General features: G+C 44.4%; 2 protein-coding genes across 2 annotated transcripts; both read left to right on the top strand.

Moving 5' to 3' along the window:
* Positions 1-9,716: 9,716 nt before the first annotated feature.
* LOC120542694 (lipocalin-like) lies at positions 9,717-19,197 on the top strand. The gene is made up of 6 exons (XM_039775307.1): positions 9,717-9,889; positions 15,161-15,300; positions 15,382-15,458; positions 16,632-16,748; positions 18,724-18,825; positions 19,036-19,197. Exons 1-6 carry the CDS (start codon positions 9,791-9,793, stop codon positions 19,059-19,061), a joined length of 561 nt encoding a protein of 186 aa, XP_039631241.1. The 5' UTR covers positions 9,717-9,790; the 3' UTR covers positions 19,062-19,197.
* A 10,547-nt stretch (positions 19,198-29,744) lies between these two features.
* Positions 29,745-47,287, top strand: LOC120542693 (alpha-1-microglobulin/bikunin precursor). Its single transcript, XM_039775306.1, has 10 exons — positions 29,745-29,952; positions 33,227-33,369; positions 33,774-33,853; positions 34,098-34,211; positions 35,197-35,298; positions 38,335-38,378; positions 40,422-40,497; positions 41,524-41,691; positions 43,300-43,473; positions 47,076-47,287. The coding sequence occupies exons 1-10, from the start codon at positions 29,842-29,844 to the stop codon at positions 47,105-47,107; spliced, it is 1,044 nt and encodes a 347-aa protein (XP_039631240.1). The 5' UTR covers positions 29,745-29,841; the 3' UTR covers positions 47,108-47,287.
* The last annotated feature ends 15,684 nt before the right edge of the window (positions 47,288-62,971 follow it).

Here is a 62,971-nt window from a genome sequence, read left to right on the forward strand (position 1 = left end):
AGAAGGCTGGCGTCCTTCAACATCTGCAATAAGATGCTGCAGATGTTCTATCAGACGGTTGTGGCGAGCACCCTCTTCTACCCGGTGGTGTGCTGGGGAGGCAGCATAAAGAAGAGGGATGCCTCACGCCTGGACAAACTGGTGAGGAAGGCAGGCTCTATTGTAGGCACAGAGCTGGACAGTTTGACATCCGTGGCAGAGCGACGGGCGCTGAGCAGACTCCTGTCAATCATGGAGAATTCACTGAACAGGATCATCTCCAGACAGAGGAGCAGCTTCAGAGACAGACTGCTGTCACCATCCTGCTCCACTGACAGACTGAGGAGACCCCACACTATGCGACTCTTTAATTCCACCCGGGGGGGTAAACGTTAACATTATTCAAAGTTATTGTCTGTTATACCTGCATTGTTATCACTCTTTAATTTAATATTGTTATTATCAGTATGCTGCTGCTGGAGTATGGTAATTTCCCCTTGGGATTAATAAAGTATCTATCTATCTATCTATCTATCTATCTATCTATCTATCTATCTATCTATCTATCTATCTTTTATAATGACGGAGACAACCAAAGTGACACACACTTGGCATTTTATATTATACTCCTTCTTTTTCTTTTAGCTGCTCCCATTAGGGGTTGCCACAGCAGATCATCTTCTTTTCATATCTTCATGTCCTCGTCATCTTGCTCTGTCACACCCATCACCTCAGCACATCCATAAACCTTCTCTTAGGCCTTCTTCTTCTCCTCTTACCAGGCAGCTCTATCCTTAGCACCCTTCTCTCTCCTCTGCACATGTCCAAACCACTGCAATCTCGCCTCTCTGACTTTGTCTCCCACCCGTCCCACCTGAGCTGACCCTCTAATGTCCTCATTTCTAATCCTGTCCATCCTCGTCACCCCCAACATCTTTAACTCTGCCACCTCCAGCTCTGTCTCCTGTGCCACCGTGTCCTGCCCATATAGCATAGCTGGTCTCCCTACCATCCTGTAGACCTTCCATGTCACTCTTACTGATACCCGTCTGTCACCAATCACTCCCGACACTCATCTTCACCTTTCTTCCACACTCCCTGTTACTCTGAACTGTTGGTCTCACACACAACAATGAACTAGAAACACTCGAGTGAAAAAGAAATGCAAAAACAAACCAAAGTAAGAAATGGTTCAGTGTACAGTAAGCTCTGTAGGTATTTGGTCTCAAGATGGCCCTCATCCTCCAGAGAAGCACTGCCTGGCTGTGCCCAGGGGAGGGGCAGTGGATGGTAAGCCTGATGGCATAAGGGTGAACACTGCCACCTTCAGACCTTGATGTCCTCACTGCTGTGCTCTTTGAACATCTCCCTGATGGTCGCGGTATGGACAGTTCAGGTTGTGTCCTTAATGATGTTAAGGGCTCTCCTGAGAACTCTGCTCTTAAAGATGGCCTCTGGTGCCAGGGCTGCTGTTCCAATGATATTTTGCGCTGATTTTCTCACTCGCTGTACAGACTTTATTAGCAGTGCAGACTTTATGAACTTCTTCAATGACAAAATTTAAAATATAAGATCCCAGATCTCAGCATCACAGTACAAACCAAATACTAGCTTAGCAGGCCCTGTCTTACATTGCATTCAGCACTTTAGTAATTTTAATCCTGTAACTGAGCAGGAAGTCTTAACTTTATGTTCTAAATTGAAACCCACTACTTGTTCCCTGATCCAGTGCCAACAAAACTAGTAAAAAGTGCAATGGATGCCTTTTCTAAACATTATCGATCGTTCAATATTGCATGGCACAGTACCTGATGCACTTAAAGTGTCAGTCATTAAACCATTACTTAAAAAGTCAGACCGAGACCCACACATACTAAATAACTATAGGCCTATTTCAAATTTACCATTTCTCTCTAAAATACTAGAAAAAGTAGTCGCCAATCAGCTTCAGTCACACCTTAGACATTACAATTTATTTGAGAAATTCCAGTCTGGTTTCCGCACTGGTCATAGTACAGAAACGGCAATAACATGACATTCTGATATCCTCTGATGAAGGAAACTCCACTGTAATGATGTTGTTAGACTTAAGTGCGGCGTTTGACACCAGTGACCATCCTATTTTACTGCACAGGCTAGAAAACGATGTTGGGCTTACAGGCCACATGCTCGCCCGGTTTAGTTCTTATTTATCAAATCGATTCCAATATGTACAGAAATGTGCTGACAGGACTCCATCATTATACACAGAAGTTCAATATGGTGTCCCGCAGGGCTCAGGACTGGGACTGTCACTGTGTTCACTTGACAGGCTTCCACTGTGATCTCTCATTAGATAACATCACGTTAATTTTCACTCGTATGCAGATGACACCCAGTTATACTTTTCTTTCAGATCAAATGAAGTTTCTCCGATGTTGTCTTTAATTAGTTGTGTTAGTGAATTAAAGGAGTGGATCGATGAGAACGACTTGTCTTTAAACACAAAACAGAAATGTTACTTATTGGAATCCCCATTAATTTCACTGAATCAGCCAGCAATCTCAGAGTTCTCTTTGACTCTAGCAGGTCATTTAAAGCGCATATGACAAAGTTCTCCAAATCAGGTTTCTTCCATCTTAAAAATGTTGGGAAATTAAGGTGCTTTCTAAATAAACAGGATTCTGAGAAATTAATTCCTGCATTTATCTCTAGTAGGATTGACTACTGCAATGCGATGTTCACTGGATGTTCAAACTGTTCTTTATTTAGCCTCCAGTTAATCCAAAATGCTGCTGCAAGAATTATTACAAGAACAAGAAAATACGAACACATACAGCTGTGCTTGAAAGTTTGTGAACCCTTTAGAATCTATATATATAATTCACTAAGGCAAGACAACCATGAAAAGCGGATTCACTAAGCCGACAAGTGAGACACCTATGGCCACACAGGAAGGAGCCACGCCCACCAACTCCAAGACCATTGGATACGACGACAATTCGCAGGGCCACGCCCACCAACTCAGACGCGACGACACAGAAAAAATGGCGTCATTTATGTTCGTCTGTTGTAGAGGCCACATGCCGTGCAGGTCAGGTTAATGTCATGCGCATGTCATGCACCTCCGAGCTACGTTGACTGTTCATAGAGGCGTGTTTCTCGCGGAGGTGAATCGCCATATGCAGCATGTGAAACGGATTGTGAGGGGTATCCCATGGGATCCTTAAAGCAATCCTTTAAACCTGAGGTTAAAGCACAATGAAGGAATCAGTCTTTAAAAACCCTGTCCCTCTGTTTCTTTACCGTCTCACCTGCTTCACCAATGCAGGCCCTGCAACAGTCGAGACGCTCTGTCAGCAGCTGACCTTCTCTGTGCCTGACCGGTTCACACAGAGGCAGCGCGAGAGAAAGCTGCGCCAGAGACAGACAGAGGCACACACATAGGCAGCTGGTGGGCGGCTCTCCGTGAGTTTCTTTTGCGAGCGGACACATGAGCAGGCGGTGTGTATGCTTCGAGTGCGAGGGTGGACGCGACAGGACCATCTAGGAAAAATCATGTCGCGGATGTGATTCGCTGTATGCGGCGTGTAGAACAGTTTGTTTGTCGCGGATGTGATTCGCTGTATGCGGCGTGTAGAACAGTTTGTTTGTCGCGGATGTGATTCGCTGTATGCGGCGTGTAGAACAGTTTGTTTGTCGCGGATGTGATTCGCTGGCGCGGCGTGTAGAACAGTTTGTTTGTCGCGGATGTGATTCGCTGTATGCGGCGTGTAGAACAGTTTGTTTGTCGCGATGTGATTCGCTGTATGCGGCATGTAGAACAGTTTGTTTGTCGCGATGTGATTCGCTGTATGCGGCGTGTAGAACAGTTTGTCGCGGATGTGATTCGCTGTATGCGGCCTGTAGAACAGTTTGTTTGTCGCGATGTGATTCGCTGTATGCGGCGTGTAGAACAGTTTGTCGCGGATGTGATTCGCTGTATGCAGCGTGTAGAACAGTTTGTCGCGGATGTGATTCGCTGTATGCGGCATGTAGAACAGTTTGCGAGGGGTGTCCCTGTGTCTTTCCAGAAGTGTTCAACCATCAATAAATAATTATGCGGCGTTTGTTATGCCGCGGGTTCACTATTGTGTTGTATTTTGCTCTCTCCAGAGTTCCATCTTTTCATTCACATACTGTTGTACTCTCACACTAACCCGTTTTAGACAACCGTGTCTTTCCAGAAGTGTTTAGCATTCAATAAATAGTTATGCATGAGATGATTGAGCGTGTGTCTACCCGGCATGGGTAAGCCGTTGAACCCCATTCGGGCTGCAAACCGTGGAATTGCCACTAAGCGTGACTCATACGCTCCCTACCCTTTGTACACACCCCCCTCCCACACGTTGACTGTTCATATGGCGGAGGTGAGTCGCCATATGCAGCGTGTAAAACGGATTGCGAGGGGTATCCCATGGGATCATTAAAACATTCCTTTATAACTGAGGTTAAAACACAATGAAGTGAGCAGTCTTTAAAAAACGAGTTTTCGGTTATGACGTACGACCGCGTGACCATAGCAAACATACATACAGCAATTCGCATCCACGACAAACGTGCGTCTTCTTAGATACTCCTGCACTTTGTACACACCGCCCTCCCACCTCGCTACGCCGCACGGACGATTGTGTGTTGGTTCGTTCCGTGCATTGTTACAATGTTGCTTTTCTTGCTGATTTATTACATTACCGATTTTTCAAATGTTAAATTTTCTCCCTGTGCTTAAAAATTATTAAAAAACCGGCCTGATTATTCGGCGATTACGCCGCGGGTTGGCTAGTTTTCAATATTTCTACATAAATAGGACCTAAAACATCATCAGATTTTCACTCAAGTCCTAAAAGTAGATAAAGAGAAACCAGTTAAATAAATGAGACAAAAATATTATACGTGGTCATTTATTTATTGAGGAAAATGATGGAATATTAAATATTTGTGAGTGGCAAAAAGTATGTGAACCTTTGCTTTCAGTATCTGCTGTGACCCCCCTTACTAAACGTTTCCGGTAACTTTTGCTCATTCCTGCACACCAGCTTGGAGGAATTTCAGCCCATTCCTCCGTACAGAACAGCTTCAACTCTGGGATGTTGGTGGGTTTCCTCACATGAACTGCTCTCTTCAGGTCCTTCCACAACATTTCGATTGGATTAAGGTCAGGACTTTGACTTGGCCATTCCAGAACATTCACTTTATTCTTCTTTAACCATTCTTTGGTAGAACGACTTGTGTGCTTAGGGTCTTGCTGCATGACCCACCTTCTCTTGAGATTCAGTTCATGGACTGATGTCCTGACATTTTCCTTTAGAATTCTGATATAATTCAGAATTCATTGTTCCATCAATGAATGCAAGCCGTCCTGGCCCAGATGCAGCAAACCAGGCCCAAACCATGATACTACCACCAGCATGTTTCACAGATAAGGTCCTTATGCTGGAATGCAGTGTTTTCCTTTCTCCAAACATAACGCTTTTCATTTAAACCAAAAAGTTCTATTTCGGTCTCATCCGTCCACAAAACATTAGCCTTCTGGTTTGTCTACGTGATCTTTAGCAAACTGCAGACGAGCAGCAATGTGGCTTTCTCCTGGCAACCCTGCCATGCACACCATTGTTGTTCAGTGTTCTTCTGATGGTGGACTCATGAACATGAACATTAGTCAATGTGAGAGAGGCCTTCAGGTGCTTAGAAGTTACCCTGGGGTCCTTTGTGACCTCGCCGACTATTACACGTGTGCCTTGCTCTTGGAGTGATCTTTGTTGGTCGACCACTCCTGGGGAGGGTAACAATGGTTATGAACTTCCTCCATTTGTACTCAATCTGTCTGACTGTGGATTGGTGGAGTCCAAACTCTTTAGAGATGGTTTGGTAACCTTTTCCAGCCTGATGAGCATCAACAACTCTTTTTGTGAGGTCCTCAGAAATCTCCTTTGTTCGTGCCATGATACACTTCGACAAACATGTGTTGTGAAGAGCAGACTTTGATAGATCTGTTCTTTAATAACACAGGGTGCCCACTCACACCTGATTGGCATCCTATTGATTGATAACTCCAGTTCTTAAATCCTTACACTGGCTCCCAGTTAAGTTGAGGGCAGATTTCAAAATCTTCCTTTTAACATAACACAAAGCATTAAATGGCCGAAGTCCGGCTGAACTTATCATGACTTACAAATCAGAGCGCACATTAAGATCTCAAGATGCTGGTCTGCTTATGATTCCAAGGGTTAATAAAATAACAGTAGGAGGTCGAGCTTTTAGTTACAGGACCCCCCTAAACTGTGTAGTGGTCTGCCTGTTACTATAAGAGATGTCCCTTCGGTCTCAGCTTTTAAATCCCTGCTGAAGACTCACAACTTCAGTTTAGCACACCCTGACTAGAGCTGCTGATTAACTGCGCAGACTGCATCTCTGTTATTAGTCATTAGCACTAAAACATAAGTAACATGAGAGTTAGAATTGGATACTAACCCTCACCTATTCTGTTTCTCTTCTCGGTACTCAAATGTGGCACTCGGTGCCCACGGCCCACCTGCCAAGTTGTTTTGCTTGCCTAAGGTAAAGTCATATCTGATGGAGGATCGCTGGAATCGTGGGGTAGAGGGGTCCTTTCATCAGATTGGCTGGCCCAGCTGTGGAATGGCCAATTGGGGGAGGCAGCTTGATGAATGAGGTCTGCAGGACTCTAAACAAATCCAAATCCTATTATGGGATACCATCTATTGTTAAATTCTACTCCGTACTTCTAATATTTCTATTTTCATTCTGTATTGAGGATTTGTTCTGTTCTGTGTATTGTATTGTATTGTACTGACCCCCTTTTTTTGACACCCACTGCATGCCCAACCTACCTGGTAAGGGGTCTCTCTTTGAACTGCCTTTCCAGAGGTTTCTTCCATTTTTTCCCTACAAGGGTTTTTTTGGGAGTTTTTTCATTGTCTTCTTAGAGAGTCAAGGCTGGGGGGCTGCCAAGAGGGAGGGCCTGTTAAAGCCCAATGCGGCACTTCTTGTGTGATTTTTGGGCTATACAAAAATAAATTGTATTGTATTGTATTGTGGCTGAAGTAGAATTACAAGAAGTTCACAAGTTTAAAAGGCTTTTATTGACAGTGACATGAAGTTTACTATTTGCAGTGTTGGCCCTTCTTCCTTTTTCAAGACCTCTGCAATTTCCCCTGGCAGGCTGTCAATCAACTTCTGGGCCCAATCCTGACTGATGGCCGCCATCCATTCTTGCGGTCTTGTGCTGTACTGTTACCATATCCCTGGAAAGACGAGCCAAAAGTGTTTTCAGTAACAAAAAGTGTTATGACATGAAAAAAAAACATAGAAAAGACAAAATGTTAGCACGATAACAGTAGGAAAAGCCACTGCGAGTAGTGAAGAAGGTTTAGCACTCGCCCTTTGTGCGACATGTTTTGAGTCACCAAGCCCCGTGCAAGCAGATATCAAAAGATTTTATTTGTCATTTTATTTTTTTTCTGTCACTTACAGTACATTATATAGCAAATGTGTGGAATTCAAATTAAAGAAAGTCTTGTAACACTCTAGTGAGAACTCACCTGGAGTTAAGAGATTGGTGGGTCACTCTAGGAGGCCGTGCATCCTCATATTTTCAGGTTCACATTTGCTTATGAATGCGGAAGGACAACTTCAGTCAAGCTAAACTCAGGGGTTTTATTATCTTGACTAGCGGTGCTGCCCGTTTAAGGTGGGCTGCAGTCAAAGTAATCAACATAAATAACGTTTGCAGTGCACCATCTAATGGAATGTATTTTGTAGTGTGTGTTATAATAAAATGCATTGTGTTTCTCATTCAAACAGATGGTGCGCCAGGATCATGTATAGTAATAAAATGCATTACTACAAATGTTTGTGGTGCCATATCTGTTGGCATGAGCAATGCGATGCATATTTCTCTGTTATATGCCATTTATTATAGGATTCAAAAAAGCAGTGTTAATGTTTTTGTTGCGTGCCATCAGAATAAAAAATGCAATTCAGTTTATTACTACAAATGTTTGTGATACACCACCTGTTGGAATGACAAATGCCATGCATATGTCTCTTTTATATGCCAGTTGCTATGGGATTTGTAAAAGCAGTGTTAATGTTTGTGTTTTGTGCTATCTGTTGGAGTGACAAATGCAATTAATTTTCATGTTAGTCAGTCATTATGCAACCCTCTATATCCTAACACGGGGTCACGGGGGTCTGCTGGAGCCAATCCCAGCCAACACAGGGTGCAAGGCAGAAGCTACAAATGTTTGTGATACACCATCTGTTGGAATGACATAGATATAGCAACTGGATGGACAAAAAAACATCCTTTTATTAAGATGTGGATTGAGCATGTTTGGTTTGCTGATAGCCTAATTGGTCCTGTATTTCAGTTAGAACTTCTTTTCAGCTACTTAATTAACTTCATTTGTTTCTCCCCTGCCTGCTGCCACACCACTGGCACTTCAACAAGGGTCTGCCACCTAAATCCCAGCCAGTACTTAGATGGGAAGCCATCTAGAAGCAGCTTTGGTCATAGTGGTCATCAGGGGATGCTTACCCAGTGGTCCGTGTATGGACCCCAATGCCACAGTGCACTGACAGGGAACACACTGCTGAGTAAACTGGCACCATCCTTCAGACAAGGCATACAAGTGAAGTTCTGACTCTCTGCAGTCATCAAAGATCCCCGGGCATCCCCCGACGTCCTGCCCACTGATGACCTGGTCAGTTTAACCCCCTAATCATCCACTGTCTTGCACTGACTAACTTTCACCTCAATGTGTGGCAAGCGTACTGGCACGAGAATGGCAGCTGTTGCATCATCCAGGTGTGTGGTTCACATTGCTGGTGTTTGAAGTTGTTCTCCACTGTGTATGTAAAGAAGACTGAGTAGGTTAGAAAAGTGCCATATAAAAGTCATTAATGAATAATTATTTGTATAAAGCAATACTTCATTGTTTCTTCACCGATATGCTTTGTCTTAATTTGCACCCATGTTCTTCAGTATGGAACTCCCATAGCGTCCTAAGCCCTAATAATGTAGAATTAGTTCACATGCAATTATTTGGCTGACGCCTTTATCCAAGGTGATATACAACATTTATGATACATTTGGTTACATTTCTTTTTAAATTGGAGCGCAAGCAGGTGAAGTGACTTGCTCAGGGTCACACAGTGTCAGTAGTGCATGGGATTTGAACCCACGACCACGGGGTTGGAGGTCTAAGCCCTTAACCACTGCATCTCACTGCTTGCTAAGCTTGAAAGATGACGAAAAAGGGGGGTCAGTCTGTCATCTAGAGAGGAAGAGGGGCTTTGTCACCTGGTCAGCCGATAAGCGTCTCACTTTTTAACATGAACTGTCCAGTGTTTCGGTGACTGCCAGGTCACGATGAGATAAGGACTTCAATTGAATCATCTCATTAAATTAGCAGGCTCCCGTGTATTTAAGTAGATCTCTTCACCCCACCTGGAATACAAAAAAGGACATGAAAAGAAGTTTATTGACTGACCGGCAGCCCTTTGATAAAGCAACCGGTGGACAAACCCCGTCTGTCGCACATTCTGGATGAGACGAGATTTCGATTTGTGTGCCCGGCGGCCGCGATCTTTTGTGTATACAGTGACGCCCACCCCCAGTGTCCAATTCCAGCAGCCCCTTGGACGACTGCCACCCTGCTGCTCTTCAATCTGCCCCGGACCGGCCTCAGCCTCACCCCACCCAGCCCCCCGGGGTTAAAAAGCGCGAGTCCGACAGCGCCTGCATGTCATTCACCGTTCGCTGAGCACTATGAAAATGTTTCTGCTGGCCGCTGTCGCCACTGTTCTTCTTTGCGTGTCGCCTGTCCGCACCGCGGACCCGCAGCTGCCGGACTTCGACATCCAACGGGTAAGAAACCCAAGTGGGCGAAATTACCGTTCTTACCGGCTAGCGACGAACAGGCTGATCAGGGGGTCACTAGCGTGGGGGCAGCACGGCAGAACGAAATGGGGTCACAACAGCGATACCTTCCATTAGCTCAGATTAGGAGAACGTCCATAAAGATTAATAACTTGGAAGAATATGGAAGGTCTTTCTTTCTTTCTTTTTTTGTTTAATATTCGTTTTATTGACTAAAATCAGTAAAATGTTAAAATGAAAACTAAGAATAATAGTAGCGCTATGCTGTATTGATTTATTTTTCTTTTCGGAACATTCGGAACTATAACGGCGCGTGACCGGAGTTTTACATGAGCGCGCAGTTCGTGTTTTTCTCCCCCACCCTACCTTTCTGACTTGGCCGCTGCGCTCTGACGGCTGATAAGTAGACTTTGACTCTTTGGCACCGCGCATTGTGTCCGTGTCTCTGTCGCTCTCTATCTATCTATTATATAGTGCCTTTCATATCTATCTATCTATCTATCTATCTATCTATCTATCTATCTATCTATCTATCTATCTATCTATCTAACTATTATATAGCACCTTTCTATCTATCTATCTAATCTATCTAACTATTATATAGCACCTTTCTATCTATCTATCTATCTATCTATCTATTATAGTGCCTTTCACATCTATCTATCTATCTATCTATCTATCATATAGTGCCTTTCACATATCTAAAGTTTATCCTCCTCTTCCATATACAATAGGTTTTGCGAGATTAGGCTCACTTTAATGGTGTTGGATGCTACACTGTTACTGTACACAATTGAGTGGGGGGTCCCAAAGCTCATATATCTCAATAAGTTCCAAAAACACTTTAAAATATACCGCCAAAGGGCAACACAACACTGAACCTTTATAAAAAATACAAAGGGAGCTGCCTGAAATGAAAGGTAATCCGAGCAAACAAAACAGCGATAGAATAATCTATCTATCTATCTATCTATCTATCTATCTATCTATCTATCTATCTATATATATATTATATATATAGATATATATATATATATATATATATATATATATATATATATATATATATATATATATATATATATCCGTGTCTCTCTCTCTTTTTATGTATAAATCATTCATAATGCCGATACGCCAGCTGCGTTCTCTCACACCGCTTGTTCATTTTGTGTTGTGCCTGTTCAGGTTTAGATTACTCCTAAGTTTTTCCCTTGGTTCCTTCAGAAAACCTGTGGGAAGTTTTGCACAAGGGTTCAAGCCCAGGACCCCCTCTCCTCTACGTTCAAACATAGTCAGGGGTAGATGAACCAATAAATATATTTGTTTTCCTATCCTCTGCTATCATAAACTGCTTGTAATATAAAGTTACGAAGTAAATTAACAATCAACTACCTTCTTCTTCTTCTTCTTCTTCCATAGCAATTGCCATTTTTATATGAGGTCACTTTTTACTGGACTTCTCATTTCCATTAACACATTTAAAATCTTTGAATTACGAAGGTCCAGTGCACACATACTGTTAACAACATTCATTTTTTCCAGTTTGTCTGCTCTTTGTAATTAGCAAAGTCAGCACTTTGTTGTTTTTTAAACAAGTTAGAAAAGATACTCGTGGCGTAACATTCAAGTGCGGTCATTTTTTTTACTTAGGCCTACTTCATCAAATATTGTTGTTGATATTTTGTGACGTGGTGATGACGTTTGCTCAGACGGTACGATCAGGTGTTAGCAGTGGGCGCCTGCTCGACTCTGCGGCAGTTTCAATGTCTCCGACGGACTTTTGGGATTTGCAGATGTCACGCAGTTCTGTTTGTGGATTAAAAAAATGATTATAAAAAAATTCGACAGGTCGTCTTTTGCTGGGATCCCCCTTAACGTTTCGCGTTCATTTGTTGAATGTATCACATCCGAGAACTGTGGTGTTTGGGGTTTCCCCTCGCACCTTCTATCTGTAATTGGGCGCTTTATGCTGTTATTATTGTATATTACTAAAATTAGGATACTATTCTATTGCCCCCAGCCCCTCAATTAATTAAGGGGTAAGGGGCAATAGAATGGAGGTTAAAGTGTCTGATGTCCCAACCCTTAACGCCACTGCTGAGGACTTGCAGACAAGAACGTCGGAAAAGATGAAAACACTGAAAACTCTAAAAGCTGCAGTGACGGCTCTCAGCCTATAAGATTGACACAATATTAAGGTGTGCATATTATTTGTTTGATCCTTTTCTGTGCATTTATTTATTTAAAACAAATAAAATGCATTATTATTATTATTATTAGTATTATTAGTATTATATTATATTATAAGTAGTCAATTTAAGTCATGCAGAAAGTTTCTATATTTATTTTAAGGGTGGGGAATTCTTCAGTACAGGGTGGGTTTCATTATGGAACTCATTGCTTAATTATATTAGCTTTGGCCTTAAAAAATAATGAAAACTTTTAAGGAAAAAAGTTCCACTTACTTGATACGTATTTGATTGTAATGATACATCTGTCAGGTGGATCAGCATCCAAAACCTGAGTGAGTATAATTTGGGGGATTTTTGGGAACAAATGTGACAGGACAAGGTGACAAGACTGATCATCACGAGTGAGGGCCTCAGAACAGAACACAAGCGAGTTTCAATTTCTAGATTTACAAAACCTAATGGCTAATGTCAGTTAGACAGAAATTCTAAAGAAGGGGGTCTTCAAACACGTCTTGAACATATCGAGGGTCATGGGGGTGGTCCGCTCGTTTCACCAGCCAGGGGCTCCCCACAAGGAGCCTGGATTGAGATCTGATGCCATGCAGAGGTGGCATCAGCATATGCCACTCATCAGCAGACCTTCAACACCCCTTAAACGAATGGGAAGAGCACCCTGCTAAAATGAAAAGAAGAAATGGCAAGGTGGACTCCATGTTTCATTCAGTCTTACTGGCATAAATAAATCAGAAAGTAATTAAATAAATAAATTAATTAAAAATGCATTAAAAATATCCTGCATTTGAGGACACGTTTGGTGATTTATGTTCACATATCCTAGTGTTACTTCCACATTTCCCAATCCCTTTGTTTTTTATTTCATTTTGAATGAAATTTTCCTCAATGTTGCTGGCCCAGCTGCCTGTGTCAACGGCGTATTCTTCTTCGACTGCTCTTGGTACGTTCCTGTCCTCCCCTCCTACTTTGTCACATCTTGGTATACCCTCAGCTTCCTGCAGTCTTGCCAGCTCCGCGGTTTTCTCACCCAGTTGTGTTATTTTTGATTGTCATCCACAAGTAAAAACGTTTGTGGGTTGCGTGTATTGAGCTACTTTTTCACCCTCCTTTCACTAAACATTTACCCTGGCTTTTCATCCCCTGCTATTTGCACTTCTCTATGTTTGTAACTATTGTAAAATCCCCCCCCTTTGTGTAATGGTAGATACCCATTCTTTCACTCTGAAATATCTTTGACAGAACTCCTCCCCCCTTGGGTTGTGATGATATGCACCTGACCCGCCCACTCGGACTCCGCCCCTCCTGTTTCTGGTGTGTCATTTTTGTCCATATTCAGACATTGGGCTATTATTATTATTATTATTATTATTTTGTCAGATTTGCTGCTTGTAAGCTGTATTTGGGCTAAAGAACATTTTTTAGGGTCCTGGCAACCCCGACTTGGCTTTAGCTTCAGGTTTCCTTCAGCCATATTGTACATCAGGTTGCTGAGATCATCGCCCTGTTCCCTTCACGCGTGACACTGGTGAGCACCTCCTTTATCCTCCTTCTTTGTGTGAGGCTTGCGTTAAAGTTTACAACCTCTGACTTTCTTGGTGAATTGAAGCTGTCTGTCAACGTTTGCTACAGCTACTGGGGCAACACTCATTCCATATACTAGGGGTCTCAGGAAGCCCACCTTGCTAAATGGCACTCAAAAACAGAATATTACTGCTTTTTAGAAGTGTACAGGAATGGCTCCATATGAGGCTGGCTATAAAATGAATACGCTAAGGCTTAACAGATTCATTCATTTATTTAGCCATTCATTCATTTTCAGAACCTGCTTTGACTCCTGGGCAGCACGGTGGCACAGTGGTAGCACTGATGCCTTGCTGTAAGGAGACCCGGGTTCGCTTCCTGGGTCCTCCCTGTGTGGAGTTTGCTTGTTCTCCCCGGGTTTCCTCCCACAGTCCAAAGACATGCAGGTTAAGTGCATTGGCAATCCAAAATTGTCCCTAGTGTGTGCATGGTGTGTGGGTGTGTGGGCTGGCACCTGGCGCAGGGATTTGTTCTTACCTTGCGCCCTGTGTTGGCTGGGATTGGCTCCAGCAGACCCCTGTGACCCTGTGTTAGGATATAGAGGGTTAGATACTGACTGACTGGCATTGATTTCTACACGGCGTGACCAATGTAGGGCTCCTCTTACCAGCCCTGGTATTCTTTTGCAATATTAGATGTTATCACCATTATCATCCATCAAGGTCAGGATTTAAAACACAATTAAAGTCTCCAGCCAAAAAAAATTTGTGAGAGTTCACATTAGGGATTGATGCAAATACATTTTGGAAGAAAGCTCTGTCATTAACGTTAGTGGCATAGATATTAATCAAAATCATTTGAGTATTCAATAAATTGCCCGTCACCATGACACCATCACCCTTCAGAAAGTGATGTTGCCTTTGCCAGTACAAATGGAGTAGCTCTGTGTATTAAGATTCCCACACCCCTGGCTTTCTTTGAAAAATTTGGCCGGACCACTCTCTTTGCAGCCAAATGTGGTCCTTACTTAATAAGGGAGTCTCCTGTAAAAATATTATCTTGGCATTGAGGCCTGTTAAGGTCGAGAGTCCTTTCTTTTTCTTTAATTCATGATTGAGACCTTTGACATTCCAGCTCATAAAGTTCACTATTTGGTCATAGAGATGTTGCTTCTGAACTTTGGTTGACATTTTGTACTCTTTGGTTAATTAAGTATTGTTACAAATGATAGCTTTGACACAGATTTCGTGTTATTGATAAGTGATGAAGCTTTGGAGGGCACTGTTATGTTGGCACTAGCGGCTATTGGGGTACAAGGGATAAAACAGAAGAAGCATTGTTCTCTTACATAAATTCCACAAAGGAAATAAAATATAAAATAAAATAAAAGGCATTCTTATGAACTGCGGGCTTTTCCATTCTAAAGTCTTTCATGTCCCCCTTGACCACTGCACATGATAATAAATTGAGACAATCAAAGGCTCTGCTTCTCTTCAATGATGTTGGCGCTCACCCCTAAACTTTTGCTCAGTTCGCAGGTAAATGGCACTGGCTAGGAGTCGCTTCTGACGCGTCGTGGTTCATCCAGCACCGGGACAAGTTTAAAGCCTGCGTGGGGGTCCTAACACCCATGGACAACGGCGATGTCAATGTCACCGTGTGGAAAGTCAGGTAAGTGATGCCTTTTCATTTTGCTAGGTGGCCCCTTGTCACACGCATGCCTGCCATGCTGAGTGATTTCTTTTTCTTCAGATCTTCCGAATGTAAGAGATACTCGTACTTGTATGAGAAGACGGACACCCCCAACCATTTCACCTACGTCAGCCACCGTAAGTCACTGGAGATGGGTGGGGTGGGGTGACAACTAATCCTGGTGTCACCTGCTGGGTTCACAGCTCAAAGGAATACTCCATCCAACCTGTGTGCGTGAATTTCCCCTTGGGAATAATAAAGTATCTATCTATCTATCTATCTATTATATAGTGCCTTTCATATCTATCTATCTATCTATCTATCTATCTATCTATCTATCTATCTATTATATAGTGCCTTTCATATCTATCTATCTATCTATCTATCTATCTATCTATCTATCTATCTATCTATCTATCATATAGTGCCTTCATATCTATCTATCTATCTATCTATCTATCTATCTATCTATCTATCTATCTATCATATAGTGCCTTTCATATCTATCTATCTATCTATCTATCTATCTATCTATTATGTAGTGACTTTCATATCTATCTATCTATCTATCTATCTATCTATCTATCTATCTATCTATCTATCTATCTATCTATCTATCTATCTATTATATAGTGCCTTTCATATCTATCTATCTATCTATCTATCTATCTATCTATCTATCTATCTATCTATCTATCTATCTATCTATCTATCTATCATATAGTGCCTTTCACATATACAATAGGTTTTGTGAGATTAGGCTCACTTTAATGGTGTAGGACGCTACACTGTTACTGTACACAATTGAGTGGGGGGTCCCAAAGCACATATATCTCAATAAGTTCCAAAAACACTTTAAAATATACCGCCAAAGGGCAACACAACACTGAACCTTTATAAAAAATACAAAGGGAGCTGCCTGAAACGAAAGGTAATCCGAGCAAACAAAACAGCGATAGAATAATCCAGAAACAAGGTAAAAAAAAAATCCAATAAATCAAAGACATTCAAGGAAACTCACCAAAATGAAATGAACCACCAGGGACTGTGGGAGACCCCCCAAGTTTCTAGGTCTGTGATTTGCATGTGGCCCCGCCTCTTGGGGAACCAATGTGGAGTTTAACGCTGGCAGCTCACGAATATAAACAGACAAGAAATCACACAATCAACAAAAGTAACGTTAGCGTAGTCAACATAAGCGAAAATGTCAGAAATGAACAAATGAGAGCACAGCTGGGAGGGAGAACCCCATCTGAGCCATCATGAGCCCCACGCGACAACATTTTTAACTCCTCTGTCTTCATTTCCAGGCTTCCATAACAGCGTAAACAACGTGGTGGTGCTGGATACGGATTATGAGAGCTACGCGGTGGTGAGCAAACGGAAGACGCACAAGGACAAAGACCACAACTCGATGAACCTGTACGGTGAGTATTTCACTAGGGGGCACTGGACAGCAAGTCATGGAGTTCTGTGATGATGTCATCCACTTCCAACCAATCAGCTTCAGGCTTGTGTGCTAATATCATAAAGCAGAACCTTCAAGGAAACAAAAGAGCACCGTCCTTGAGCAAAATCCTCCAAGCTTGGAGGACCAAATCTGTCCTCATTTAAATGCCCGCCGCTAATGGATTGTGAAACGGTGTGCCCTCGTGTGCCCGGCTCTCGCTTTATGAGGCTGAGTTCAAAGTTGATCAGATGAAAGTCGACAGCAGCCTTGGGTGTTGCTCAAGAAACAGCAGAATCCTGATGACATCGGGTCAGCCACTAGGGGGCTCCAGTGGTTTAATGACTAAATGCTAAAGGCACACCCACCTGCCATTCCCCCTAACTGTGCAAAGGTGGACACCACTGCAGTAAAACTGTGAAGGGCGGTGAGGTGGTGGCCACAATATCGAGGTGCTCAGGTTCAGCCCTTTGGGTCCAAGCATCTCAAGTTTCTCTAATTATGCAAATATGGAAATGGCTGTCCTGACCCTGTCAACAGCATTTAGATGACATTTAGGTTGGGAAGGCACTATATAAAAATCACATTCCTGGGAAAGTCACCATAAGTGTACAAATATGAAAACCTGTAAAGCACCTTGGGGCAATGGTCAGCATGGCAACAAGGCAGTCGCCACCTCAATAAAAGGATAAAAATCTCTGTATGTCTGTGTCCTGTCTGGGTGCTGTATCTCTGTCATTCTCTATATTCTCATTCTCTGTTATATGCCATTCAGTCTTGGATTCTCTTAAGCAGAGTTAATGTATGTGTTGCTCTATCTGTTGGAATTACAAATGCAATGCAGATGTCTCTGTTATATGCCATTAAGTATGTGATTCGCAAAAGCAGAGTTAATGTTTGTGTTGCGCCATCTGTTAGAATAACAAATGCAATGCATTTTATCCTTAGAAATGTTTGTGTTGCACCATCTGTTGAAATGACAGAAGCAAAGTAACCAGATGGACACATAGATAGACACACAGACACTTATCCTTTTATTAGGGTGGACAAGGGTACAGGTTCAGGACACATAGTGTGACCCTTAGCAAGTGACATGGCGTTTCTACTGTTGTCTATATAGAGAAATATGGAAATGATGTGCATTGCCTGTTAAGAGGCTTGGGATGGTGCTCACTATGGAAGGGCACTATATAAAATTACAAGGGTGTGGGTATTGTGGTTGACCACTCACTTATGGGGGAGACCCCTCATTTGCCAGTACACTGATAATAAATACTGAAACAGTCATGTTGAATCTGTGAAGGGCCTTAACATGGTTTGTATAGTGAAAGGCGCTATATAAAATCACAAGGCTGCACGTTCAGCCCCATTCACTGATTGTGGTGTGACCCTTAGTGACTCAGTTCACTTATTGTGTAACTGCTGAAATATGAAAAACAGTGCGCCGTACCTTTGAAGAGTTTTGTGATGTTGTTCACAAAATAAATCCACCAGGCTACACGTTCAATCCCCAGTGCTTACCCACTATGAGACCAAGGGTGAGGGAGCTTACCCATCAAGGTGTTGGTACAATTATGCTGAGATTTTGAAGATACAGTAATATTCAGTTTGGAAAGGCGCTATATAACATGGATGCCTGGACTGAACACCCAAACCCTAAAGCGGTCAGCCCAGTGCAGATGCAGCCTGCTAATGATGTTAGTTTTGAGATTTCTGCTGTGGTGCTGCACCCCCTACTGGTAAACTGTGGGTGTGCACTGCAGATTCAGGCCCCGCCCAATTCTTCTGCTGGGCCCAGTAAACAAACAAACTTGTCTCTGGATTTGATTTTCCTGTTTTAATCACTAAAAACAATGGCCTGGCACTACATTACAATTTGTGCCGCTTTCCCATTGAGTGGCAGCGCCCTCTAACGTGCCAACCTTTATCCTCACAATGTCTTTGTCTCTCCACAGTGCGTTCGGAACGGCTGACGCCTGATCTGAAGCTCATATTCCGGGAGGCCGTCCTCACCAAGGGGCTCCCAGAGGAGTCCATCTTCTACCCACCGGTGGCAGGTACAGTGTGGTCACCTCGCGGTCATTTCATAGATCCACACAAAGCTCTGTGTTTGGATTTGGGGTCTGTTTGTAGGTTCTCAGTGTTTTATCTAACTGATACCTCAGTGCTCCTGTAAGCCCACCAAGTGGATGCAGTTGGGGTCTCTTACGCTCTGCTGTCCCGTCTCACTAACTTTGATTCTCGTCTTTTTATATTCCACTCAACAGAAGACTGCCCCCCTGTGGATGTGTAGGAGACCCCCAGATTGGTGGAAATGGCAAACATGAGCCCACAAGATGGACCCTCAACTTGGTGTCTGGCAGTTCATCAAGGAAACCGCAGGCTTGGTGTGATCTCTGAGTTTAAATAAAGGAGAAATTAAGCACTGATGACTGGGGTCTTACCTCAGTAATGGTGGGAGGGGTGGTGGGGGGCTACTGCTAGTAGAGGGTCCGGTTAGTTAGAGGATATCTGGTGGCCGGAGGTCACCTGATTTTACAGCATGGGGCAGGGGGAATCGTTACCTCCTTCTTCCCCCGTGAGTATCAGTACATTCTTCGGCTTTCTTCTACACCCACTTCCATCTGTCATCTGGTGGTCCTCACTGGTCCTGGTTGTCTTTCTCCTGCATGATAACGTCCAGTCAAAATATGGCCGGCCAGCCCACCGGTTATATCACACGTAGATACGGCAGGAGACCCCCAAGGGGTCAGAATTAGAAAGATCCAGCCATAATGAAAAGAATGGCTTCACAGCAGAGTAGAGCGTTGGTTCACCTTGTGGTCTCGGAGTTCTACAAACATGGCCACTGTGGGTGGGCTGTCCACATTCTCCTTTCTCGCCACGCATGATGGGCTGATAGGTCCATTGGGTGTGGCTACCATGTGAAGGCCTGGTGTTCTGTCTAGAGTTGGGTTCCCCAAAACACCACCAACACTCTAGACCACCTACCCCACTAAATATCAGCTTTACCCCACCTCTTAGGATAGCCACCCCCAGCCATCCTCATGTCTGATATAACAGTGCAGTTGTCACCCTCTGGTCCTCTGCCCCCTCTCTGGCTGGCAGGCAGGCACACAGGACGCTGTGTAAACTAATGTGTCACAAGCCTGTGGAGACATCTAGTGGCCCCTTAGAGGGACACATACAGCAGCTGCAGGCAGTGCTCACCCTCAGCTTACAGGAGCATTTAGGGGGTCCTTTAAACTGGTGTGTCACTGGCCTGTGATGACCTCTAGTGGCTCCTGTTGGCACTACACTCACACCAACAGGTACAAAAAGCTGTAGGCGGCGACCACCCTGGGCTCAAGTGAGGGTTTAGGATGTACTTGTGTGTCACAAGCCTAAGATGACCTCTGGTGGCTTCTGGAGGCTCCATACCCTAATGACAGGCCCACATAGCTGTAGGTGGTGACCACCCTGGGCTGAGGTGGGTTTATGGCCCCCTTGTGGTTGTGATCCTGCCCCTCAGAAATATCTAAAGGGATACAAGACTTGAAACCCACAAGTCAGACCAGGTCAGGGTCCACAGAGTAGAGCTCAGCACTCACCACAGCCTAGTCCTAAACTCAAATAGCTTGACTTAATGTTAGAAGGATCACAAATAAGGTAAGTGAGTTGGAGTCGTATGTAGCAGAGCATAATTATGATATTATAGCAATAACAGAAACCTGGCTAAATAACAAAGATGGCGATGAGTGTAACATAGAGGGATACACATTATTAGGAAGGATAGACAGAACAGAAAAGGAGGTGGGGTTGCTGTTCATGTCAAACAGGATTTAAATGTAAGGCATCTTCAGTTGGATGATGAGCCCCATCTTAGTGAGGACGTGTGGCTTCATCTGGAAAATATTAGGGAAAGAGGTCTTATTTTAGGAGTGTGTTATAGACCACCCAATTCAGACAGTAATTTCAACACACATCTTTTAGTAATATCAAAAGGCAAGTTTACAGGGAGATATTATAGTCATGGGGGACTTTAATTATCCAAATATTAACTGGGATAACCTTACAGATGGAGGAGCAGAAGAGCAAGAGTTTTTAGAAGTAATCAGCGACTGTTTTTAACACAGCATGTTAAAGCACCAACAGGGGTGAAGCCTGTCTGGATTTAGTATTCTGTAATAATCAGGATAGAATTGAGGGTGTAGAGGTGATTGAACCACTAGGGTCAAGTGACCATAATGTAATACAATTCTCAGTATTTTGTAAGAGTACAGATGCAAAGACTAAAATTGTTAAGTTGAACTTTGTAGGGCTAATTTTGAGCAGATGCGACAAAGTCTAAGTAGGATAGACTGGGATAAGCTTTTAAATGTGGAGACAGTCGAGGAGCAGTGGAACAGGTTTAAAAACATGTAATGCAGGACAGATACATACCTAAATTTGGAAGTAATAGGAAACTAAAAAGAACTCCACGATGGATTAATAAAGATTTAAAAAAGAAGTTGCAAAGGAAAAACTGCTGTATAAGGCATATAAGACTAATGACTGCAAAGAGAACCGTGAGCGTATGAGAACATGAGGGCAACCATTAAGAAGGATATCAGAGAGGCTAAAAGACAGTTGGAGAGGAATATAGCAGATAAGGTGAAAGAAGACCCCAAGAGATTCTTTCAGTATTTTAGTAGTAAAAGAACAGTTAAGGAGGAGGTCAAGTTCATCAGGAATAGTAAAGGGAATTAAAAGATACAGACAATGAAATAGCAGATGCCCTAAACTTACATTTTCTGAGGTGTTTACAAGTGAGCAAGTGGATAACCTCAGAGGTAACAGGACTACTAAGGAGGTACTGAGGGATTTGGAAATTGTAGAGGGAGAAGTGCTGCTCAGATTAAATAAGATGAAATCAAACAAATCACCAGGCCCAGATAATATTTATCCTCGTGTTCTTAAGGAGGCTAGTGAGTACATATATAAACCCTTGACACATATTTTAGGAAGTCACTGTGCACTGGAGAGATTCCAAAGGACTGGAAAATGGCAAATATCATCCCATTATATAAAAAGGGTGACAGGGCAGATCCAAGCAACTATAGGCCAGTAAGCTTAACATGCATCACAGGAAAATTAATGGAAGGAATTATTAAGGATAAGATTGAGCAACACATGGCAAGGACAGGAGTTATTCTGAACAGTCAGCATGGGTTCAGAAGAGGGAGGTCGTGTTTTACTAACATGTTGGAATTCTATGAGGAGGCAACAAAAGGATACGATCAAAGTGGAGCTTATGATATTATTTATCTGGACTTTCAGAAAGCATTTGATAAGGTGCCACATGAGAGGTTGGGCATCAAGTTAAAAGAAGTGGGAGTTCAGGGTGATGTTTTTAGATGGGTGCAGAATTGGCTCAGACACAGGAAGCAGAGGGTGATGGTGTGAGGAACCTCATCAGAACTGGCCGATGTTAAGAGTGGTGTTCCACAGGGGTCAGTGCTAGGGCCGCTGCTATTTTTAATATATATAAATGATTTAGATAGGAATATAAGTAACAAGCTGGTTAAGTTTGCAGATGATACCAAGATAGGTGGATTAGCAGATAATTTGGAATCCGTTATATCATTACAGAAGGACTTGGATAGCATACAGGCTTGGGCAGATTTGTGGCAGATGAAATTTAATGTCAGTAAATGTAAAGTATTACACATAGGAAGTAAAAATATTAGGTTTGAATACACAATGGGCGGTGGAAAATCGAGAGTACACCTTATGAGAAGGATTTAGGAGTCATAGTGGACTCTAAGCTATCAACTTCCCAACAGTGTTCAGAAGCCATTAAGAAGGCTAACAGAATGTTAGGTTATATAGCGCCTTGATGTGGAGTACAAGTCCAAGGAGGTTCTGCTCAACCTTTATAATGCACTGGTGAGGCCTCATCTTGAGTACTGTGTGCAGTTTTGGTCTCCAGGCTACAAAAGGACATAGCAGCACTAGAAAAGGTCCAGAGAAGAGCGACTAGGCTGATTCCAGGTCTACAGGGGTTGAATTATGAGGAAAGATTAAAAGAGCTGAGCCTTTAGAGTTTAAACAAAAGAAGATTAAGAGTTGACATGATTGAAGTGTTTAAAATTATGAAGGGAATTAGTACAGTGGATCAAGACTTGTATTTTAAAATGAGTTCAACAAGAACACGGGGACACAGTTGGAAACTTGTTAAGGGTAAATTTCACAAACATTAGAAGGTTTTTCTTTACACAAAGAACGATAGACACTTGGAATAAGCTACCAAGTAGTGTGGTAGACAGTAAGACGTTAGGGACTTTCAAAACTCGACTTGATGTTTTCTTGAAGGAAATAAGTGGAGAGGACTGGCGAGCTTTGTTGGGCTGAATGGCCTGTTCTCATCTAGATTGTTCTAATGTTCAAATCACAGGCACCCAGCCTGCACAGGCCCAAGAAACAGGACTTGGGGTTTTAAGGAGCAAACATTTGCAAAACTGACCACAACTGAAAAGATGAAAAACAAAAAAAAATTAAAAAATAGAAGTTCCTTTATAAGTAAAAGTTTGAGGACCAGGTTTTGTGCCCAGGGTGCTCCCTGAATGGAGTTTGCATGTTCTCCCCACGTCTTTGTAGGTTTAGTTCTGGATGCTCCAGTTTCCATCTAAAGTTTAAAGACATGCAGGTTAGGTGCTAACTTATCCCTGGTGTGTGTGTGTGTTTCCTGTGCTTGACTGACGTCCTCCTCAAGGATTGTTCCTGACTTGCTGGGTTATGCCCCAGCCTTCCTGAAACCCTTCTCTGGATAAATGGGCTTGGATGATGGGCGGATGAATTAAAGACACTGAAACAGCACAGGAATAGCAAAGCAAGATGAGAAGAAAAAACAAAGTGTTGCCTCTTAGGCCAAAATGTAAAGCAAACAGATAAATTAAATGAGAAGGCAAAGACGGTCCTTTCAAATGAAGATAGCTGTCAAAAGCCAGGAAATTCCAATGATCAGAACTGAGGATCAAAAATCAAAAAGGAGGAATCGCCAACAGAAATGCCAAAGCTGCAGTCACTCGAAATACAAGCAGGGTCAGAACTGCTGCTACAAGATCAGGTGGCCCTGCCTCCTTGGGCTGCACATTCAGGGGACAAGGCATGTCACGAAAAAAGCACTGCAGACAAAACAACCAAAAATCAATAATAAAATATTAACAAGCCATAAACAAAATTAACAACATAACATGCAAAATTATGTTAAAATTGCAGAAGGATTACATTAACAAAGAACACTTGGTGACCTCTAGTGGCTCCTCATGGTACTGCAACCCCAGCAACATATGCACCTTATTGTAGGCAGTGATCACACTGGCCAGGCTCAGGGTGTCCTACACACTTGAGGGGGCACAAGCCTAATTTGACCTCTAGTGGCAGCTGGAGGAACTACACCCCTGCTAACAGGTACACATAGGCAGTCATGTGAAAACATTAGGACACCCTTTGAAAGCATGTGGTTTTGTAACATTTTTAATAAATGGTTATTTCATCTCCGTTTCAACAATACAGAGATTAAAGTAATCCAACTAAACAAAGAAAACTGAGGAAAAGTCTTTTCAAGATCTTCTGTAAATGTCATTGTACAAAAATGCCTATTCTAACTGAGGAAAAAGATAGGACACCCTTGCCCCTAATAGCGAGTGTTACCTCCTTTGGCTGAAATAACTGCAGTGAGACGGTTCTTGTAGCCATCTACCAGTCTTCGACATCGGTCTGAGGAAATTTTACCCCACTCCTCAATGCAGAACTTTTTCAGCTGTGAGATGTTTGAGGGTTTCTTGCACGTACAGCCCTTTTCAAGTCACCCACAGCATCTCAATGGGATTCAAATCTGGACTTTGACTTGGCCATTCCAGGACTCTCCATTTCTTCTTTTTCAGCCAATCTTTGGTTGATTTACTAGTATGTTTTGGGTCATTGTCATGTTGCATGGTCCAGTTCCGCTTCAGCTTTAATTTTCTAACTGATGGTCTCACATGTTCTTCAAGCACCTTCTGATACACAGTAGAATTCATCGTGGATTCTATGATGGTGAGCTGACCAGGTCCTGCTGCAGCAAAGCAGCCCCAAACCATGACACTTCCACCTCCATGCTTCACAGTTGGTATGAGGTTCTTTTCTTGGAATGCTGTGTTTGGTTTACGCCAAACATGTCCTCTGCTGTTGTGTCCAAATAATTCAATTTTGGACTCATCTGTCCAAAGAACATTATTCCAGAAGTCCTGGTCTTTGTCAACTTTATCTCTGGCAAATGTCAGTCTGGCCTCGATGTTTCTCTTGGAAAGCAAAGGTTTCCTCCTTGCACACCTCCCATGCAAGTTAAACTTGTACAGTCTCTTTCTGATTGTAGAGGCATGTACTTCTACATCAACAGTAGCCAGAGCCTGCTGTAGTTCTCGAGATGACACTTTAGGGTTTTGGAGACCTCTTTTAGCATCTTGCGGTCTGCTCTTGGGGTGAACTTGCTGGGGCGACCAGTCCTGGGCATGTTGGCAGTTGTTTTGAAAGCCCTCCACTTGTAGACTATCTTCCGGACAGTGGAATGGCTGATTTCAAAATCTTTTGAGATCTTTTAAATCCCTTCCCAGACTCATAGGCTGCTACAATCTTTTCTGAAGTCCTCTGACAGCTCTTTTGTTCTCACCATGGTGCTCACTCTCACTTCAACAGTCAGGAGCACACCAAACTAAATGTCTGAGGTTTAAATAGGGCAAGCCTCATTCAACATGCAGAGTAACGATCTACTAATTATGTGCACCTGGTGTGATATACCTGTGTGAGATCTGAGCCAATTTAAGAGGGAATACATGTGAGGGTGTCCTATCTTTTCCTCAGTTAGAATAGGCATTTTTGTAGAATGACATTTACAGAAGATCTTGAAAAGACTTTTCTTCAGTTTTCTTTGTTTAGTTGGATTACTTTAATCTCTCTGTATTGTTGAAACGGAGATGAAATAACCATTTATTAAAAATGTTACAAAAACCACATGCTTTCAAAGGGTGTCCTAATGTTTTCACATGACTGTAGGTGCTCTGTTATCTTAAATGGGACCCCATCTGTCCTCTCTCTGTGGGGCTGGACTGCTAGTCTCAGGTCAGGAATTAACTTGTAGTGATGCCACCTCTCGGCTCGTCTTCATTTCTGAGCAACTGCAGGACTCAAACTCAGGGACTTTGGGTTACAAAATGTCTTAGCCAGTGGGGCCATATGAGACCTGACTGAAGGGGGCCACTAGGATTTAACTGCAGCAGCAGGTGCTGAACCCCCCGTCTGTCTGTCTATCTCACTCTCTCTCTCTCTCTGTCCCTCTCTCTCTCTCTGTCTCTCTCTTGTGTGTCTCTATCTCACTCTCTCTCTGCCCCCACTCTATCTCTCCATATCTCTCTTTCTCTCTCTCTCTTTCACACTCTTTTTCTCTCTCTCTCTCCATATCTCACTCTCTCTCACTCTTTCTCTATGTGTCTCTCTCTCCATATCTCGATCTCTCTCTCTCTCCATATCTCTCTCTCTCTCTCTCACTCTTTCTCTCTCTCTCTCTCTCTCTCTATCTCACTCTCTCTCTCTCTATCTCACTCTCTCTCTCCATATCTCTCTCACTCTCTCTCTCTCTCTCTCCATATCTCTCTCTCTCTCTCTCTCTCCATATCTCACTCTCTCTTTCTATCTCACTCTCTCTATGTGTCGCTCTCTCTCATATCTCACTCTCTCTATGTCTCTCTCTTTCTCTCTCTCTTTCACACTCTTTTTCTCTCTCTCTCCATATCTCTCTCTCTCTCTCTCTCCATATCTCACTCTCTCTATGTCTCTCTCTCTCTCTCTCTCTTTCACACTCTTTTTCTCTCTCTCTCCATATCTCACTCTCTCTCTCTCTCTCTCTCTCTCTCTCTCTCTCCATATCTCACTCTCTCTCTCCATATCTCTCTATCTCTCTCTCTCTCCCTCTTTCTCTCGGCCCAGCTATTCCACCTTGTAAAAAGAAACATCCTGAAGAGAATTGGAGTCATGGTGCTAATTGTCTTTGGTGACAAATGGGGGGCTTGTCCAAGATTTGCTCAGATGTGGAGTGCTAACTATATTGAAGCTGGAAAGCATTGGCTGAAAAAAGAGGACAACCTCAGAAGACCAATTGGTGTGGGGGGCTCCATTAGTTTAGTTAGTTAGATCCTCGCTGAGCAGCTGCCAAGAGGGGTCATCAGCTTTATGACGTCAATAAGTCCCCACCCCAGAGGCCAGTAGCACAGATGGGGGTCCCATTGATAACATCAGTGATTAAAACCCAGAGGCAGCTATGTGACCCCCGGTTCAGGAGGCGCATTGTCTTCCTAGGTTTGTGACACCCGCATTTCTAGGACACCCCAAACACCCCTGTGAGTCCAGACCTTCAGATCGAGGCTTGATCTCCAAACCCCAGGCTCAGGCTTCCAACGAGACCCACCTCCAATGTGAAGAAGTGGGCTATTGGCCTGCACGGACCTCACAGAAGGGGAGGACAACTCAGAAAAGGACCACCGGCCCACAATAACAAAAGCAGCACTCCAGATGTAAAGATTTATTTAGAAAGAGGAGTTCAAAATACCAGAAAAAAATCAAAAAAAGCCAAAAAAAAAAAACAAAATACCACAATCGGAGTAAAAACCAGGAAAAAATCCAGAAGTTTTCCCAAAGCCAAAGGAGCACATTGCAGTGTTGGTGGGCTTGTAAAGGTCTGAGGGTGGGCCACAGCTGTGGTGGTGTTGTGGGGGGCGCCTCCCTTAGGCTTGGCATAAAGAGGACTGGGTGCAGAATCTAACAAATTGACACAATGATGAAATAATATTTAATACAATATTATAAAATATTTAATTAAAACAATACTGAAAAAAAAAACAGAAAACAAAAATATTTAAATATTTAAAAAACAGAAAAAAGACAAAACATAAAAGAAAAGACATCTGAGCTAGCTACAGACAAGCCTCTGGCTATACCATAATGATCACCACCAGCAGTTATGTGTACCCATTAACACAGGGTGTAGTGCCTTCAGCAGTCACTAGAGGTCCTTATACTCTCATGACACACTCGTTTCTAGGACACGTTAAATCCACGTGTGAGCCCAGGGTGCTCACAGCCTGCTGCTATACGCCATGATACTAGCGTGTAGTACCTCTGTGAGCCACTAGAGGTCATATTAGAATATACCAGGTAGTAGGGGCGTGGCTTCACTAGCAGCCAGTAGGGGACGTCATAGGCTGGCGGCTCATTACAATGTAGCAGTTAGTAGAGGTGTAGTGTCATTAGAAGCCACTAGGGGACCTCATAGGCTTGTCACACATTAAAATGTAGCAGTTAGTAGGGGCTTAGTGTTACTAGCAGCCACTAGTGGGCTTCATAGTCTGGTGGCACATTAGAATGCAGCAGTTAGTAGAGGTGTAATGTCACTAGCAGCCACTAGGGGACCTCATAGGCTTCTGGTACATCAGAATATATCAGTTAGAAGGGGTGTAGTATCACTGGCAGCCACTAGGGGGCCACATAGGCTGGAAACACATTAGAATGTAGCGGTTAGTACAGGTGTAGTGTCACTAGCAGCCAATAGTGGGTCTCATTGGTTGGTGGCACATTAGTATGTAGTAGTTAGTAGGGGTTTAGTGTCACTGGTAGCCACTAGGGGGCCTCATAGGCTGGTGGCACATTAGAATGCAGCAGTTAGTAGGGGTGTAGTGTGACTGGCAGACACTAGAGGGCCTCATTGGTTGGTGGCACTTTAAATTTACTGGACACATGAGCCTCACCAGAGACGCTGCTGCCACCTAGAGTATGAGATGAAAGCTGATGTTTTCCTTTTCAATCCATCGACACTCCTTGGCCCCTTTTGTCCACTTTGCCTAATGGAGGGCCTATTCAAGCCATCACATGGGCTTTTATGTCTCTATTGCCAGACCTTGTTGGGTCTGCCCTGAGTCAAGTGCCAACTCTCTGCTATCTTGGACCCTTGTGATCCCTTCTGTTTCAGATGGGTCTTTTGTGTCCAAGTGGTTGGTTATGGTGGTCACCTCCTGCTGGTCAGGTGGTTCTTGAAATTATAATTTTAGGCCATTGGTGGCATCGAGTGTCTCCTCCCGGACCCAGTCAGCCCCTTAGGTTGGTTACTTCTGTACAATTTCTCTTCTGGATGCCTGGGCCCTGAGGTTTTTCAGTTGGCATTGTATGCCCTGGACGGCCTCTTAGACGTCCACCTCCTATTTTGTTCTTCTTCCTTGTGATCTGCCTCACTCGTACAGTATGGTGGGCAGCACTCGGGGGTCCCCGGGCACCACTCACTATGGCCTTTACCTTCAACCCTCCCCCTCTCTCACCATGTTTACCGTGATCTTCGTGAGTTTCCTAAGCAGCTCAAGGCCGAGTCCATCAGCCTGACCCCTCGGCCCCCCATCACGCTGTGCCCTTTGTCCGGTGTTTGCTTTTGATAAGCAAATTGACAGCCAGAGACTGAAAACAGAGGCATTCAAACAAACATCAGAGAGACCTGACGGACTGAAGGGTACAAGTGGGTGCCACAGCACACCAGCAGAGGGCATCAGGCTTCAGTGGAGTGTGGGGGCGTTGGTGAGGGTCCCACTGCATTATCTGCCCCTGAAGATCTCAGTCACTCCCTCCCACAAATTACCCCCCTCATCCCACCACCCAGCCAGGTGCCCTTGAGCACAGAGATCTGCTGAAGACAAACAGGAGAGCCTAACATGCCCACCCACCGGTCACCAGTGTCCCCAGCCCCTACATACGGACCGAGTCAGAGCCACACATTACAATCCCCCCCAAATTCAGCTCAGGTGCTCTAACAGCTTGGGCACAGAGGTCGACAAGCAAGCAGGCCAATCAAGACACCCATCCCACCCCCCCTTATGGGTCACCAGTGTCCCCAGGCCCCGCCCCTAAGATAAGTTCGGCCTCTGTTTACCAGCGCGGGATTGGTGCCCAGGGGGTCAGTGTCCCACCGAGGTGACTGGAAGTCAGGCTCACTCCAACTCTACCTCAGTGACCGAGAAGCAGAACGAGCGCGTGACACCATGGGCCACCACTTGGGCTTCATCCTGCTGCTTTTTGTACCCCACATCCTTGGAGGGCTGGTGAGACCGGACCCTGCCGTTCAGGTGCAGGAGAACTTCGACCTGGACAAGGTAACCACTGGCCACCGGTGACCGTCCTCCTCTTCAATGTGAGGGGATCTCAGGGGCTGGCAGAATCCCCTGAACTCGCACTCAAGGAGGCCCCTACATTAAGACAGGAGGGTAGGTTAGCTGGGAAAGGCAGCAGCCTTGGTAGAGACGCTTTTTATAGCGCCTTTCATTGCGTTAGCAGAGCGGGAGGGGCTGAACGCGAGACCTCGGAGAGAAGAATGAAAGAATGAGCTTGAGAGGACACAAGGCACCTAGCTAGGGGGGCGTCTCTGAACCCTCCATCTCGCCTGGTCGTCCTCGGGCATGTTATATAGCGCCTTTCATTGTTCGTATTATATGAGATGACGGGGGCGTCCTCAAAGAGCACCAGCTCAGGGTCAAGAGGGAGAGTAGTGGTTCATCCTAGCAGCACCTCGCATGAGGCAGGAGGTCATCCCGGACCCCCGCGTCCCCAGACACAGGGCCACTCACTGATCATTTTGGGATTTTGTAACATTCTAATTTTCAGGACTGAAGCCTTTCTCTTCCTCGCCTTTCCAATCCAGAGACCCCGAAAGGCGCACTGGCGGTGAATGTGAAGGAGGCGACCACCACCAGTTCGGGGGGGGGTATCTCAGGAGTCAGAGTGGTCCGTCTTAAGGAAGAGGGGCTTCGAAAATCCGGCTGTGCTTTGGAACATCTCGTGCAGAGAGAAAATGCGACAGTGAAGACCAAGCGGGCCAAATACGGTCCGGTGGGCGCCAAGGGGGCTTCGTCGAGACAGACAGACAGAGCGAGGACAGAAAGAGCTTCGCGGGACAGGCGACAAGCTGCAGATTGGTGGGCTGCAGTGAAGGGGACACAGCAAAAGAGAACGGGGAGAGGGTGGGGGGGGGGGCTTCTAACAAGGCGATAAAAGTCGAAATTCGTGTAAGCCTCCGAATTCGAAAGAAATGTCACGAGGCACAAATGCACAAGAAACAAGAAAGGCGGCGTCAGATATTTAAAATATTAAAAGGCCTGCTTCAACTCAAATGTTTAAATCTTCTCGATTGTAATTGAATTGTGTCATTTGTCCCCCTCCGATGGAGGTCCTTAGAGGGTCAAAAATCAAAAACAATGTCGCATTCGTATCACTAACCTTGAAATAGTCGAAAGCGACAACCCACATGCTTAGGTTTGTAATGTGTCACTTTGAACCTTCTGGGGGTGGCGTTTAAAGGGCGACGACCACCGGTAAAGAAACAAATCTCAAAAACAGGATCGTGATCGGCCACCTCGAAACAGCTGAAAACGACCCTCCACATGCCGATGTTACCGGCCCTCGTTTTTAAAACGTGTTGTGAAAAGGAGCCACTTTGACCCCTCGCATCTCATTAGGGGGTCCGCTGACGTCGCCTGCACAACTTCAGGTCCTTCAGATCGTTTTTTTTTTTGTTTTTTTTTTGTTGAGGACGCCTGTTGGTTTACTCTTTAGTATTAGGGGGGCATTTCCTGCGCAAAATATAGTGCCTTAAAAATGAGGGGTTTTCAGGTCTAGAGGGGCCAAAATTGACCAAACTGCTCAACGTCTTGCATAACTGAGGCATAGGGGGGGCTGGAATAAAAATTAAAAAAAAAAATGACGCCACTTCACAGCGTTCAGAAGGAACTTTTAAAAACATAAAATAAATAAATAGGAATAGAAAAATCCCACACATTAAAAACCAACTCCCTTGAAGTATGCAATGGCGCGACCGGAAGCAACAGGACAGGAAAAACAAGACAAAGGCGACAGAAAAAAGACAACAAAGAAACGCACAAGTCAGCCGCGGAGCTGAAAGGCCGTTAAAACCGGCGGCGGATGAAAAAGAAACTCAAAGTGCGGAAAAAAAAGATCAAAGAAAATTAAATGTAGTAATTCGACATATTCCGGAAAAGGGGATAAAAGAGGGGAAGGCGACGGTGGGAGTAAAACTGGAAAGGGGGACTCGTGGAAAAAGCAAATAAAAAGTCCATAAATTAAAAAAACCACGCTGGCGCTGGGGAGAACCTGCGTGCCACTCTTAAAAATCTTGGCACTTTAATGGCACTTTATGGTTCTTCTGTGGATTGTGTGGCTCCTCGTAGCTCCTTTGCTTCATCAAACACCACTTCATTCTGGGATGGGCTCTTTGCATATGTGAAGCTGGTTCTTTGAGCTTTGAAAAACTTCCTAATATGTAGAAGAAAAAAAGGAAATATTTAATGTATGGTGGACTACCTAGCAAGACATAACTTATGAATAAGGAGGAAAAGAGGCTAAGAGCATGCGCTGACAGCGAGTCGACTCACCCCCCACACGACCAGCCACCTCGCGTGGGACCCGAATGCTGCGGGTGACACCTCAGAACCACACTGGGACAGTGTGAGGTTTTTTTTACAGTGGCTGGAGTGCCAGTCCTGCCACCAACCCCTAAGTTGTCCCAATAAGTTGAAGGAATGCAGAAAAGCGTCATACCCAGAAATCCTGAAAAATGGTATTGCAGGCAGCGAGCGTCCTATAATGATCAGGAGCCATTTGGTGTTTCACAGATCTGTTACCGTCCAATTATGGCTACTGACTGTGCTCAGCCTGTCATGGATCAAAGTTCACAAAAGGTTCTTTCTAAAACCTTCATGTGGAGGGGTCTTTAGGGAACCAAAACTGGGTCGCCTATGGCATCGCTCTGAAGGACCACCCTGGCACCTTCATTGTTAAGGGGATACAGGTACAGTGATGGGGCATAGGACTCTGAATCAGCATGATGGATCCATGAAGCAGCAACACTATCTATCTATCTATCTATCTATCTATCTATCTATCTATCTATCTATCTATCTATCTATCTATCTATCTATTATATAGTGCCTTTCACTTCTATCTGTCTATCTATCTATCTATCTATCTATCTATCTATCTATCTATCTATCTATCTATCTATCTATTATATAGTGCATTTCACATCTTTCTTTCTTTCTTTCTTTCTTTCTTTCTTTCTTTCTTTCTTTCTACTCATAGTTCTGTATGCTGCAGCCCTCCCGAGGATTTCCTTTATCATAGCCTTGTGCTGCCCTCTAGTGGCTGCGCCTCATCATAATTCTATTGCGCCCTCTGGCGGATGTTCGTTCACTATACCACGAATCCCTGCCGAACGTTTGAATTTGTACTGCTGTCCTTGTGAAAAGGCTTTGGTGGCTGTCGCTGCTCATGTAAATGAAGATCATTTGACGTGTATTTATTTCCTCACCCTGCGCCCAGTGCCAGTTTTCAGTGCTGTTCTTCTGCTTGTTGCAGTTTCTGGGCAGGTGGTACTCCATCGCCATAGCCAGCACTTTCTCCTGGCGCTCGTCTCAGACGAGGGAGCTGTTGATGGACACCATCAGGCTGAGTCGCGCTGCAGCGGAGGACGGCGTCACGATGACTTGGACGACCCAGAGGTGAGCTGACTGTAGCCTGGTTGGGCATCTGTCATTATCATTGTCACTGTCGCTCACTCACTCGCCCAAGACACACGACCAACCCACACAAGCACACATAGAGCTTATCAAGTGACTTCCAGAGCCCACCCTCAGAAAATGCACAAGTACAAACATAAATAAAACAAAAAAAGAAAGTCCAAAAGTTATTGGCACCCATAAATAAGGGCTGCAGGATTTCTAGGTTTCAATTCAGCCTCCACAACGCTTCTCAGCGCAGCACTTGCATTTGCACAGAGCCTTTAATGAATGATGTGATTCTGTGCAGTGGGGGTCCGGGCAGGTTGAATGAGCCCATAATGTGTCGACATCGCGCCCTGACTAAGGTGTTTCCTGACGTTCTGCATTTTGCTCCCCTCATTCAGAAGTGGCCAGTGCATCCAGACGACATCGGACCTGGGCCAAAGAGAAAGGCCGGGTCACTGGATCTACCGCTGCCAGCGCTGTGAGTAGGCACCGTCTCCTGGTAAAATGCTGCTGGGCACTATATGAAAAAGGACCTGACTCTAGATAGTCCTCAATCGATGGATATCATAAGTCATAAACGTGATTTATTTCTGATATGTGATGCTGTGACCCAGCAAAGGGCTGAGTGGACTCTGGGCAGAGGCTGAGTTAGAGAAGCTGTGTGTAAGGCGCTATATTGGGTAAGAACTTTTAATGATGGCTACCTGCCTCTGCTTTCTCAGCTCACGGATCGGAAACGGACGCCTATGTGGTGCACACGAACTACGTGGAATACGCCGTCATACTGCTGCTGAAGGAGCACAAGGGCGCGATGACCAGGACGGCCATTCTGTACGGTAAGTGAAGCTCCCGTTAACGCCCCCTTCGGCCCATCACGGTTTGGATTTCCACTGGCTTGAAGTTGGGTTACGTCCGAATTAGATACCGCGGAGTTACAGGTCTTCCGAAAATAAGGAGCCACGACTGGAGAGAAACGGCAAAGGGCCGTCGAGAGGAAATCCAAAACAAATCGTGCGCGTCCATTGTTTCGAGGAGACCTCCGTGTCCCACCAGTGCGCGCTCCCGGTTAGCTGAGAGGCGCAAATGAGTCGGCGCTCCCACTTTCTTAGACACGAGGACGAGCTTAGCACTCGGACACCCTAACCCCGCAGCCCCACCGCCTAAAGCTGACAGACCTATATGGGTGGAGGGGTCCACGACTCGATACATTTATAGAATACGCGGTGCCAGACTTGACCCAGGAATAAAAGACCCTTACGTTTTGGGTCAACGGATTTAGGAAATGGATACACAGGCAGATGTTTTAATAAGAACCAAAGCAGACGCTGACCTTGATGTTTTTGTCACAAAATTCTAATCATCTCTTGAATCGAATCAGCCATTCCTGACGTCAGTGACGGCCACTCGGACTTTGGGACTTCGCATTGGAAGCGCGATAAACGACGCGACTTGTGCTGCGCGTGCACGTTAATGCCGGCTGCTCTGAAACTCCGTCAACGTCTAGTCGTGTCCTTCCAGATGCTTTGACAATGAAACTGAGACGGAAAAGGCGCTATATAAAGTATGGAGTGATACTCAGCAACTGATTCTAATAGCGCGTTCATTTTAAACACCTGCTGTTAGTCTGCCATAATACGAATTTATAATTCATAAATTGTAAAAGGTGAACCAGCCGGGATGGATTAGAATGCGCTATTATGGGATGGAGGGCTGGTTGGCGGAAGACGAGGATTCATTGAAACAACCGAATTGCTCTGCCAGGACACACGGAGGAGGGTCTGTATCCAAAGTCATCCGTCTGCTCTGTATCTCCCCCTGCAGGTCGGGAGCAGGAACTTCGGCCCAGTCTCATGTCTGATTTCAAACAATTTGCAAAGGAGCAGGGGGTCGCAGAGGAGTCCATAATCCTCCTCCCCAAAAGCGGTGGGTGTTTCTTTTTTATTTTTCTATCCTTTTTTGAATAACACAAGGTTTCTTTTCAGGGATCAATATAATAATATCTATCTATCTATCTATCTATCTATCTATCTATCTATCTATCTATCTATTATATAGTGCCATTCACTCTATCTATCTATCCATTCACTATCTATCTATCTATCTATCTATCTATCTATCTATCTAGTGCCATTCACTCTATCTATCTATCTATCTATCTATCTATCTATCTATCTATCTATCTATCTATGTATTATATAGTGCCATTCTTCTATCTATCTATCTATCTATCTATTATATAGTGCCTTTCATCTATCTATCTATCTATCTATCTATCTATGTATCTATCTAGTGCCTTTCACTCTCTATCTATCTATCTATCTATCTATCTATCTATCTATTATATAGTGTATCCTATCTATCTATCTATCTATCTATCTATCTATCTATCTATCTATCTATCTATCTATCTATCTATCTATTATATAGTGCCTTTCATCTATCTATCTATCTATCTATCTATCTATCTATCTATCTATCTATCTATCTATTATATAGTGCCTTTCACTCTATCTATCTATCTATCTATCTATCTATCTATCTATCTATCTATCTATATTATATAGTGCCTTTCACTCTATCTATCTATCTATCTATCTATCTATCTATGTATTATATAGTGCCTTTCACTCTATCTATCTATCTATCTATCTATCTATCTATCTATTATATAGTGCCTTTCGATCTATCTATCTATCTATCTATCTATCTATCTATCTATCTATCTATCTATCTATCTATGTATTATATAGTGCCTTTCACTCTATCTATCTATCTATCTATCTATCTATCTATCTATCTATCTATCTATCTATCTATCTATCTATCTATTATTATATAGTGCCTTTCACTCTATCTATCTATCTATCTATCTATCTATCTATCTATCTATCTATTATTATATAGTGCCTTTCAATCTATCTATCTATCTATCTATCTATCTATCTATCTATCTATCTATCTATCTATTATTATATAGTGCCTTTCACTCTATCTATCTATCTATCTATCTATCTATCTATCTATCTATCTATCTATGTATTATATAGTGCCTTTCACTCTATCTATCTATCTATCTATCTATCTATCTATCTATCTATCTATCTATTATATAGTGCCTTTCACATCTATCTATCTATCTATCTATCTATCTATCTATCTATCTATCTATCTATCTATGTATTATATAGTGCCTTTCTATCTATCTATCTATCTATCTATCTATCTATCTATCTATGTATTATATAGTGCCTTTCACTCTGTCTATCTATCTATCTATCTATCTATCTATCTATCTATCTATCTATCTATCTATTATATAGTGCCTTTCGCATCTATCTATCTATCTATCTATCTATCTATCTATCTATCTATTTATCTATGTATTATATAGTGCCTTTCACTCTATCTATCTATCTATCTATCTATCTATCTATCTATCTATCTATTATATAGTGCCTTTCACTCTATCTATCTATCTATCTATCTATCTATCTATCTATCTATCTATCTATCTATGTATTATATAGTGCCTTTCACTCTATCTATCTATCTATCTATCTATCTATCTATCTATCTATCTATCTATCTATGTATTATATAGTGCCTTTCGATCTATCTATCTATCTATCTATCTATCTATCTATCTATCTATCTATCTATCTATCTATCTATGTATTATATAGTGCCTTTCACTCTATCTATCTATCTATCTATCTATCTATCTATCTATCTATCTATCTATCTATGTATTATATAGTGCCTTTCACTCTATCTATCTATCTATCTATCTATCTATCTATCTATCTATTATATAGTGCCTTTCAATCTATCTATCTATCTATCTATCTATCTATCTATCTATCTATCTATCTATCTATCTATCTATCTATGTATTATATAGTGCCTTTCACTCTATCTATCTATCTATCTATCTATCTATCTATCTATCTATCTATTATATAGTGCCTTTCAATCTATCTATCTATCTATCTATCTATCTATCTATCTATCTATCTATCTATCTATCTATCTATCTATTATATAGTGCCTTTCATATCTATCTATCTATCTATCTATCTATCTATCTATCTATCTATGTATTATATAGTGCCTTTCACTCTATCTATCTATCTATCTATCTATCTATCTATCTATCTATCTATCTATCTATGTATTATATAGTGCCTTTCATCTATCTATCTATCTATCTATCTATCTATCTATCTATCTATCTATCTATCTATGTATTATATAGTGCCTTTCACTCTATCTATCTATCTATCTATCTATCTATCTATCTATCTATCTATCTATCTATCTATTATATAGTGCCTTTCACTCTATCTATCTATCTATCTATCTATCTATCTATCTATCTATCTATCTATCTATCTATTATATAGTGCCTTTCACTCTATCTATCTATCTATCTATCTATCTATCTATCTATCTATCTATCTATCTATGTATTATATAGTGCCTTTCACTCTATCTATCTATCTATCTATCTATCTATCTATCTATCTATCTATCTATCTATCTATGTATTATATAGTGCCTTTCACTCTATCTATCTATCTATCTATCTATCTATCTATCTATCTATCTATGTATCTGTCTATGTATTATATAGTGCCTTTCACTCTATCTATCTATCTATCTATCTATCTATCTATCTATCTATCTATCTATCTATCTATGTATTATATAGTGCCTTTCACTCTATCTATCTATCTATCTATCTATCTATCTATCTATCTATCTATCTATTATATAGTGCCTTTCACTCTATCTATCTATCTATCTATCTATCTATCTATCTATCTATCTATCTATCTATCTGTCTGTCTGTCTGTCTGTCTGTCTGTCAAGTATATAGTGCCTTTCACACTCTGTGTCTCTTGGGCCTCTTTATTCAGAAGAGCCCCCACACTGAGCAGCGCTTGTGTTTCCTGACAGATGAGTGTGTGCCAGGAGAGACCCGGCCGATGCGCAGGCAGGTGGTGAGTTTTCTGTTCAGTTCTTTCCTAACATCCCTGTTTGTTCTGCTAAGGGTAGAGTGTCACAGCAAAAGGGGAATGACATAAACGATGAGGAGGATTTAAATCAGAGATGTTGTCAACCAAGGAACAAAAAGGGACCAAAAGCAGGGAGTCAGTTTGGCTGTTTTGCCAAAGCTAAACACTTTGGCACCAAAATGGCACTAACAACAACAACAACAACAACATTTATTTCTATAGCACATTTTCATACAAACAGTAGCTCAAAGTGCTTTACATATTAAAGAATAGAAAATGAAAGACATAATTATAAAAAATAAATCAACATTAACATCAATAAGAGTAAGGTTCAATGGCCAGGGGGGACAGAAAAAACAAAAAAAACTCCAGACGGCTGGAGAAAAAATAAAATCTGTAGGGATTCCAGACCATGAGACCGCCTGACCAGTCCCCTCTGGACATTCTACCTAACATAAATGAAACAGTCCTCTTTGGATTTAGGGTTCTCACGGAAGGGCTTGATGATGATGATGGTCACGTAGACTTCTTCCTTTTAATCCGCCCATCATTGTTGGAGCATCATGAAGTTTGAGTAGGTGGAGGTGACGCAGGCCACCACCACAAAGAAACCGGAAAAAGAAACAGAAAAGAGAGTAGGGTCAGTACCGATTTTAGAGCCACCATGAATAGTTGTTATGATGAATTGAACATACAGAGTATCAGGATTAAGTTAAATTACGATTAAAATGAAGTTATAAAAAGGCCATGTTAAAGTAATGTGTTTTCAGCAGTGTTTTAAACTGCTCTACTGTATCAGCCTGGCGAATTCCTATTGGCAGGCTATTCCAGATTTTAGGTGCATAACAGCAGAAGGCCGCCTCACCACTTCTTTTAAGTTTTGTTCTTGGAATTCTAAGGAGACACTCATTTGAGGATCTGAGGTTACGATTTGGAATATAAGGTGTCAGACATTCCATATATAAGATGGGGCTAGATTATTTAAGGCTTTATAAACCATAAGCAGAATTTTAAAGTCAATTCTGAATGACACAGGTAACCAGTGTAGTGACATCAAAACTGGAGTAATGTGTTCTGATTTTCTTTTCCTAGTTAGGATTCTAGCAGCTGCATTCTGCACTAGTTGCAAACGATTTATATCTTTTTTGGGTAGTCCTGAGAGGAGTGCGTTACAGTAATCTAGTCGACTGAAAACAAACGCGTGAACTAATTTCTCAGCATCTTTCAGTGATAAAAGAGGTCTAACTTTACTTATGTTTCTTAAGTGAAAAATGCTGTCCTAATGATCTAAGAACCCATACACCTCTTATGCAGCAGCCCTCACAGCTATGTGTCTCTTATATAGTGCCTTTCATATCCCTCAGTCACTAATTATAGCACTGGTGACACTTTTCATTATGATTAGCACATGCAAGCACACTCTGTTCAGGTGACAACAAGGACTCTTTAAACCTTAACAACCCGATGTCATCCAACTCTGCTCTCCAGGTGCAAATCCAGCAGCAAGGAAATGAAGACCAATAATGAAGAAGCCATTTATTCTCCTCACAGAGGCTTCTGTCTTCCCTGACCATCCACACCAGGAAAGGTGCTATAAATTAAAGTCATTATGGGGGACACACAGGTGCAAATGCCAGCCTGGCACTAAACATCACATCTTCTAGGACCGCCAGTCTAAAACATGAAGCCAACTCAAAGCTGGCATAGCACCTCCTACTGGAAATGTCAAGCAATGCCATTTGACAAATAAAAGGAGAATATCAGTCAAAATCAGACCTTAAGTTAATAGGTAAAGACCCTGTGGTAATATTTTATAGTACCTTTCATTGTCATGAGCAGTTGTGTCTTCTGCTTTTGTTGTTTAATTCTTTGTTAGAAAGGCGCTATAAAATAAAAAGTAAATAATACTGGAGCTGACATTTGAGACACATGGGGACATTTCCAGAGATAAAGGTGCCAGGGGAGCGGGTGATGTGACACTTGATTGGCAGAGCCCACCATTACCTGCTGCTGCTTCTTATCACACAGAGGCGGAGGAGGAACACGGAGCCAGCGGAGGAGCCTCAGGGATCAGGTGACACCATGGAATTTTTCCAAAATGAAGGTAAGTTTTCCAGCTCAAAAGAGTTTTTCAATCAATCAATCAATCAACATTTATTTATATAGCACATATTCATACAAAACAATGTAGCTCAAAGTGCTTTACAAAATGAATAGAGAAATAGAAGACACAATAAAAGATAAACATAAGTCAACATTAATTAACATAGAATAAGAGTAAGGTCCGATGGCCAGGGTGGACAGAAAAAAAAAAACTCCAAAGGCTGGAGAAAAAAATAAAATCTGTAGGGGGTCCAGACCACGAGACCACCCAGTCCCCTCTGGACATTCTACCTAACATAAATTTTTATCTGATATAGCGCCTTTCTTTAGTGATCTCTTTCCCTGAGCTTCTCACACATGGACTTTTTTCACACTTGGAGCCTCAGGAGGTCTTTGTGGTTTGCCATCTGCCGGTGGTCTAGTGATGATGGGTCTCCAAGTCTCTTAGGGCTGAGGACTCCATTGGACTGTAAAGCAGAGACCCTATTCAAGTGACAAGAGACATGCAGGATCTTGCTTTATTTAAACATCAAGTCACTTCTTCATCTTCATCTTCTTCATCTTCTCCTTCTTCTTCATGGCCCCTCAGCTCCCAGGCTCTAACTAATACAAATCAGGATTTTGGCTCCCAAACTTGTACTCTAAATGCCTTGAGCATAAGAAAGGCGCTTTATAAATAAAATGTATTATTATTATTATTATTATTATTATTATTATTATTATTATTACAGTATTATTATTGGTGTAACAGAGCAAGTTGTAGAGGACAGTAAGATATGGAAGAATTACTAAACTGTAGAATACTGCCCTCTGCTGGTCATTTAGTGTACTGCACCCAGCCCTTTGGCTTCCTGCTGTTGAGTCGCAGCGTTGCGCTGCTAAGAAGTGCCGGCTGACCGGCCGCAGATCGCCGCTGGGATTTTCATGTTTGAATTTCTTAATGGCCTTTTCATTTCAATTCTAATAGAATTCCAACAGTAGCGAGGCGTTTCATTTTGAATTTGCTCTCCCTGCCCTCCTCATGCAGACTCTTGCAAGCTCCCCCAAGACCACGGGCCCTGCTACGGCAACGAGATCAGGTACTTCTACAACTCGAGCCTCATGCTGTGCCAGCGGTTCACTTATGGCGGCTGCCTTGGGAACAGCAACAGATTCCTGAGCGAGAAGAACTGCTTGCAGAGATGCCGGACGGAAGGTAAGAGTGGAGACCACCTTCACTCGGCTGACTACATACACACACAGCTCCTACAGATCCCGCAACTCAATCATGACGGGTCACCAACTGCATCAAATTTTCCAGAAAAAATGTGAAGATCATCACATCCTTGACTGGCCAGCCATGGACCAGTCAGTGTGTGGAGACCACCACTCCTTGGCTGACCACACACACACACCCACACACAGTTTTTCCAAATAGCACTGACAGACCCTCAGACTTTCTTTTGATAGTTTACCACCTGTTGTAAATATACTCAGAGGACCTAATTATCCCAAATATTGGGCTCCCATGGAGCAATCAATAAGGGGAGACACAAACACACACACACCTACACCCCTCTCCCCCACAAACTTCCTTGACAGTTCATCAAATGCATTAAATATGCCTGAAGGACCCAAAGGTCATCACCTTCTCCACTGGCTCACCATCATCATCTCCTCTATTGGCCCACCATGAAGACACACACACGCATGCACTCACTATCCCTGGACACCACCTGCAGACCTTCAGACTCTCCCAAGAGGAGGTGAAGATAATTACCCCTCACACTGTGCCTCCAATGGATCTGTCAGTTGATGGAGACCACCATTCCTTAGCTGACCACACACACAGACACACACAATCTTCTGATTCCACCCCCAGGACACCCAAATATACCCTGAGGGCTCAACAAGTGCTTTAGATAATCCAAGGTGACCTAAAGACTATCACTCCCTCTGCTAGCCATTATCTCCCTCTACTGTCCCACCTTGGATCAATTAGTCAATGGAGACCACCCTTCCCCACCTGACTACATACTCATACACACATTCAATCTGTCTGGACACCATCTATATGCCCCACATCTCTACCTTGATGCTTCATCAACTGCTTCAGATATTCCAGGAGGACCTGAATATCATCTCCCCCTCAGCTAGTCCCAGATGCGGAGACCACCATTCTTGGCTGACTAAACACACACAATCCTCTGATACCACCTGGAGATCCCCAAATCTAGATTGACGGCCCACCAAACTGATGATTATGACCGCCCTGCACTGCTCCCATATATTTATAATATTTAGCCCCCTTTTCCATCGTCCACCTGCATGAGGCACACCAGGTGACAATAAGCTGTCAGGTAAAAACCAGCTGAAGGGTACAACAGAAACACAAGCTGTGTGGCCCCGGCATGGGGTCTCCAGACCCAGATGTAGTGCCCCCTTATGACTTCCAGTCAGGTCAGTGGTGTTACTAGGATGTCATCCTGGGGGGTATTTAAATAAATATGAATGGCAACCAAAATAAGGACAAACTTTACTGATTTGTCATTGAGACTCTTATTGGTGGACACTGATAGCCCCACCCACTCATAGCCACGCCCCTAAAGCTGCTCACACGTGCCACCCACATGCTCCATAACCCCATTGCCCCCTGAATGTCATTTGCAGCTCATTGGCAGTCCCTTGAATCTAACGAGAGACCACCGGGAAACGTCCACAATCTGCACACCACCCTCCACAAGGGTCAGTTATGGGTATCTCATGGTACACCTGGTGCCATCTTCTGGCTGTTCGCACACTCATCTCCTTGCTCCTCCTACAGCTGCCTGCAGACTGCCCATCGAGACTGGCACATGCAACTCCCCCACCAACTTGTGGGCCTTCGATTCCCAGAAGGGCAAATGCATTTCCTTCAAATACAGCGGCTGCAAGGGCAACGGCAACAAATTCTACAGCCAGAAGGAATGCGAGGAGTTCTGTGGGATCCAGAAGGAAGGTGAGGCTGCAGATGGCACTGGAGATTCAGGGATGTTGTGATGATGTTGGTGGGGAGGTTAGGTGGTACCCCGGGACATAATAATAGGTGTGTGGGACACTCAACCTAGGATGGCACTGGTGCCAGTCAATACTGCAGAATGCACTTCCGTATTTCTTAGTAGCCTACAATTACATGAGCACCTCAGACTCTGGAGATAAGCGTAGTAGGCAGAAAGGAGTTAACCCTCAGCCTGAAGCCCTTAACTCCCCGATGATGGAGCCACAGACTAATTACTGATCCTCAGGTGTTTGCTTTCTTAGACGTTAGTGAGAGACCTCAAGAAGTCCCTCACCCTTGGAGATCACACAGCTGTCCTCAGACTCCCAAAGAATAGAAATCACACGGTGACCCCAGGACTCTCCAGTGGTACACAATCCTCATGGTCCTTAATGATGAAGATCACAAGCCCGGCAGTTCAAATAACAAGACAAGATGATCTGTGGGTGTTCTCTTTGGCAGAGATCACTGAGGGGTGCCACCACTTAACACAGATCACCAAGTTATCCTCGTATCCTCCCTTTGGTGGACATCAAAGAGTTATTCTCAGGGTCTCCACTGTAAGACTTTGTGACTTGATCCTGAGGCTCCTTAATGATAGCAAGGGACCACCAGAAACCCATCGCTTGTGAAGATCTCAATGTGATTCTCAGAATTCTGAAGGACTGACCTCTCATAGACCTCTGAAAGAATGTCACACTCAGAGGTCCCAGGGTAATCCTCGAACCCTGCAATGGTAGAGAGAACAGGCCGATCCTCAGACATTCTCTTTGTGAGAGATCATGGACTTCCAGAGCTCTGTCAATGGAGTGATCTTTAAGAATCCATCACCCATGGAGATCCCAGAGTGATTCTTGGACTCCTAACAGTGGAGACAGCAGGTAGATCTTTAGATATTTAGAGGCCTCCAGACATCCATCGCTCTTGGAGATAACCCAGCAGTCCTCAGACTCCTTAACAGCAGAAATCACAAAGCGATCCTCAGATGTTTGCTTTGAAAGAGACCAGAGAGTAATCCTCAGGATCTCCCCTGGTGGAGTTGGTGATTTGAACCATAGACTTCTTCATGATAGACAAAGAGACTTGTTAGAGCTCATCATAAAGTGACTCTCAGGCTGCCTATTGATGGAACACTCAGAAGAAGGTCCTCAGATTTTTCCCACTAGTGGAGATCTGATTTTGTGATGTGATCCTCAGACTCCTTGATGACAGAGGGAACAAAGGGACTTTTTGGAGCACATCACTGTTTTAGATCACAAAGTGATCCTCAGACTCGCTAAAGAAGATCTCAGACTCTTTAATGACTGAGATAACACAGAGACCTCTTACAGCCCGTCATTCTTTGAAATCAAAAAGTGACCCTCCAACTCCACAGTGGCAGATGAAAATGGCAGATACTTAGGTGTCCCCTTTGATAGTGATTATCAGTAGAGCCCATCACTCATCAATAGCAGAAGGTGATCCACAGGTGTTTCCACCAATGGAGATCAAAGAGTGACTCTCAGACCCCTCAACGATAAATCCAGTGTTGTGATCTTTAGACTCTCTAACGATGAAGATACCAAAACATCTCAGGGAGCCCATCACTCTTGGAGATCACAAAGTGATCCTTAGACTACTTTAAGATGGAGATCTTAAAGCAACCCTGAGGAGCCTTCCTTGTAGAGAGAATTGGAAGATCATTTGTGGCTGTCACTAACAGATCTCCAAAAGTCAACTACTTCTTGGAGATCACTAAAAGGTCTTCTGACTCCATCAGGATAAAGATCTGAAAGGAACTATTGGAGCTCATCGTTCTTGGATGTCTAAGACCGCCAATGAGACTCCTTAGTGGGAGAGGCAAAGAGCAGGTCTTCGGTAGATCCCTTTGAGAGAGAATCACTTATTTAACTCCTCAACTGACTGTCAGGTGTTTCCTTTGGTGGAGATCAGAGAGTGATCCTTAGGATCTCTAGTGGTAGAATTCACAATGTGGTTCTCAGGTTGCTTCCTTGACGATGAAGATCAACAAGGTGAACTTTGGGTGGCCTCTTTGGTAGAGATCATTGACGGAGCTGGGATAATCCATCCCTAATTTGAGATCACAAAGTGACCCTCAGATGTTCCCTTTGGTGGGGACCAGAGAATGACCCTTCTTTTGAAGAATTTATGATGTAAACCTCTGACTCCTTAATTAAAGAGTTAACAAAGAGGCTTGTTGGAGCTCATCACTCTTGGAGATCACAGAGTGATCCTCTAACTCCTCGTGATGGAGGTAAAGTGCATACCTTTAGGTGTTCCCTTTGCTAGAGCCCATCACTCACTGATGTCAGAAAGTGACATTCAGGTGTCCTTATAATTCCCAGACTCCTCTATGCTATAGATCATAAGGCCCTACCTAGACATCCAACTAGCACAAACCCCTATCTTGATAGTGATCACTTAGGTACCTGTGCAACTCCATCGCTTATGAAGATCTCAAAGTGATCCTCAGGTATTTCCTTTTGATGGAAATCCATAGAATGATCCTGAGGATCTTCTCATTAGTTAATGTCAAAACTCTTAGCATGACCACCAGACTGTCCTCTCATATGGAGAACTAGACAACTAAACTGAAATGGATTCCTCACTTATAAACATTGAGACCTCAAGACGTTCATCACTTAGGTACAATCTGATTTCCTAATGATAAGACCAGAGAGTGAAATCTGGGAGCCCACCATTCTTTGATATCACAAAGTAATCCCCAGAGACCTCAGTGGTATGGAGTACATTGCTATCTTTAGGCATTCTCTTACTGAATGGTCATCAACCGACTGAAAATCCCAAGGTAACCCCGGATGCTCATCACTCTTGGAGATCCCGAAGTGATCTTCCAGATCCTCACTGGTGAAAGTGATATGCCAGACTTCTCACATTCTGATGGTGCAGGTCACTCTTTTAAACACTCTTTAAACTGTTGGGGCTTTAGTGGCCCCAGGCTACCTGTCCACTACACAGTTGTGTAAAGTGGTCTCTTCATTGTGAGGTGTTGGCTCGAGGAACTCGAAGGTTGATTCCCGTTCCCCTCATTTGTATGTTTGTCCCCAGGTTTTTCTGAAATAACTTTGGAGTACTATCCATCAAAAAGTTTTCCTGGAGATTGAACTTAAGTTGCCTCCCCACCTGAGTTCACACTCTCAAGGACATCACATACAGACTATCAGTCTCCACATGTATCAGTACTTGGACTGTCCACTGGGGAAGACCCAAAAGACTCTCCCCACACGATATGTCCGGGCTGATCCTGACCAGTCTGTAAATGACATGAGGTCATGGAGTGCGTCAGAGAGATCCTCAGACTTTCTGACTTTGATGGTCATGTTGTTGGAGAAAATGGCAGAGTGACCCTCAGGCGTTCATGTTACAGAGAGACCCTTGTATGTCTTCAGAGAAGGAGGAGGAGAGCATGAGCACAAGGTGTGCTGTGATGTGTGAGCAAGGGCAGTGAAGGGAGTGTGAGGACTGACCAAGACTGTGATGAATACCATGCATTAGGTGTGTGGGGCGCCATGCATCAACAGTGATCAGTTTCTCTTCTGCAGGGGAAGAAGGTTTGCTGAACTTTTCCAGCTAGCAAATGAAATCAGAAGGAAGTCGGCTGGCCTGGAGCTACAGGGTGGGCACTGCCACCTGGGGATTTGGAGATCATTCTTTAAATGTCAATTAACTGTTTGTAATTTAAGTTGGATGATGATTGAACCATAACCTTGGACGTGTGACCATGGAGAACCTGAAATAAAAAACTATCCCTAGATGTGCACCTGGTAGTCTTCTTTATTTGAGTGTGTCAGAGTCAGTCCTAATGAAACACTGAAGGGTCCACCTGAGTAAGATGTACTGATGAGTGTCCCTCTGAGGGCATCTAAACCACCTGCACAGCGTCACTTCCTGACTGTTCGTGGCAGACAACGTCTACAGGTGTAGAGCACTGTAAATTGCTGTTTGTGCCAGGGGTGCATTCAGTAGGGGGGGGTCTAAGGGGGTATCGAGGCCTGCATGGGTATTGTATGCCAACCAGTGACCAGATTGAAATACTCCAAAAGTTAAAAATGTGTCTGTTGTCAAATGAAGGACAAACACCACAAAAAGGTTTGGGGTAACCACCCCGTATAATGGAAGTTTGGTTCACAAACAGAGGAGTGAAATCCTTACAGAACTGAGTCCAATTTAGGAAAGACAAAATGGAGGCTTTAAAGTCGGGCAGAGGAAGTGAGGTCATTAGGGTCAGAACCGGAAGTGACGTCATCTGTCTTGGAACCGGAAGTGACATCACCGGTCCTGGAACTGAAAGTGACATCATTGGGACCAGGCGGAAATTTCTCGTAACTTGTCTGCAGTAAAAAGAGAGAAAGGGATGATGTACTCTGCCACCTTCTGGCTCAGAGTGGAATTACCCTCATTCGAGCCCTTTAGCGGCCTCCCATGTGCATGTGTGTGACACTATCCGTGTCTTGCTGTCCACCCTGAGCACACCTACATATTCTAAAAGAGGACATTTTGTACATTTAACCTAAAATTGGGTTTCTGAAGCCACCGTAGCATCCCCAAGAGCTAGACTGAGTCCCACTGGCCCTTCAATGGAGACAATGGACCCCCGTCATCGGGCAGCTACCTGTGAAGCTCTTCAGAGGCCTGGCAAAAACGAGCCTCGGGTATCAGGGCAAAAGAAAGTGGTGAGGAACAAAGAAACAACATATAATGAGAGAAGGGGCATGAGAAAACGGCTGTGTGAAAAAGTAAATGCCCCCTCACTCAATTCATTGCTTTTGGAATTCGGGATACAACCATCAATCATACCGACCTGATCAAGTCCGCAGATTTAATTAATGTAAGCGTGAGGGACAAACAAAAACATTTCTCTCTCTTATTATTCAGTCAACAAAGCCTGGATCTGCACCAGTAATTTTATATGGGGCAGTGACATGGGTGTTGACCAAGAGGTTTGCAGTGTCTGTATAATAATTCTTTACTAATAATAATTCTTTGCAGTTATATAGTGTTTTTCTCACTACTCAAAGCGCTCAGCAATTGCAGGTTAAGGGTCTCGCTCAAGGGCCCAACAGAGCAGAGTCCCTATTGGCATTTATGGGATTCAAACCAGCAACCTTCCGATTGGCAGTGCAGATCCCGAGCCTCAGAGCCACCACTCCGCCTAAGAAAGATTCAGAGGAGGATTTTCAGAGCGGTGTTTGAAGATGGAAGCTAAAGAGTTAGAAAAAACGAGGAATTGAGAGTACTGTATGGCAATCCTGCATATAATAAGAGAAGGGACATGAAAAACCGGCTGTGTGAAAAAGTAAATGCCCCCTCATTCAATTCAATGCTTCTGGAATTCAGGACACAACCATCAATCATTCCGACCTGACCAAGTACGCAGATTTAATTCATGTAAGCATGGGGACCAAACAAAAGCATTTTTCTTTCTTATTATTCAGTCAAGAAAGTCTAAATCAGCAAGCAGAAGTGTGAACACGTAAGTGCTCCCTGACTATTTGATGCTGAAGTGCATTTGCCTCAGTAGATAAAATGAACCTTTGGTGGATTGGGCATTGTGTTCACTTCAGGCTGAAGGAAAAAATAAAAAAGAGGCATCTTCAGTAATCTTAGAGCAAAAGCTGGTGCTGCTCATCAGTCTGAGGAGTCATGTGAGACCATGTTGAAGGCTGCCACGTTGCAATGAGAAGGATTCCTCACAAAATGAAGTCATAGAGGCAGCAGTGGGCACCCCAGCCAAATATCAGAGCATTATTATGGTGGTCCTGAAGGTCAGGAGGTAGGAAATGAATGTAAGTGGTGTGAGCAAAATATGACAGGTGACAGCATAAGGAGGTGACACACAAAAACTTTACAGAGAATGGTGGAAATGGAGTGTATGAAAATGAAATCACATTCTGGGGACCGCATACCCTCTGCCTTTGGGAAAAAGAGTTGGTGTGAACTTCACAGGCTTACTGTATGTCAGGTGGTCACCAGTCACTTTGTAAATGACGACAATAGGACAATGCTTTTACAGTAGGAGCACATGGCAGGGTCACACGGTGTCAGGATTTGAGCTCAGATGCTCAGCCTTAACCGGTACGCCACACCACCTGTCCAGGGTCCTCCCTGTGTGAAGTCTGCATGTTCTCCCGGGGGGTTTTCCGATGGGTGCTTCACCTTCTGTGCAGGTTATGTGAGATGTTGTTGTTGAACTGGTCCTGGTGTGGGTGTGCTGGTGTTCACCCTGTGATCCTGCTGCTGCTCCTGCCTTATGCCTCCTGTGCTATCTGGGATGGATGCAGCTCCTCCACACCCCCTGCTCAGGATAAAGCAGGTTTAGGAAATGGGAGGATGGATGTCATGTAGTGTCCAATGTCACTCAACTTAATAAATGAAGAAATAATTCAATGCGTATACATGAAATGCTAAGGTCTGTCCGCCTGACACACAGTTAATCACTAGCCTCTGGGGCTAATCTTGGACTTGGTCTTGATCAAAGACTCATGTTCTTGATATGTTCTGGTGAGGCAAAAACATTTTGGCAGCAGCAACCTTGGCAAACCCTCGACGGTCATGTGTGGATCTCAGCCAACAAAGTGACAGGCAAACAAAGTGATATGGCAGGAAGTAAAAGAACATCTGCTGAGCGTCAAGCAACTCACATCAGCTGAAGACACGATGAAGGCCAAAACAAGACAAAGGGATGGAGAAGAAAAAGAAGAGCAGAGCCATCTGCTGTGCATCAAGTGGGTGACACAGAAAGCAAGAACAACAAAGACGGTGCAATCCATGGAGCTGGAGGTCCATGTGCTTCACAAGAAAATTCATAAAGAAATAAGCAAGAAAAGGCCTATTGAATTATTTACGCTAACATTCATCCATCCATCCATTGAGTTTCTTAACCCACTTATTAGTCGCAGGGAAGCTGGAGCCAAACCCAGCAGGCACTGGCGCATGTCATTTAATGATTAGTTCATTGTCACCACATGTCACTATACATTTATTTATTTACCGTGGGGTGTACAAACTTTTGCACATGGCAATAAGATGAGGCTGTTACTCCGGAAGAGGCTTTGAAGACTCAATATTTATGTGAAAAACAGACGGAAATCAGAAAACGAGTGTTAAAAAAGGGACCAGATCATTTTGATACATGGTGAAAGACGCTATATAAATTTCAAAAAGTGTCCGTTTTACCTGAAAAATTAAATGCTCATAAATCATATGCTGTACTGAGATATCCACTGCAGGGTGGGTGAGAGAAACAACGTAGATGGCAGCTGATTGTGCCGAGCGATTATTGAGAGAAAGGGAATGCAAATATTTATTACAAAAAAAAAACCATGATTAATGTAAGAGACTCCTACAAGAAAGGTTAACTAACGGGACGCCCCCCATCCTGTCCTCTTCACCCGCAATTCACAAAGCGGCCAGCAGGTGGCGCCATAGGATCGGCTGACGGAGCGCCTCAGAGGCAAACCAGCAAGGCTCGTGAGTGGAGTGAGGGCTCCGAGTTCAGTGCTGTCCACTTTCTCACCCCCCTGCCTGTCCTCGTCAGTCTCACTCCCTCCAGCCTGCACGTCCTTCCAGTCATAAGTTAGGTTAGGTAGACTTTGATTATCCCAGGAGGAAGATGGTTTGCAGCCGGAAAGTGAAGAACTGCAGCAGCATTGGTGGAGCGACGGAAAATCGAAGTGGCAGCAGAGAGGCGCTGAGGAAACCCCACATAAGGAGTAGACAAGGTGTTAGGGTACCATCAACCAAACAATTGGCATAAAAATCACTCAAAGTGAAGATCTGTGTTAATGACGTCATACGGGACATGCAGCGAAAAGCCGAATTAGAAGAAAACTCAATACGGACAACAGGAAGGCCAGCGAATGTCAGTAAACTTGGATTTGTGCTGAACGCGGGGTAAGAAATCAATGGGATTCATGGACATTATGGCGACTTCCGCAGATCTCCAGCTGGGGACAAATAAAGTTCGATCTGCTTATTATATAGTGCCTTACACACCCATCTATAATTTAATAATACATAATCATATAATAATAATAACAATAATAATAATAATAACAATAATAATAATAGTACGTTTTATTTATATAGTGCCTTTCTAACCTAGCCACAGGGGATGCACAAACCAGTGTTTTTCTTCATGCCCATATAACAACATTAACAATGGCAGCCACCAGTACTGTTAGCCAATAGGGTGCTGGCAGAAACTGGGCTGAAGAAGAAGAAGAAGAGGGGGGAGACGTGTCCGGAGTCAGGAGGAGAGGAGGAAGAGTAGGAGAGGGGAGGTGAGGGTAGGAACTTTGAATGTTGGCAGTGTGACTGGAAAAGGATATGATGGAGAGAAGGAAGGTTGATACATTGTGCATGAAGAGACTAAATGGAAGGGGAGTGAGGCCAGGGGGATCGGAGGTGGATTCAAATTGTTCTATCAGGGTGTGGATGGGAGGAGAAATGGAGTAGGAGTTACTCTGAAGGAACAGCACGTCAAGAGTGTTTGGAGGTGAAAAGAGTGTCAGACAGAGTGATGATGATGAAGATGGAAATTGGAGGTGTGATGTTGAATGTTGTTAGTGTATATGTGACCTACAAATTGGATGTGCGATGGGTGAGAAAGAAGATTCCTGGCACGAGTTGGATGAAGTGATGAACAGAGAGTGGAGATTGGAGCGGATTTCATTGGACACGTTGGTGAAGGGAACAGAGGAGACGAGGAGGTGATGGGTATGGCATCAAGGAGAGAAATGAAGAAGGTCAGAGGATCATGGATTTTATTTAAAGGATGGAGAAGGTTGCGGTGAATACATATTTTAAGAAGAGGGAGAAGCACAGGGTGACGTACAAGAGTGGAGGAAGATGCCCACAGGTAGATGACATCCTATGCAGAAGAGTCAACCTGAAGGAGATTGAAGACTGCAAAGTGGTGGCAGGGGAAAGTGTAGTGAAGCAGCATAGGATGGTGGTCTGTAGGATGACGTTGGAGATCAAGAAGAGGAGGAGGGTGAGGGCAGAGCCAAGGATCAAATGGTGGAAGTTGAAAAAGGAAGACTGCAAGGTTGAGTTTAGGGAGGAGGTGAGACTGGCACTGGGTGGCAGTGAAGAATTACTAGACAGCTGGGCATCTACAGCAGATGAGGTAAGGCTGACAGCAAGAAGGGTGCTTGGCGTGACATCTGGACAGAGGAAGGAGGAAAAGGAAACCTGGTGGTGGAATGAGGAACTACAGGAGAGTATACAGAGGAAGAGGATGGCGAAGAAGACGTGGGATAGTCAGAGAGATGCAGAAAGTAGACACGAGTACAAGGAGATAAGGGGCAAGGTGAAGAGAGAGGTGGCGAAGGGTAAAGAAAAGACATATGATGAGTTGTATGACAAGGTGGACACTAAGGAGGGAGAAAAGGACCGGTGGGCTACAGAGAGGGGCTGAGCTGGGAAAGATGAGCAGCAGGTTAGGGTGATAAAAAATAAAGATGGAAACAAATTCACAAGTGAGGAGAATGTGTGGAGCAGATGGAAGGAGGACTTTGAGAGGCTGATGAATGAAGAGAACAAGAGAGAGAAGAGGTTGGATGACGAGGAGACAGTGAATCAGGAAGTGCAACGGATTAGCAAGGAGGAAGTAAGGACAGCGATGAAGAGGATGAAGAACAGAAAGGCCGTTGGTCCAGATGACATAACTGTGGAAGCATGGAGGTGATTAGGAGAGATGGCAGTGGAGTTTTTAACCAAATTGTTTAATGGAATCTTGGAAAGTGAGAGGATGATGAGGAGTGGAGAAGAAGTGAACTGGTGGGCCGATATTTAAGAATAAGGGGATGTGCAGAGCTGTAGTAACAATGAGTAGTGGAAGATCAGTTAAGAAGTGAGGCGATGATTAGTGAGCAGCAGGATGGTTTCATGACAAGAAAGAGCACCACAGATGTGATGTTTGCTCTGAGGATGTTGGTGGAGAAGTTTAGAGAGGGCCAAAAGGAGTTGCATTGTGTCTTTGTGGACCTGGAGAAAGAAAGCATATGACGGATGGGCTCTAAAGGAGTTGTCGTACTGTCACCTTCTTCCAATGACCAGATCCAAACACTATCATCGACCACTTCTACCACGTCAATTGGAATGTCCAGCGAGGAGCCCATCTCTGACCATAACTGATGTCCAAGTGAGGAGACAACTGAATAGGACCTGGTGAGTTGGTCCTCAAGTTCTTCAGGCCTGTGCTCATCAACCTTGTGGTGTCCTCTGTCACCTAAGGCTTCAGAAGGTGCCACTGCATCGTAAGGTGGGCTCTTCTTCACCTAATAACTACACACCAGTGTGCACATACGTCTCACATCATGGAGACCTTTGAGAGGCTGGTCCTGGACTACATGCGTCTTCTTGTGGTAGACCACCTGGACCCCCTAAAGACTGCATTTCAGATAAAGACTGGAGCAGAGGATGCAATTATCTGTCTGCTCCACAAGGCTGGATGAAGCTGGCCTCTCCATGAGGATGATGTATTTTGGGTTTCTCCAGCACCTTCAATACCATCCAGCCATCTCTGTTAAGGGGTCAACTCAGAGATATGCAGGTGGGTGGGGTCCCAGATGATGGACTATCTGCCAGGCAGACTCGAGGACTGTGTGAGCAACACATGAACAGGCCTGCCAGACACTTCTGACTATAAATATGAGAGCAGGTCACTCGTGGGGATTCTCAGATGATTCTGCTCTTAAGGGGCTTATTGATAAGGGGGGATGAGACAAAGGAGAGGTGCCAGGGGGAGACGTTTGAGAATTGTCTGCATCTTCACATCAGCAAAACCAAGGAACTGCTTATTGGCTTTCGCTGTACCATTCAGGAGTGGGATGTGGAAGTGGTGCAGTGCTTCAGGTACTTAGGGGGTCCACATCTTTCTCTCTGTCGACACTTTCAAGGGTTTCTCAAACACTGTATTAGCTAATTTAACACGGGCAAACTGCAGTTCTATTTTTTAAAATGGGCTCACCAATAATGTGGGGGCCTAAGAGAAGGTTTATGGATGTGGTGAGTGATGGGAGTAACAGAACAAGATGCAGAGGACAGAAAGATATGGAAGAAGATGATCTGCTGTGGCAGCCTCTAATGTGCTCACCAATAATTTGGGGGTCTGGCTCAGGGTCACACTGTGTGGTCGAACTGACAAGCCGTGGGGTTTAAGGTGCAGCGCCTTAAATGTGAGGTCTCGCCATTCCCCCCTCCTGGGGCTCACCGCCACTCTGTGATGTCACTGCAAGGACTTCCAGGCTTGTCCCACAGAAGCCACAGCAGTCCCTGCCAGTAACACTGAGCCTCCGCTTTGATCTACTTTGGAGCCACACCCACCTCCACACCCCAGTTCTGTTAATCCTATTACCTCGTGGGCCACCCACCTAGTTTATAAGCCACGCCCTCGTTCTCTTTAGCCACCTCCTTTCTAAGCCACACCCTCATTCTCTTTATTCTCCTACCTTCTGAGCCGCACCTCCATACTCTTTATCCTATTACCCCCAAAGCCACACCCCTCCAGTCCTTATTCTCTTAATTCTCCAATCCTCAGAGCTGCACCCCCATACTCTTTATCTTATTACCTTCTAGGCAGCATCCCCATTGTCTTTATTCACCCACCTTGTAAGCCACACCTCTATTATCTTTATTGTATTACCTTCTGAGCCACACCCCCATTGTCTTCACCCCAGTAACTTATAAGCCACACCCCCATTTTCTTTGGCGTGGAATTACTTTGAAGCCACACCCCCATGGTCTTTATTCTCCTACGCTCTAAGCCACGCCCGCCTCTCAGTCCTCTGAAACACCGACACTCCGCTCTTCTCTCGCTCCTCTCGGCATCCTGGGCTTTGTCTTTGTGAGAGACCTGAGAGCTGAAACACAATACCTGAAAAATGCGGGGGCCGGTGAGTGGGGGCGCGGTGCGGGGGTTTGGGTTTGCCAGTCTGGTATAACTCGTTCCTAGCGCTCCAAACAATGGGTGGGGCTTGTGAGTCTGTGGCCATACAAAGGCATTCCTCTCTGCAGAACCTCAATGCCTGCATTATAATCCCAGACTTTGTGTGCGGGTCGCCGGCTGGGCACAGACAAAACACCTGCGCTGAAAGAGTAAATGCCAAGGGGCGCAAGCTGCCCGCATGAGGAACTGCAGAGTGAAAACTGACTGGCGCCTCCAGTGATTATTTGGCTTTCTTCGGGGTCATGGTGGATCAAGACCAACAGGGGCTTATAGCCCCCAACGTCAAACCAATTACAAATCAATTTATTTTCCAGTTTCTATTTAAGACCCCCAAAGCCTTTGTATTGGCACCGAAGGGACTTCACTTTAAAAGCCAGCAGCTTGCGTTTCAAATCTTAATAGAAATTTGACTGGGGACATCCCATCAGGGTGGGCCACAGCTGCAGTTGGTCAAGTGGGAGCCCAGTTGGTTTCGCTTGTGTACACCCCCAGTGCACTCACTGGCTGAAGTGGTGGACTTTTGGTGTCAAAATAGGGGCTTGATGATCAGCAGAATTTAATGGGAGTGACCACCATCTTAAAAATGAGGATGTAAACTGAGAGCCCACTCAGCTGGCTGGCAGAACTCAAATTTTAAAATTTTCAATCCAGTGGCAGGACTGGAAGGCCTAGGCATCTCACAGAGTGGTGGGCTGAAGTGAAGAGCACTGAAGTCAATGGAGTCACACAAAGAGACCACCCGAGTGACTGACAGCTGCAGACCCTCAGTCCAAAATCAGAATTAAAAGGTGGATTGAGGTGAACTCATTAAATTAGCAAGGGAGCAACCAGATTTCCACGTACCCGTGACCTATAGACGTGGCCATCGTGTCATGAACGTCTTCCTCTCCATTTCCATTTGTTTGCTTAGCAGACGCTTTTATCCAAAGCGACTTACAGAGGAGGTCACCATAATTGAGTGAATAACAGACTGGGGACTGTGTAGGAACAAGTGCTACAGGACAAGGTGACAGAATCGATTGTCACACGTGAAGAGCACGGAGCCAAATGCCAGCGAGTCACACTTTATTGGTTACACGGAGCCACCGAAGTTCACCGAACAAACGGACTGTGAGGGAGACAGCATTTGGAATGGAGGTGGGCAGCGCGTCCCACCAACTAGGAGCTACACATTAAAAAGGAGTCTGATGGGACACACAGGTGGCATCAACAGCAGACCTGAGTGGGCGAGAAGGAGCATAGGACCTCCCAAGTGTCTCCATATATGTAAGAGCCCACCCGTTGACTACTCTGCAGGCAAACGTCAAGGATGTGAACTCAATGTGGGCTGCTACAGGACGAGAGAAGTGACGTGCCCACCTCGTCTGGTTGAACACCAGATGTGTTCCTGCATTTTGAATCATCTGCAGCAGCTTGGGGACACACAGTGAGTCTCCTGCCAGCAGATACATGACAGTGTGTGTCACATGTGGTCTGACCTTCTTTTGGGTGAATCGGCCGGACCCTCAGACCGTTGTAACTTGGTCTCTGAAGGACAGCCACTCCAAGACTGGGTGTTAGCGACAGTGACAGAGATGGAGAGCTGGGTAGACACATGAGATAACAAGAAGGTCCGTCTTTGCCAGGCTTTGTCTTTACATGGCGTTCCTTCAGCAGGGCTGCAATATCAGCAAGACATCTTCAGCTCTTATTCTCCTCTTCCTCCTTTCCAGATTGACCTTTCCATAATCTATTAAGAAGATGTTGGCTGTATAATCACCAATTTTTTGCCTATCACAATGGACTCCTCACCTTGGCATCGCTACTAAGTGATCACCCAACACCTCAGCCCTGTCGGCTGAAGGTCTCCTCGGCTTAACTCAGCACTCTTCGGGTGTAGTTTTAATTATTTAATTGATTGAATTGATTGATATATTAGTTTACTTCTCAATATGCCAAATAAGAGGCTTTACACTGACTGTCATTTACTTCTTATGGGGGTGCGGCTCTGAGGATTGGAGAATTAAGAGAATAAGGACTGGAGGGGTGTGGCTTTGGGGGTAATAGGATAAAGAGTATGGAGGTGCGGCTCAGAAGGTAGGAGAATAAAGAGAATGAGGGTGTGGCTTAGAAGGGAGGTGGCTAAAGAGAATGAGGGCGTGGCTTATAAGCTAGGTGGGTGGCCCACGAGGTAATAGGATAAAGAGAACTGGGGTGTGGAGGTGGGTGTGGCTCCAAAGTAGATCAAAGTGGAGGCTCAGTGTTACTGACAGGGACTGCTGTGGCTTTTGTGGGACAAGCCTGGACGGCCTTGCAGTGACATCACAGAGTGGCGGTGAGCCCCAGGAGGGGGGAATGGTGAGGCCTCACATTTAAGGCGCTGCACCTTAAACCCCATGGCTTGTCAGTTCGACCACACAGTGTGACCCTGAGCCAGACCCCCACATTATTGGTGAGCCCATTAGAGGTTGCCACAACAGATCATCTTCTTCCATATCTTTCTGTCCTCTGCATCTTGTTCTGTTACTCCCATCACTCACCACATCCATAAACCTTCTCTTAGGCCTTCCTCTTCTCCTCTTCCCTGGCAGTTCTATCCTTACCACCCTTCTCCCAGTATACCCATCATCTCTCCTCTGCACACGTCCAAACCAACGCAATCTCGCCTCTCTGACTTTGTCTCCCAACCGTCCAACCTGAGCTGACCCTCTAATGTCCTCATTTCTAATCCTGACCATCCTCGTCAAACCCAATGCAAATCTTAGCATCTTTAACTCTGCCACCTCCAGCTCTGTCTCCTGTGCCACCGTCTCCAGCCCATATAACATTCCCTTTCACTCTTGCTGATACCCGCCTGTCACCAAGCACTCCTGACACTCTTCTCCACTAAAACTCCACCCCGCCTGCACTCTCTTCTTCACTTCTCTTCCACACTCCCCATTACTCTGTACTGTTGATCCCAAGTATTTAAACTCCTCCACCTTCACCAACTCTACTCCCCTCATCCTCACCATTCCACTGACCTCCCTCTCATTCACACACATGGATTCTGTCTTGGTGGTCCTACTGACCTTCATTCCTCTCCTCTCATATCTCCACCTCTCCAGGGTCTCCTCAACCTGCAGATCACAGTGTCATCAGCAAACATCACAGTCCACGGGGACTCCTGTCTAATCTCGTCTGTCAGCCTGTCCATCACCATTGCATAAGAAAGGGCTCAGAGCCGATCCCTGATGTAATCCCACCTCCGTCACTCCTACCGCAGACCTCACCGCGGTCACACTCCCCTCGTTCATATCCTGTGCCACTCTTACGTACTTCTCTGCCACTCCCGACTTCCTCATACAATACCACAGCTCCTCTCAGTCACCCTGCCATATGCTCCCTTTCTCCAGGTTCACAAAGACACAATGCTTCTCCTGCTATTCTTCTCTCTTCTTCTCCATCAAAATCCTCAGCGCAAACATCACCTCACATGTCCTCATAGGTGGCGCAGTGGTAGTGCTGCTGCTTTGCAGAAAGGAGACTGTGGAAGATTGTGGGTTCGGTTCCTCCCTGCGTGGATAGCGCTTTGAGTACTGAGAGAAGCGCTATATAAATGTAATGAATTATTATCTGTGGTGCTCTTTCTTGTCATGAAACCATCCTGCTGCTCACTAATCATCACCTCAATTCTTAACTGACCTTCCACTACTCTTTCCCATAACTTCATGCTGTGGCTCATCAGTTTTATCCCCCTGTAGTTACTACAGTTCTGCACATCCCCCTTATTCTTAAATATCGGCCCACCAGTACACTTCTTCTCCACTCCTCATCATCCTCTCACTTTCTAAGATTCCATTAAACAATTTGGTTAAAAACTCCACTGCCATCCCTCCTAATCACCTCCATGCATCCACAGGTATGTCCTCTGGACCAACGGTCTTTCTGTTCTTCATCATCTTCATCGCTGTCCTTACTTCCTCCTTGCTAATCCGTTGCACTTCCTGATTCACTATCTCCTCGTCATCCAACCTCTTCTCTCTCTCGTTCTCTTCATTCATCAGCCTCTCAAAGTCCTCCTTCCATCTGCTCCACACACTCTCCTCACTTGTGAGTTTGTTTCCATCTTTATCCTTTATCACCCTAACCTGCTGCTCATCTTTCCCAGCTCAGCCCCTCTCTGTAGCCCACCGGTCCTTTTCTCCCTCCTTAGTGTCCACCTTGTCATACAACTCATCATATGTCTTTTCTTTACCCTTCGCCACCTCTCTCTTCACCTTGTGTCTTATCTTCTTGTACTCTTGTCTACTTTCTGCATCTCTCTGACTATCCCACGTCTTCTTTGCCATCCTCTTCCTCTGTATACTCTCCTGTAGTTCCTCATTCCACCACCAGGTTTCCTTTTCCTCCTTCCTCTGTCCAGATGTCACGCCAAGCACCCTTCTTGCTGTCACCCTTACCTCATCTGCTGTAGATGCCCAGCTGTCTAGTAATTCTTCACTGCCACCCAGTGCCAGTCTCACCTCCTCCCTAAACTCAACCTTGCAGTCTTCCTTTTTCAACTTCCACCATTTGATCCTTGGCTCTGCCCTCACCCTCCTCCTCTTCTTGATCTCCAACGTCATCCTACAGACCACCATCCTATGCTGCTTCACTACACTTTCCCCTGCCACCACTTTGCAGTCTTCAATCTCCTTCAGGTTGACTCTTCTGCATAGGATGTCATCTACCTGTGGGCATCTTCCTCCACTTTTGTATGTAACCCTGTGCTCCTCCCTCTTCTTAAAATACGTATTCACCGCAACCTTCTCCATCCTTTAAATGAAATCCATGATCCTCTGAACTTCTTCATTTCTCTCCTTGATGCCATACATACCCATCACCTCCTCGTCTCCTCTGTTCCCTTCACCAACGTGTCCAATGAAATCCGCTCCAATCTCCACTCTCTGTTCATCACTTCATCCAACTCGTGCCAGGAATCTTCTTTCTCACCCATCGCACATCCAACTAGTAGGTCACATATACACTAACAACATTCAACATCACACCTCCAATTTCCATCTTCATCATCATCACTCTGTCTGACACTCTTTTCACCTCCAAACACTCTTGACGTGCTGTTCCTTCAGAATAACTCCTACTCCATTTCTCCTCCCATCCACACCATGATAGAACGATTTGAATCCACTTCCGACCCCCCTGGCCTCACTCCCCTTCCATTTAGTCTCTTCACTCACAATGTATCAACCTTCCTTCTCTCCATCATATCGGCTAACTCTCTCCCCTTACCAGTCATACTGCCAACATTTACAGTTCCTACCCTCAGTTCTTTACTTTCCTCCTCTTCTTCTCCTTTTTCTTTGACCAACAGTAGCCCAATTTCGGCCAGCACCCCGTTGGCTAACAGTACTGGTGGCGGTCGCTGTTAACCCCGGGCTCGACCGATCCGGTATGGCAATTTGTATTGTTGTCCGCATATTGATTTGGCAACATTTTACACCGGATCCTGGCATCACCCTCCCCATTATTCCGGGCTTGGGACCGGCACGAAGAAACAAACTGGCTTGTGCATCCCCGGTGGCGGGGTTACTGACTGTCATTTACTGCTCCCCCCTTATTATTCCATCCGTTTGATGCGCCTTTACGGTAAACCCTTCGGTGCCCTTCATTCACTGCCCTATCAGTAAGGCTCCTCGTCCTCGGGCACCGCGCCGCTTTGTAACTTCCGTGAGGCGAACGCGAACCGGAGTGACGTTTGGATGCAATCACGCGCATCGGGCAGACGGGAGCGCGCAGCGCGGGTCGTACTTTGTCATATTTCGAGTCCATGCCAGGAGGCGCCTCTGCAGCGACAGCCAAAAGGCTTTCTGACAAACGAGAGCACTTTGCTCGGGCTTTTGAAGTCGCCAGACCGTGTCTTGAAACTGTCGATGAGACTGATAAGCAGCGCCTCCCTCCATTGTAGAAAAGGGCCGTCTCATTAACAGCGTCAGAGTGGGACAGCGCGACAGTCTCCCCTTTGAAATCAGGCAGAAAGCCGAAGTGTTAAGAAGTGCAGAACGCGCCGCTCCTTCGTCCAAGCAGATCGCTAAAAGTCACGCAGCCCCTCATCAGCAGGTCGCGCGTTAAACGTTGTCTTGCGTGGCCGTCATTGTTAACTGCGGCTTCCAGTTTTAACAGAAAATTAAAAATATGAACAGCGTTGAGGAGAGGGCCATTTGAGGTCTTGTCACAAGCTGGCGTGCCATTAAAGTTTGTCACAGGACTCTGACACCATTTATTTACTGCGTCAACGGCGTTTCAAAAGCCAGAAAAAAAGTGTGGTGTAAAATAATTCATCATTGGGGCAGGTGAAATACTACGAATACCTTACAGTAGATGGTGCTGTTGTGCAAAACTGTTACAAACAATAAACCCACACCAAAAAAAATGAAATATTGTTAAAATGTATTTAGCAAATTCAGCTTATTTATAATAATCACATTTTTCCAATATTCTGTAATTAATTAATTTTAGTCTTTGGACTGTGCCACCTCACGCTGCTCACACAGGGTCAGAGGTGGTACCATCCTCACCCACTTTTCCCAAATCTGAGCTGATCCAAACCAGGAACCCTTCTGAGGTGGCAGCAGTCGTGCACCCAGACCATGGCAGAATGGATCTGGTAAGTGCAGCTCTTTAAGGGCTTCATCACCTCCTTCTCTCCCACCCTCTCTGTGGTCTCATGTGCGCACAGCGCTCCGAGCCTGAAGTTGGTGAGGGGCGCTATACAAAAATACATTGATACACAAACAGACTCATACACAGTCACCGGACAGTTTCTCAGGATGGCCCCGCCCTTAATGAAAGCATTGCTGTCTTTTAGGCTCCGCCTCTTCTCATGTTTTTTGTGTGAATCTCTCACAGTCTCCATGCCAACTAACAGTATCTCTCTCTTTCTCTCTCTCTTTCTCTTCCAGGGTCCCCCCCCCTGTAACCCCCAGCCCCACCCTGCTTTCTCATGGTGTATGCATCTCTTTCATGCTCCTCCCCTTTTCACAGTGTGTCTTTAACTCTCTTTGGCCCCTCCCCTTTTCACGTTGTGTGTCTCTTTCTCTTAGGCTCCACGCCATTTCAAATTTTCTGTGCTCTTGAGTGTGTGTGTGTGTCTCTCTCTCTCTCTCTTTCTCTCTCTCAGGCTCCCTCCACCCCTTTTGACAATATCTTTCTCTTCCAGTCTTCGCCCATTCTCAAAGTGTTTCTCTTTTTTAGAATCTGCCACCTCTTAGAGGATTGCTTTCTTTTGGCTCTTCCTCTTCTCATTGTGTGAGTCTTTCCCTTCCAGGATCCTCCCCAACTCTCAATCTGTGTGTCTCTCTCTCTTTCTCTCTCTCTCTTAGACTCTGCCCTTTCTGAAATTGTCTCTTTCTCTCCTTTAGGCTCCACCCCTTCTCATGTTGTGTTTGTGTGTCTTTAAGGCTCCGCCCTTTCTGACAAATTCTCTCCTCCAAGCTCCGCCCCTTCTTACAATACATCTCTCTTGCT

This window comes from Polypterus senegalus, chromosome 13 (assembly GCF_016835505.1).
Source record: "Polypterus senegalus isolate Bchr_013 chromosome 13, ASM1683550v1, whole genome shotgun sequence".
Lineage (NCBI taxonomy): Eukaryota > Metazoa > Chordata > Cladistia > Polypteriformes > Polypteridae > Polypterus > Polypterus senegalus.

Bases quoted from the DNA above. Each gene is read 5' to 3' on its own strand.
- LOC120542694 (XM_039775307.1), top strand. From the start codon at position 9,791: ATGAAAATGTTTCTGCTGGCCGCTGTCGCCACTGTTCTTCTTTGCGTG. The intron at 9,890-15,160 runs GTAAGAAACCCA...ACTTTTGCTCAG, and splicing joins CGGACTTCGACATCCAACGG to TTCGCAGGTAAATGGCACTG. The intron at 18,826-19,035 runs GTACAGTGTGGT...TCCACTCAACAG, and splicing joins CTTCTACCCACCGGTGGCAG to AAGACTGCCCCCCTGTGGAT.
- LOC120542693 (XM_039775306.1), top strand. From the start codon at position 29,842: ATGGGCCACCACTTGGGCTTCATCCTGCTGCTTTTTGTACCCCACATC. The intron at 41,692-43,299 runs GTAAGAGTGGAG...CTCCTCCTACAG, and splicing joins GCAGAGATGCCGGACGGAAG to CTGCCTGCAGACTGCCCATC. The intron at 43,474-47,075 runs GTGAGGCTGCAG...TCTCTTCTGCAG, and splicing joins CTGTGGGATCCAGAAGGAAG to GGGAAGAAGGTTTGCTGAAC.